Source organism: Dermacentor variabilis, chromosome 3 (genome assembly GCF_050947875.1).
Source record: "Dermacentor variabilis isolate Ectoservices chromosome 3, ASM5094787v1, whole genome shotgun sequence".
In the NCBI taxonomy this organism is placed as follows: Eukaryota; Metazoa; Arthropoda; class Arachnida; order Ixodida; family Ixodidae; genus Dermacentor; species Dermacentor variabilis.
The window spans coordinates 158,925,504-158,986,451 of NC_134570.1; the positions used below are offsets into that span (position 1 = coordinate 158,925,504).

A 60,948-nucleotide genomic window follows, 5' to 3' on the forward strand; every position below is an offset into this window, starting at 1 on the left:
TCAGGTTCTGTTTACAAATGTCCCAACTGGTAAGTTCCTCCTCGTGGGTCTGAAACCAGACGCGTGCCGTGCCCGCGAGGTAAAATATCAAAATAACGAGCATGATGGTCTGATCCCAGTGGTTGCTGGAGCTCACCCGCTCATATAGTTGAAGCCAGTCTTCAACATCCCAGACGGCACGCATTGTCCGACGGATATCCGATTTAGGCCCACATGTCCGTAGCCGAGCACAAACATCCGCCGGACATAGAGCGAACGTCCTTAAGCGGACGTCGCGAGCGGAACGTCCACGGGACGTTCGCGGTACTTACTATATCGGATGTATGTTGAGCCTGTCCGAAGTCGTGCCTGAACGTCCACTGGACTTACAATAAGTATCCCAATGCGGACATTGCGACAGGGCCACCTAAGGTGTCGTTGGCAGTACTTACAACAATGGAGTAAGTTTTAAATTAAAGCAGGAATTAATTTACGCAATTCTCGCCCGGCCCAATTGAATTCCCACCGATGAAGTGACTAGGGTATATACGCTGGAGTACGTTGGTGGACGTCGGCTGTACAATTAATTTTTAAGCTTGGCGCAATGAACGCGGAATAGATGCTGCAGTCCACCGGTTAATTATTGAGTTTATTACAAACGATGCGGATGCAACGCTTCAGTTAGGTGGTGGTGGTGGTGGTAACAACTTTATTGAGACTCTGCTCAGTTATGACCTGGCAGGCCCGAGTCCTAGAATGGCCCCTCACGAGGAGCGACCCTTTCGGCCCAGGCAACGAGGGCTTTTTGTACTTTTTCTTCCGGCGTTCTGAGCAGCTCTTCCCACGTCTGTTGTGAGGGAGCTGGCAGGAGCGACCTGGGAGGGGGTAAGCCCTCGCACCCCCAAAGAATGTGATTTTGGGTAGCCAATGTTTGATTTGTGCAATTTTGACATATTGGATTCCATTGCCCGTTGGTAATTATGGCTAGCCAATGTGGGTTGGGGAACGATTTAGTTTGGATTCGACGCAGGATCGAGGCTTGCGCTCGCGTGAGGCTTGCTTAGTTAGGTGTTTCCATTGAAAGACGCAGCGTCTGCTACATATCCGTGCAGCTAAGTTTTTACCGGTGTATTTCCGCAAAAAAATATTTCGTAAAAACTGTTTTTATGCGCCGTGATTTATATGGTGGGCCGGCCAAATGGCTAAATTCATCGTGGGACGTCTTGTCCAAATCCATGGCGCAACAACGGCTAACGCTCGATCGGTATGAATTTTCAATCTCGAAGGCCGTGCTGTTGCTGACTGCATACAACAAAAGCGAATGCGAAGCCAGAGTACACGTCATGGAGGTCATGGATATTTGTTTGTCAACGATCCGCTCTCGTAAGGCCCATGTAAACGTAGCCTTCTAGTGGCGTTAAAATCATGAACTATAATAGGCGACCTTGACGTCATTTTGGCTCTTGCAATCGCCTCTGAAATCTTAGTGCGCAAGAACATTGCCTTCGAGATTCGCCCGCTCATGCTTACTACGCGTAACGTTGTAACAAACCGGGTCAATCCAGTTGTCAAGCTCCGCAATTCGGCTTCCCGCCAACGTTATTGTTCCCGCGCTCGCAATTCGACGCCGCGACGACTTTTCCTGGTCCCTGTTTCGGCGTCGTCCTGTTGCCCAGTAAGTATTTTTGCGAGTATTCCTTTTTGGAGAAGTTTCTCTTCGTGTCAAGTGACGGTGTGTAGTGATGAATGCGTCGGTAGGTGCCCCTCATGTTCAATTCAGTGCTCTCCGCCGGGCACGTATGCGTGTGGTTGACGGAGCGGAACTATGGAGCTTGAAAAGAAGCCGATCCGCATTGCTCACCGAGCTCGTCGGCAGTGTAAACAACTCGTAGACGTCTTAGGCGAACGTGTGTTCTTGCCCAACTATGGAACTTCGGCTGGAGTGGTGCCTTTGGATAACCGTCCTAACGGAGATTGTGGCGCTCCTGATGGATCTACCTCTGATGCGAACCGGTCAGAGCAGTTTTGTCGACCGCAGTCGGATGCCTGTGTCGCGATGCAGTCCGTTGGCGTGACCGATACGACATTGCACCCAGATTCATCTACTTCGGGTGGCGTTTGCGGCAATTTGCTCTATTTGCAAGACCTTGGGCCATCACCAGACGACACTTTGAGCAACGAGCCAGCTACCGGCGACAGTAAAAACCTTGGTAGAGAGTTACAGGCATGGGCCGTGAGCCACAGGATAAGATAGGATGCACTGAGTCACCTTTTAAAAATTTTGAGGCAGCATCCATGTCATTCGGCTCTTCTGAGCGGCGCCCGCACTCTTTTGAAAACGCCGCGAGGGTCGTGTTTCGAATGCCCTATTACTGTTCTTTCTCCCGGTCATTACTGTCCCTTCGGGCTTCACAGAGGATTGCTGCATGCATTAAGTGGTTGTGGTCAGTTGCCAGAAACACTGTTGTTGTCGTTTAATATTGGCGGACTACCATTATCGAAAAGTTCCAACGTTCAACTTTGGCCGATACAGTGCCTAATTGTCAAGTGCAAAAAACTCCATTTCTCTTTGGTGCATTTGTTGGGCCAAGCAAGCCAGAGTCTGCAAATGACTTTCTTCTACCATTTGTAACCGAGTTAAAAGGCTTGCTTGAAGATGGCCTAATTGTTAGTGGTTGCAGTATTACTGTATCAGTGAAGGCAATTATATGTGATGCTCCGGCGCGCTCATTCATCCTTTCGACTAAAAGCTATTCTGGCTATAGTAGTTGTCCGAAGCGCACATGCGAAGGTTCTTACAGAGGAGGCAGGGTAGTTCTTCTGGAGACAGGTTGTGAAATGCGCACTGATAGCAGCTTTCGTAGACAACAAGATGAGGATCGCCACAAGGGTACCCCTGTTCTTGTTGATTTGCCACTTGACACAGTGAGAGACATTCCACTGGCCTATATGCATTTAGTGCTGCTTGGTGTAGTAAAAAAACTTTTGCCGCTTTGGCCGACTGGGCCACTGTGCATTCGTCTTGGCCCACTTGAGCTCAAGCTCATGAATGAGGCCAGTGAAAATGTGAAGCTGCACATTCCTATAGAATTTTCCAGAAAGACACGTCCTGTTACTGAAGTTGAATGGTGGAAAGCTGCAGAACTCCGCCTCTTTTTGTTTTACGCCGGCCCTCTTATACTGAAATCTGTGCTAAGCCCCAAGTTGTATGATAACTTCACAATTCTCCAGTCTTCACTCTCTATTCTCGCCAACAATGAATTGCGTTTTCAACATGCTGACTATGCTGGAGCTCCGCTGAGGCACTTTGTTCACACCTTCACTACAATCTATGGAGAACAACACATTTCATACAATGTCCATTGCCTTATACACCCTGCTGAAGATGTTTTCATGGTCTTGTTGACAGGTTCAGTGCTTTCCCCTTTCAAGATAACATGCGTCATATCAAAAAAGAGCTTCGAAAGCACGAGAAGCCATTACAACGATTACGAAATAGAAGGTTGGAAAGGTTACAGCTGCCACATGTGTTTCTTGAAGACCGAACAGATTTTGAGTTCATTCGCCCGCAGGACACTGGACCTTTGCCACCCGACTACACTGGTCCTGAATTTGGTGCAGCTAGATGCGGCACTTTCCTTCTTAGTGGATCTACTGGCAACAATTGTGTAACGCTTGACGGTCACATTATTCTTGTGCACAAGTTTTGCTATCTGAAAGCATCAAACAAAGTTTGCATTGTTGGACAAGAATTTAATCACAGAGAAGACTTTTACAGATCACCCTTTGAGTCTTCCCGAATAGGAATTTTTTTGGTCTCCATTCTGTCAAGGAATAAGGTGTGGCCTATAAGGAATCCGAAGAAGATGTTGTTACTGCCTCACGCCAGCCAGTACATAGTTCTTCCAGAGATCCACACCAACTGAATTGCGTAATTCATGTGCCAATGGGTCTGCGTAACACCCGCCTTTCAGTTTTGTAATGAACGCTTGGTTTAATTGGATGTTTCTATTTTCTTTGAAGAAAAAGTGGCCTATATTCATGCAAAGTTCTGTTTCCAGATGGCTTCTGGAATTGTCGATTTTATTGGTCGAAAATAGGTAGTGGTTGTACCATCCACATTGATCTCGGATGACATATGCATGTGGCCTAAAGTACCGTTGGACCTACTGACACCTATGATAACAAAAAAAACATCCATGTTCCTACTTGCCACCATCGCAAGGATACGAGGTCCAGGTGAAGGGGCTGTTTGGTAAGTGCCACTGTTGCTGCTCATCAACATGTATATATAGTTGTTAACGGTTTTGTTCTGTGCGCATGGAAAATGTAAGTGCACATGAGTCCTTCCACATGGCCACTTCCTGTATGCAAATACTATTGTAATTATTGAGTGTTAGCCTGGTCTTCCAAAATTTCCTGGGGTCGTACTACTTCCACCACACGCAGTGATATTTCACACTATGCATGCACAGTAGCTTTTGTTATGGGTGGGCGAATATTCCAAGTTTTGAATACAGCTGTTAAAAGTTAATGGGCAAAATTTAATTCTATTAAATAAGGAACTATTTCTACTCTATTTCAGTAGTTCCTCACAGTGGAGCAACGACTACGGGACCTGCAAGCGCAGATTTATGCTCATCGAGATGTAGTGACATAGCTGGGAACCCACTGCATGACTAAGTGCCCTCGACAGGTGATCTTGTGGGCAGGCGTTTACTTGGAAGCTTCTCCGCAGGTCTTAGCTGTGGTCTAAATTGCTTCGTTCTTTAATAAAATATTTATTCAGGCTCAGTGATACTGAAAATAGTTCTCTACTTTCTCAAATGAAAATTTGTAAAGAACAAAAAAAGATTAATGGAACATTTCTCAAAGAAGTCATTATTTGCACTAAAAAGTACAAACATTTTACTGCTTTGATAGTAGCTAAATTCATACGGGCAGTCGCCACAGCTACAACACCACGGAGGACTTCCTCTTGGGCAATGCTTTGTTCTTTGCAAAAATATTTTTTGCAGACTCGCTTGTTTAATATCCTTCCTAGCTGCTGTTTGATGCAAAAGAAACCAGTAAGTCAGCGTTTAACACGGTTGAAACAGTCTGGAAGAAGAACGGTCAATGTGCACATATTCTAATTAAGAAAGTGCCTGCTCTTACGAATGTCTGTGAGCCCACCATGTACAAGTAGATGGTGCAAGTTGGATCAAGAGACGGCGCCACCATTTCGTGGGACATGGTCGAGCGCTCCTTATGAACCCTCCGCTTCCGCCATTTCTGCTACCCTCCTACGTATCATGAAATATCTTGGAAGCCTAGCATCTTTTTGGTGTCAGAGTAAATATGGAATTAATTTTCTACCACTGATATCACAACAGCTGATCTCGCTGCTCACTTGCAGTCTTCGTAGTTGCTGCCGCAACTTGTGCTGCAGCTCTCACCGCTAGCAGATGACAGGGCGTGGAAGAGCACTTTTAAGATTTGTTCGCCCTGCTGATTGGTCAGAGAAGCCTGTAGCTTTTTCTTGTTCCGAAGCCCCTGGCCTTTTTTTCAGCAGCCATTTATTTAGCGTTTTTGGAAAGCTAGTTATACAGCAGCCATCCTTTCTTGGAGAGCTTGTTTGCAACCAGGCTGTAATGTTATTGAGAGGCTATTCATGCAGTTCTTGTAATAAAGACTGGTCATCTTTTGTTTAAAGCTGATCATCTGTTCCTGATAGCAGTCTTTTCTGCACTAGTCAATACATGTGTGCCGCCTAACTATACCAAAATAAATATTCCTGCTGCAAATATATGCATCCGCGTTTGACTATTGGATGCTTGGTACTTAGTATTCGTATTCGAAAAAGTTCATATTCGTCTTCCTCTAGTTTTTGTAAATCTCATAATTCGCTGTAGCACTATGGCAATGCCAGTTTAGGTGATGATTTTCAGTACATAAGTAATTTGTTGCTTTTGTTTATTCAACTTCTAGGATCATATGATGAAGCGCGCCGGAAGTTGGACAAGTCGCAGTACACTTCAGACCTCGGGAGCGACTCTGAACCGCCGCAAAAAAGAAGAAGAAACCCAGCTGTTGTGTGGGAACCTTGCCAGTCGTCTGACAGCCAGAACTCTGAAGATTTGCCACCGCCACCAGCGCCAGTGAACTTTCCCCAGGGTAAGTCTACCTGTTGTCATACCCACTTTGTTAACCAAGTCTGCTTGTGGAACTATATACTTTACATGTAGTGTGAATTGTGTATCTGAATGTTGTCTTTACAACAATTAAGTCTTCACTTGCAGACAGAACATATCCTTGTTGCTCAGAAGGGAAGGGATATATTATCGTTGCGGTGTTGTGTGAACACCTAAAAGGGATAATTTGCTACATTTTTTATGATACTGCCTTTACAGTGAACATATGCATGTCATAATTTTTTTACCAATTTTTATAGATTTCCTTAAACCAGTGCAAAGCGAAATAGCAAGTATTTGCTTTTGTGTGCCATGTTAGTATATGTATTGAACAGGCTCTCCCTCACCTCGTCATTAGATATAGTAGCACATTTATTCTGATATAGGCTACCCTCATTTTTAATGCTGCACCAAAATGAGCTATCAACCTAGTTTTTTTACCAATGAATCTTGACTTATATTTGTGAAGAAAGGTAGTAAAAGTACAAAGCTAACAGAGTTCCTCCGCCACGCCCACCGTAAAGCCAGTTTGGAGATTATCCAGACTGGCTTTAAGAAACCTGCATATCCAATGCACTCGATGGCACTGAAAATGACGTTTCTGCATATGTAACATTAACTACCTTAACACCTCTCTTTGGAACTGCAGTTTTCTCTGCAGCTTATCCACATATCATAACAGCTCAAAGCTTTCTATTAGTTGGTATTCAGCTGTTGCTCTGAACCTGTAGACACTGCGGCACTGTAATGCTGTTGGCAGAGCTGCTGTCAAGCTTGTATAATTTCATCGTGTCTCTTGACACCCTGTCTTTGAATAGCTGCCTTCCCTGCATCGCCTTGCTCATCTACATCGGTTGTGTCACCTCTGCCAGTGGCCTCACCCATGCCAGCAGCCTCGGCTCTGCCAGTTACGCCATGTGTGCCAGCTGCCCCACCTTTGCCAGCCGTACCACCAGTGCCAGCCATAACACCAGTGCCAGTTGCACCACCTTTGCCAGCTGCTTCGCCTGCCCCAGTCACATTACCTCCACATGGTAAGCTGAACTACACAGTATTTTTTTAGGGGCCACACTTCTGTGCAATTAAATTTATTTGTGAATCTCAACAGGACAAAAAAATTTTCACGTTTGCACAGCATGTAGCTGCGTCTGCTGCGCATGGCCTCCGATATGGCAATGGCGTGCTCCATAGCGCAGTCTACTGTGGTCGCCGTGCCACAACGGGCCTTGTCGCCACCGCGACACTGAACTTTAGGATGGGGTTTTGCCCTCTTGGCTTCTCCGCTGTGTAGCTTCCAGCATGCTAGCGGACATGAAAAAGGAGACAGCCAGCTATTGGTGCGATAACTCCACTTTTTGCACCATGAGATTTTTGGGATGACATACTTTGAAAGTGAGGCCTTTCGATGGTTAGTTAGGAAAGTGGCTCAGCGCCCCTGTATATATGCTTTTTTGTATACTGGTTGCTCTCAAGTATCTTGTTAATAAACAAAAGGCATTAGCTTCTTTTGACTTGTCTGCCATACCATTAAACTTGAAATGTGAGCAACTGTCTGAAGGGTAGTATTATGGCTTTAATGGTTCATGCACATCATGGTTGCTCTGTTGAAATCATTAACTTCTTCCTTTATTATTCAGAATTTCAATCACAGGTACTTCGGCTGTTGAACATCGTGAGGCTGACTGTACAGGAAATTTTGAGCAATCTGGATGCCTGTGTGGCTCAAGGCAAGGTGACCTCTGCACCCGCTGTACTAGTGCAGCAGCCGATTGAGACGGTGGATGCCCTTCGGAACTTTGAAGCATCACTTGGTCCAGAGGATGCTAATGTCCTGGTGAGCTGAAATATCAGTTAGCCGCAATGCCGCTCATGTGTACGCAGTCTCATAGAAAATGTGCCACCGGTCGACTAACATCACTTCGTGCAAAATTTCTTGAATGACCCTTTTTTGGGCTTTTCAGTTATTTGGTTTCTTGTTCACATTCTTTGATGGCATTATTTTCTCCGAGGGAAGTTATTGAGGATGTGCAAACATTGTCTGCCTTGTCAAAGATGGCACTGGCTGCACGTGTTGCCTATTTTATTGATTTATTTCATGTACAGCTATATATCTACTTTCTCCGCAAAGTGTATATTGAAAGTGCAGAGCTGTTAGGTGTGTGAAAATGATTCAGTGTAGGAATATTGAATCTGGTTGGCTGCCTTTTGGTTTTCCAGGTCAACGAACTTGTGCAGCTTGGGGCAGGAACCCAAATGCGGCAGTTAAGCGTATGCTTATTTACCTGTTTGCCGACCAGCTGGCTGCTGAATACTCGTGGCATGGGAAGAAAGGAAAACGGAAGTTTGCTGATCTTCGGCTGTGTCAGCATTTGTTCAGTATGTATTATCTTTTATGCAGTTAAATGCTCGTTAAGTCTTTTGTGTAATGCTTGCTTTACACGGTGCTTCACTATGTGTAAGAAACTTGACCCATGAGAAGAGTAACAAAATTGTTTAACATTCAAGTCAGATAAGGCAGCATAATTCATACAATCTTACGTGACACAACGATAGTGACAAAGAGCATGCCGCACCTGTGCTTTTTCTACCTGTCTGTTCTCTTGCTGGTGTGCCTATCTGTGTGTTAGCACTATTACATTAGCACACCACTTCTGCAACCAGTACCAGAGAGGAAAGTTTCCTTTTGGTTGTTTTCAAACTGCACTTTAGATGGGCATTCTTCTATTCACTGATGTAAATTTGTTGCTTTGTTGCAGCTGCTGTCAGGAGGCGCTTCCCACAAAGTACAAGAAATGATGTTGAGTCAACCACTAAGTCATGGCTTCGTCATGCTCCTGAGAGGGCTAATGGAAGAGAGGGAGCCAGAGACACGTGAAGGCGAAGTTAAAATGGCAGCGTATGAATGCTAGTTACGTTGCTTTAATGTTTTTTTTACACTTGCATGCAGAAACCTTGTCCACGTCATTATGGCTCATATGTTGAGTTCTCCAAAATTTTCAGCATCTGCAGATCAGCCTGCGTGTAGCAGTAAATATCAAGTATTTCTACTTTATACTTTTAAAAGGTTTCGTTGGAAATTTTTTATATGGTTACACTTAAGTCATGGTATTTGTTTAAGTCAAGGCATATAGATCATGTTAATTACAAATCAAACTTGTCCCAACATTAAAACAAGATTTACAATTGTGTTGTTTTTAAATGTCAGAACTACCATTTTTACGTGTCAATAACATAAACATGCATATGGTTCGATGGGATACGGTTGCTAACTAAAAAAAAATAGAATTGGGCTAATACAGCAAGTTGCACCACTTCATATGACTTGAGGTGGTGGTAGTTAATTCATACTTGCAAGTAAGAAAGAAGGGATTGAGTTGTTTCCATGCCTTCTTATTGCTTGCAAGTTGGTTATGTATGTCCAAGTGCTACGTGTTTGGCTTATAAGCAGCAGGAACCTTGGCTGATGTTTCATACCTGCAGAATATTTAGGCAGATTTTTCTGAAACAGCTTTAAAAATAAGTTTAATGTAAATACATGAAGGTAGCGTGTGAAATTTATTTGAAATATAAATTAAAGCCACTTCATACATTTGCTCAGGTGGCGTTTAAAATATGCTATGTACAGTTATACCCCTGTCACACTGGGCTTTTTAATGTCATTCGAATCAAATGGCATTAGCATTCAATGACATTCGGCTGCTACACAGTGATATTTAATGCCATTAACACCGAATGCCTTCCGCAATCGAATGATTTCTAGAAACTAATTCGGCTTCGCACTCGGAGCGAATGTGTACTCTCAACCCCAGAAACAAAGCAAAACAGGACAGGGCGCTTGCAAATTAAAAGCCGTACTCGTAAAGAAATAATAACGTCTCCATGTTTTAATGGACTTTTTACATTAAAGAGACGAAATCTGTACGGCAGACTGTCGCAAAATTCTGTTACTCTCCAGCTCAGCAGTGTCTGGCCGCCGCCCGTGCCACCGCCAGTATGCTCGTCGGCCATATTGTAAACACTCGGGCTCCTAGTTGCATGTTTTGGTTAATGCGGCATCAGGAAGAAGTTTATCTGCACTTATGCAAGCACTTTATACCCACCTCGTTCTACTTTAGTCGCCACGTTTTTTAGCCGCATTAATTTTTCGAGTGTAGCACCTCCGTGGGCAAATTACATTCGTTGCACTAAATGCCATTCGATTCGAATTGGTATTGGTATGGGTATTGTGCATGGCTATGCCTAACTGTGCATTAGGCATAGGCATGGCTAAGCAGCTCTCTCGTTACTCCATCATTTAATTGTGCCTGAAAACAACTTGTGTTGATTTGTTTCTGCCTTTTATCTGTACATTAAATAAAATACAGTGACTGTTATTAATGTGTATTAGCTGTACTGCCTTCATCTATCTTTGCATAGGGAAGATAGGATTGTTCCATTTAATGCAAAAAATTTAAGTATACCTGGGTTTTGTTTAATTTTGTAGAGCATCTTGTTTTCTGTTTTTTTCTAGCTTTTTTTGCAGAAGAGCCATGTAGTGCAGAGGACGTTGCATCAGAAATTTGCACTTAATGAGCTACTGTAGTGGTGGGTGCTGATTAAGGTTTGAAAAATACCCAGATATAAAGCAGGAGAGAGCAATTCTTTCAACTATACAATGTTATTCAAAGTAGCAGATCTCATACCTTGTAGGACAATTATCTATAAGCTTATTAATAATGAGATCTAAACATAAGGAAAATGATGGGGTTTTACGTGCAAAAACGACGATGTGGTTAAGAGGCACACCGTAGTGTGTGACCCCGGAATAATTGGGGTTCTTTATAACGTCCACCTAAATCTGAGTACACGGGTGCTTCTGCATTTCACATCCATTGAAATGCAGCTGCTATGGGCGGGATTTGATCCCGCGACCTCATGCTTAGCAGCGCAGCACCATAGCCACTAAGCAACCACGGCGGGTCATCTAAATTAAGGTTTCTGTCTAATTGGGACATCATAACGATTAAACTGAACCTATTTCTGTGGGCACCTGTGTTCTTAAAGAGCTGTGTTAGTGTGCTGATGTCATGTCAGCATGACAATTTCAAAGGAAAGTGGCAGCAAGTGGATTGCATTGTTGAGATTGTAAGGTCTTCTGGAGTATTTGAGCAAGGGCAGGAACAAAAGCTGTGACATGAAAAGGTCGACAAGGCACCAGCATGAAAAGGAATTGAATGTTGGAAACACCTCTTCAACCCTAAACATTATGGCATCTCGACATGTGGCTACTCCAAAATGCATGCTTTTTCTCCACAACTTATTAGTACTGTTGTTGTCTTACTGAGCCATTCGAGAACACATTCCAGGGATGATTACCTAACACATTTGCTAGCACTTAGTGTTTTCCTTCAGGTTTCTGACAATGCATGCTTGCATGACATGTACGATTGCACCGACCACATAAAAATTATATGCAGAGTTGAAAGAGCTGCCACAACAACTGGCTCTTCTGTCAGAAGGTTGGCTCTCCTTTTCTGGGCCACCACAACCAAACCCCAGCAATTTCTTTATTTTTTTGTTCTCACTCTACTTCTGCACTCACAATTTGATGTCGCATACACTGTCACACAGCTTGGTCTTTTCCTGAAGTGCATGAGGAAGGTTTTGTAGGAAAATTTGTAAAGCGCTAGTGAAGTTCGCGTCAAATTATGGCAGATATCTAAAAATGCGGGCGCCTCTGATTGCTAGTAGACACGCCACGATGGCTAGCTTCGATGCTGTAATTACGCCACGCACACATCAACTTGAGGGCTTAGTGAAGCTTTATTTCTAGGTTATAGTGTACGGCTGTTTATTTATACATAAATATACAAGGGTGGAGGGGTTCTCTTACAATAAAATACATGATTCCATCCACCAATATTTATAAATTCATGACAAAGAAAACTACTTTCTATATTCAAAATCACAGTTCTAATGTTGAGCCCCGATTTGGTCCTGCTGCAGACAGCAAATCACACCCCCATCCACAATAAATCAGTAGATCTGGGTTCAATCCCTGCACCTGGATAGTAATCTTTCTTTCATCCAATTGCTGCAATTGGGTGCATGGCATAATGTCTAATTTTCTGTGTGTGCTGCCACGAATACCATTGTTAAAAATGCTGCATCATTACTGCACTGCCTGTGAGGTTTCAAAATGCTTCGCTATTCTACTACCTGACGTATTATCCTACTGCTTATCTTTATCATCTCTTCTCATACTGCCCTTTTTTTCTTTCTCCTCCCTCTGAGCAGAATAGCAGACTGGAGGACCATTGCCTCAAGCATCATTGCGGATGAGGTGTCTTCTAAAACCACATGTTCAAGATGCCGCCAATTCTCTTCAAGTAGTGGAGCTTGTGTCCAAAAACATCATTAGGTGCATTTTTGGTCCATGGAGTGTTTTATGGGTACTGTAAGGTTTTGCAGTTCCAATTTATTTTAGACCAATGACTTCTGTTTTAGTCAAGTGAGATGCTTTGAAGCTTTATCATTTGTGTCCACTATTGCAGTATGTATTCAAGCAACCCAAGTTTCATAGCACCTGCAGGTATTGTACTGGGCTTTAGGTTCTGCAGAAGACTTGTGCTTACAAGATCTGTATTTTACTTGTATATATCAGAGCTGCAGAATGTATTCTATTTGCATAACTTCCACTTAGGAGCCACGAGCTTGTTGCTAGTGCAGATGTTCCTTTTAAACACGGTGAATTGTTTTCAGCTATCACATTTTGCGTTTCAGGACAACTGACATTTTTTCGTGTGCAGTGAAGTTCTTACAACTCTAAACTCTAGAAAAAATTATGGCAAGCCTCACAGCGTCCTAAATGACTCAGTCTAATGCATTCCATAGCCAGACTTTGTTTTGGTAATCGGGAAGTGGTCACACAGAAGCAGCGCATCATGAGGGTTTAACACTCGCTCCGGCTTACTCAGTCATCTGCTTGCTGCTACATAGGGCCTCATAGCTGGTAGGCAGCATAATCAGCGACAGCAAATAGAAGTGTCAAAGCCTCATAATGTGCTGCTCCCGTGTGGCCACCTTCTGATGACCAAAACCGAGAATGACTGTGGAAAATGCATTATACCAAATTCTTTAGCGTACTGGGAGGCGTGCGAAGCATTTTTCAAAAGTTTGTAGTTGTAGGACTTTATTGAAAACTAGAAGATCAATACTAAAAACAAGTTGCATTCTTTTAACAGATGTGTTCTTGCTATAAGCCAATTACTGCTCTTTAAAAAGTTGACAACTGCATCGATTTTCAATAACTCACATTGAGATCCTAGTCATGACCTGTGTCCTAGTCCTGCAAATTGCATTAAAGCACCACTCACCATGCTTTAACACAACTACTGCTAGTCACATCATGGTCCCAAGTGTTCTATTTTAGGGCCTACAGTTTGTGTTGTAATATCCTGAGCAGTGCTTTGTTTTAAAAAGGTTAAACCTAGGTGCATTATGGCTTTGCTTAGAGTGGCAGTCTTGTTACATTATTTCATGTTCCAAGCGGGTGTGTTGCTAGTGTGAATTTGCTGCGGTTTTTGGTAGATTTATATTTTACATTATGGTATTGTTTAAAGAGCAACTGTCTATTTGCATCATTTCATGTACCAAGCGGGTGTTTCACTACTGTGAGTTTGCTGCGCTATTTCGAAGATGTATATCTTACATTATGGCATTGTTTAAAGAGCGGCAGTCTAGTTACATTATTTCATGTACCGAGCGGGTGTTTTACTACTGTCAGTTTGCTGCACTACTTCGAAGATATATGTTTTACAATATGGCATTGTTGAAAGTGCGGAAGTCTAGTTACATCATTTCATGTACCAAGTGGGTGTTTTACTACTGTGAGTTTGCTGCGCTATTTCGAAGACCGATATTTTACATTATGGCTTTGTTTAAAGTGTGGTAGTCTAGTTACATTATTTAATGTGCCAACTGTGTGTTCCACTACTGTGAGTTTGCTGCTATGTTTGGAAGATCTATATTTTGTACCTTCGTGATTGCATTTCTTAAATAAAAGCTTTAAAACCTCCGTGTAGGTCCCGTGGAGGTTATGGAATTCTTAGTTTTCAGCTATGCTTGCATAGTTTTAAGAGCGAAAAGCACGTAAAAAGTGATTAGTGCCAAAATTTAGGTCCGCTAGCTTCCTGCAAGAAATATCCGAATATCCGTCTTTGGATGTCCCAGGGACCTGTCTACGTATGTTAAAAGGTCTGGCTACGGATGGTCCACTGGATGTCCTTCAGATATATCGTGGAGGTAAATGGATGTCCGCAGGACATCCGGATGTCCAGAAAGAAATGTCCTTTGGATTTTCTATGGACGAAAGTGTGCCGTCTGGGATCAGTGTCTTCGGTGCCAGAAAAGGTTCCTGGGTCGCAGGGTTGTGCTAGAGTGGCGGTGGGCGTGGGTGCCGACTGTTCCGAAGTATCCTCGCCTTGTACTGGCATTGTAGATGCAGCCATGGAGCGCCGGCTGCGTAAATCCATCTTGATAATGATCCCGCAACCTCCGCCAAAATGTTATGCGGTTAAAAACAGTCAGAGGTATATTTACAGGATATTTACAGTAATCGTAGCGCCTGACAAGATGGTAGACAACGCGCGAAGTCCAGAGCGTCGTCTTCTTCCGAGCAAGCTGACATCTTCTCCGTCAGCGTGTCACAATATGGACAGAGCAAAAACCGCGTTCGTCACACCTTATGGCCTATACCAATTTAAAGTAATGCCATTTGGATTATGCAACGACCCTGCCCCCTTTGAGCATATGATGGACTCCTTGCTCCAAGGTTTCAAATGGTCTACATGTCTCTGCTACCTCGACGACGTCGCCATCTTCTCGCCAACGTTCGACACTGACATTGACCGTCTAACAACTATACTTGATGTATTTCGAAAGGCAAAGCTGCAGCCTAACTCGTTCAAATGTCGTTTTGGCCACCGCCAAATTACTCTTCTGGGCCATCTCGTTGACGCTTCCGGAGTACAGCCTGATCCCTACAAAGCTTTCCGGTTCCGAAGACAGTCGCACACGTTTGAAGTTTTGTAGGGCTATGCTCTACTTTCACCGTTTTGTTCAAGATTTGGCGTCAATTGGTAGACTCATTACTAATCTTTTGAAGAAAGGCGTACAATTATCGTGGGGTACTTCAGAAGCCGCCGCCTTCTCTCGTCTCATCACTCTTCTCACCTCACCATCCATTCTAGCCCACTTCAACCCTGATGTCCCTACAGAATTGCGTACAGATGCCAGTGGTCATGGCGTAGGTGCCGTCTTAGCCAAGCGTCAGCGTGGCCAGAATCGCGTTATTGCTTATGCGAGCCGCCTCCTAGCACCATCGGAGCGCAACTATTCCATTACGCAACGAGAATGCCTTGCTGTTGTCTGGGCGGTAGCGAAGTTCCGTCCTTACCTTTACGGTCGCTCTTTTTCCGTAGTCACTGACCATCATGCCCTCTGCTGGCTCTCATCGCTAAGAGATCCTACAGGCCGGCTTGGTCAATGGGCGTTGAGGCTCAAGAATTTTCATATTCTGTGGTGTACAAGTCTGGCCGCCTGCACCAAGACGCTGACAGCTTATCGCGTTACCCTGTTGACGACTCTGACTCCTCCAATATTGCCAGTGCTGATTGCGTATTCTCTGTATCACAGCTGCTTCATGTCACCGACGAGCAACGTCGTGACGCCTACATCAGAGCACTCACCGACAGTTTTGAACACTCTCCGGCCGATGCTACTCTACCCCTTTTCGTCCTCCGCGACAGTAGTCTGTACCGTCATAACCTTCATCCGGACGGCTCTGAGTTCCTACTTGTAATACCTAAACACCTCCACTCCACCATTCTAGAAGAGCTTCACGACGCACCAACGGCAGGACACCTCGGCCTATCTCGAACCTATGACCGTGTACGTCGCCGTTCTTTCTGGCCGGGCCTTTCGCCTTCCGCACGACGTTACTTCGCCGCTTGTGAACTTTTCCAACGACGCAAGAACTCTTCCCAGCTCCCCACTGGTTGCCTGCAGCCGCTCGACATCCCTGCCGAGCCCTTCAATCGTGTTGGCTTAGACCTTCTTGGCCCATTTCTGGAATCTACATCTGGAAACAAGGGGGTCGCAGTCGCGGCGGACTACGCGACCCGCTACGCCGTAAGCCGCGCTCTACCTACCAGTTGTGCAACTGATGTTGTGGACTTAATCCTACATGATATCAGTTTGATGCATGGTGCTCCGCGTCAATTGCTAACAGACCATGGCCCTACGTTTTTGGCCACAGTCATTGACGACATCATGCGTGCCTGCTCAACACAGCATAGATTTACCACCTCTTATCACCCTCAAACGAACGGCCTCACTGAGCGTTTGAACCGCATACTTACAGAAATGCTATCGAAATACTTTTCAGACAACCACCGTAGTTGGGACCTAGTTCTACCTTACAGTACCTTCGCGTACAACTCTTCCCGTCTCGAAACTGCTGGCTTTCCCCCCTTTTACCAATTGTATGGCAGAGAAACAATGCTACCACTGGACACTGTGCTTCCTTCCACTACAGCTTCAGCTAGCGATTATGCCCGTGATGCAATCGCCCATGCTGACCATGCTCGCCAACTTACGCGCGCTCGTCTACAAGTGTCTCAAGACAAACAAAACAACGCTACGACCTCCGTCACCATGATGTACATTTTATGCCGGGCACCCTCATGTTGCTTTGGTCACTATCGCGCAAAGTTGGCCTTTGTTAAAGAATGATTTCCTGTTGCACAGGCCCATATCGCGTGCTCCGCCAAGTGACCGATGCCCACTACGTCCTCCGCTGTGACAACCAGTGACATTGTCCACGTCGCCCGACTCAAGCCCTACAACTCTCCACGCGCCTTGGATATTTAATAGCACCATGACGGCGCTTTTGCCGCCGGGGGGGGGGGGGAGGGTAGTATTACGATATCATCCCGAGATGCTCAAGAGACGAGCCGCCGCGAGAACAACGATGAAGTTCGTGTAAATAGCCTGTAAATAGCCTCTTTCGTCTGTGTCTTTCAACACGTAACAATATCTTGCCTAATTAGCATGCCTACGCCTACGGCTTTCCTTGACCTAGTCCTGCTGCACGTCTCCCATAAAAAATTGTCAATAACAGACGGGTGCTCCAAATCTCGTACATGCGCTTCGGTCAAGGCGCACAGGCTAATAGCTTCGTCATTCAGCTGCGTTTGATTTTCTAGCCATTTATTCGCGTTTGCGACCACTCTGCATGTTTATGTAACAAATTTTACTGCCGCGCAACCGGTAGTTCGATGCCCTTTGCGTGTATTCGCGGGCTTCTTACACGTACGCTCGGAAAAACATGTTTATGTTGCACGTATTGAGCAAAAAGAAAGCTGTATCGGGAGTTTTTCGTGTTGCCCCACATTTTTCTCATGGACACTTTTCATCCAATTATAATATTTGAGAAGCTAATTAAAGCTAGTTATGTAATTAGGCGGAATGCAAGACATATTAAGAGTATCTCCAAGCGACCGCAAACAACATTACTTTGGTTCTGTCCAGTTCCGTGGCATTTGCATATCTTTAAGTCCTCGTGCTTGATAGGTGGGACACCCTGTATATGAATTGCTGCTTTAACTTAACACTTCTCACAGCCAACTGAGCGAAAAATCAAAGGAAAGACAGACTCAACTTCAGCTAACAGCTACGTAAAGCGAAGCATTTTTTGTTGTGATTGGCTCACGCAGCATGTGTGTGTGCGTGCATAAAATTGTGGTTTTCATGACATACATGTTAGTATTCAAGAGCAGCGCATTTGTTCATTACGCTTTATATGCCTTCATGGGCCCAACTTCTAATGTCATCTGTACGTTTTCTTTTTAAATGCATGCAGCAATAAGTCTCTACGATGACACGTAATCGCTACCATTTGCAGCGGTAACGCCTGTCGAGGTGGCCATATCGAAACGCGCCAAGCGTGTCAGTGCGCTGGCTTATACCAGCGAGAGCCGGTTTTCTTTGCCATTTCTCGACGCATGCGTACGTGGTGCTTTGGTTTCAGTATCAAGCTTCTGTGTTCGAATCCTGCCGTCGGAGAATTCTATTATTAATGTTTATTTAATTATTTATATAACACCGTAGTGCTGAGTGTGCAAAGTCACAAAGCCGCTTGAAGACAAAAGGACGAAGTTTAGGCAAACCCACGTTCCATCATTCCCGCGCTGGCTATATCGCCCTGCGTGCAGCTCCCGTAGACGCGAGCGCCACTGTCCCCTCCAAGTAATTATTCTAAGAAACTCCATGGTTAAAGCAGCAAACTCGTAAAACTACCACTTCGCTGCATCATTGTTAGATGGCGCCAAAGCCTTAAAGGCCAGATACGTACGAAAAAGCGCTCCAAACTCGGCAAACTTCGCTTTGCAATTTGTCGCTTTGGCGCGCTGCTCCTGCTGCGTTGAGAATGCACTTCCAGCGGGCACGTCTGTTTCCTTCGGTGTCTCAATGACGCTCATAGCTGACTCTAATGGCGCCCTCGTCTTTCACCACCTCTTTGACGCGCTTCTGTGCCATGCTCGCACTCCTCGAAACGCACGCGCTCGCACGTAATCGAGTGGCTTCTGGTTGACCCACGGCTAGGCCAGCGGGTAAACCCTCCGGGTAAACGGGAACTGCGACATGAGCGCCAATTCCTCCCCTGGTGCTTGGTAGGCCAAACTCCTAGAGAAAAAAAATATCCTCTTCCTATGGCAACACATTTGTTGATGCACCAGCGGGAAACGCCATCCCTCCTGTCGTCTGCTATGCGCTCGACGAGCACATGACTTTCTCTGCAGGTGCCAAAGGAAACCAACACTGCTTGCATTTATTTTTTCAGGTTGTTTTCCGCGTTCACATCTTGTTTTCAACACGCTTTGGCTTCCAATTTTCTTTTTTTTACAACATATGTGCAACGCATCTGAGTGAAAACTTATATTTTTCTGTTTAATATGCGCGAGACTGCATGCCATACCACGCGGCTATTTTGTTTCGACAGAACGTAAGTAGACAGAAAAATTCGGTTTACTCACTGTTTTTATTAGCAACCTATCGCACAGCAAGAAATTCAGTACGCAATAAACCAATGTAGGGCTGATAATCTCATTAGTCAGTACAAACGGACGAATTACGTACTGCAATACATAAGACAGCTTCCTACAATTTCTCATAGACAGAAAACTGCTAAAGAGTCCATGCTTGTTTGCTGTGCACAACACAGCTCTACCAAAGCAACTTTTGTCGCAACAGTTATTTGTGAATAATAAGAAGACTATAAGGAGAAGCAGATCCAAATTTTTCTTATTAACAAAAAAATCCGTTTATTCTATACAACGGGTATACTTACCAGTCCAAATAGTATGCTATACCTAGCCAATTTTCTCCATAGTTGTCGTTGTGCCAATATGCCGATAAATAACAAGCAAATTAGATTGAAAATGTCTATGGTCTTTTTTTTTCATATGTGGTTTTTTTCGCAATACAACATATAAGAACGCTAAAACTTCATTCAGATCTGTAACATCGCGAGCATGGTTTAATACGAAATTGCTCGGGATCACATTGCAGATGTTTCTTAAATTTGCTATGCACTTCGTTTGTTCTATCGTCACCTAGGCATAAATGACACAGTTGCAAGACAATAACAACAAATAGCGGTAATTTTTTTTCTAATGAGAAACAATAAATGCAGGAGAAGCATGTGTCAATCAGCAGTTGATCATCAATAGAGGTTGGGCGAAGGCACCGTGATGCACAGAGGTATTATTGAACCCGTAGCTTCGGGGCATGGAGAAACATTTACTAAAAGCAACGCAAGTCGGCTGCATGCAATGCAACCGGACAACCTGCTCAGAACCATTCTCTTTTCAATGGTTTTCAAGACATTCTTCTAATACGCTGAATTTACATTACACGCTTTCTTTACCAGATCCTATGCGATCAGTTTCGTGCGACTTGTTTGAAACATAGTACAGGTGTCAGAGCTATGTTACGAGTTTAATAATTGGCTGGAGGTCATGCGTCACGAGAATTTCGGTGCCGACACACTAAGGAGGCGAAATTATTTCAGATTTTCTAGAAGACTCGTTTCTGGCAGAGCATGCATTCTTTGATCATTAAGATTATTCGTGACTTTGCCGGAAAGAGATGCCCGTGATGTTCGCTGATTCAAGAAAGCAAGAAGCGATAAGAAGGCTTCGTAGTACACTATTGGGTGGCAGCTAGAATGCTGTCTGGCTGCACTCCTCATGCAGGTGCTCGCTTTTTGTAGAGCCCCTGCTGACGTCACATGGCGCATCACTTATCACGCCGGTAACAAAACTGCGGTGGCTCGTATTACTTCCTCCACCGCAATTTGGAGTCAGGATGGCTGGTATCGCTCAGGTGGCTTCCTAACTCGTTGAGGGCACCGCTTCGTAGGGCTGTTTCCATTGACTATGGGTGCAGATCTAGTTTCGGAGACAGCGGCTGATGGTGGTGGACCAACTGCGAGGGCTGGATAACACCATTTCGACCTGCTCCTCCACCGCAAATGGGGACGTCGTCACAGCAGAGGCAAGTGGGGCCTTGTGTCGCCTCCACGTACATGGTCCGTTGGGTGTCTGCATCTTGACCTCGTACGACACTGGCCCCGTCAGCTGAAAGATGGTTGCGTTGAGCCATGTTGGTCCGCTCCTGAAATTGCGCACCAAACTTCATCGTTCACTTGAAACACAGTATGATCGTTACTTCGCCGCATCATTTGCTGGGACTGACCTGTGCTGACAGAATGCGATAAAGCGGGCTTCAGTGCGTCCAAACGAGTGCGCAGTTGACGACCAAGAAAAAGACATGAGAGTATCGTCGCATGCGGCGTGTTCCGATACACCATCAAGAATTTGGACAACGTTTCTTCAAGACTTTCTGATGCAGGGTCTTTGCGTAGAGCGTTCTTTAAAGTCTGCACGAACCTTTCAGCCAATCCGCTGCTGCTCGGGTGGTAAGCAGAAGTGAAAACTTGCCGGACGGCGTGCTTTTTCACGAACACTTTGAGCTCGGACGATGTGAACTGTACGCCGTTACCGCTTACAATCGTCTCCGGCGAACCGTATCGTGCGAACAATACGTGTAAATTTGCTGTGGTTGCTTGCGCGGACGCACTTGACATACACCTTTGGCCATTTTGAATGCGCGTCTACAACAACATACGATTAGGGAATGGGCCCGCAAATTCAATATGTACACGTCACCATGGTTGCGTAGGCCACGACCACGGGTGCAATGGTGCCTTTTGCGGCATGTTGCGCTGCTCTAGACATGACATGCAGTGTCTCACCTGATTTTTGAGATAATTTTCCATGGATGGCCACCATACGTAGCTTCGGCCGAGTTCCTTCCTTCGCACGATACCTGGGCGTCCCTGGTGCATCTCCTCCAGTACTGGTTGTTGCAGCTTTGGCGGCACGACCACTCGCATTCCATGCATCAGGTACCCTTCGTGGATAGTCAGTTCACTGCGTCTGCCAAAGTAGGGTTTCAACTCTGTCATCAACATGCGAAGGCCACCCTTTACTGGTGAAGTCCAAGACGATGCTGAGAACAAGATCACGAACTGTGCAATCTCCTTGCTCGTCACTGGAAGGGATGCTAAGCGAAGCGTATAAAATGTCTCACTCGTGCTGTCCTCTCTCTCACTTGTCTATAACGACAGACGCGAAAAACAGCCCGCGTCCGCTTTGTCGGTTGACTTTCGATAGACAAGGTCATACTTATAAGCTGAAAGACTTACCGCCCACCGTTGTAGTCTATAGCGGCCGCTATGGCCGGGAGGCCACTCTTCGACCCAAGAATTGTTTGTAGTGGCTTATAGTCCGAGATTAACCTAAATTGTCGACCATAAATATAAACATGCAACTTGTTGATGCCAAAGACTAAGGCAAGCGCCTCCTTTTCTATCTGGCTATAGTTTTCTTCTGCCTTTAATAGCGTCCTAGAGGAGTAAGTAATTGGTCTTACCGTGCCGTCTTTCCTAACGTGCGATAACACGGCTCCGAGACCGTACGCAGACACATCGCACGACAGTAGCAGTGGTAGCGCCGGGTCACAGTGCGCAAGAACTTCGGCGGATGACAGCACTGTTGTGATGGCTTGAAATGCGTCCTCACATTTTCGGTCCCAGGACCAGGAGACGTCCTTCTGTAACAATCTGTAGAAGGGTTTAGCAAGCGTTGCCAATTGCGGCGTAAACTTGCCATAGTAGTTAATGAGCCGAAGTAGCGAACGCAGTTGTGCTACGTTAGTGGGCGCTGGGGCTTTCAAGAGAGCTTGAACTTTTTCGTTTGTTGGTTTGACGTACGTCTTACTGATAACATGCCCAAAATACTGAAGGCTTTCCTTAAAAAAACTCGCATTTTTGGCTCAACTCGGACGCCTTTTCTCGCCAGTGTTCGAAGCGCTGCTTCAAGATTCACGAGGTGCTCTTCTGCAGTAGCTCCTGTCACAAGAATGTCATCTAGATAACAGATCACTCCTGGCAGTCCTTTCAAGATGTTATAATGCGCTGTTATTCGGTGTCACCACAGCACAGGCAACAATTCCGGTGCTGTGGTGACACCGAAGGGCAATCTGTTAACAGCGAACAGATATTTATGCGTATTTAACGTGAGCAGCTTTTTAGAGCCTGCGGACATTTCCACCAGTTCGTATGCCTTACTTAGATCCAGCTTCGAAAAGTAGCGCCCTCCCGCAAGCGCAGCTAGTATCTCATCCAGCCTAGGTAAAGGGTACCGCTCTGCTTCTCGAACAGGGTTCAACGTTGTCTTATAATCGCCGCACGCACGTAGCGTCCTGTCCTTTTTAACCGGTACAATTGGTGTGACAAACTAGCTAATGGAAACTTGCATAATGACGCGCATTTCCTGTAGCTTTCATAGCTCTTCCTCCACTTCTGAACGTAACGTGTAGGGCACGTTTCGAGCTTTCAGGAACTTTGGACGGTTTTCCTTAAGAAACAAGGTAGCTTGCTCACCTATCTTGCCGAGAGTGTTGTCAAAAATGGTGCTGTATTTGTCGAGGAGTGTTCTCATACGCGTGCCGTGGTCCTCTTGGCTTGCGTCAGGGTGCGAATTGTTGCGTAGCTTGCGTAAGCCACACATTTCGTCCCAGTCGAAGCGAAAAGTATCGAGCCACTCGCGTCTTAGCAGAGTTGGTCCGCCGTAGTCTACGACGTAGAACGGAAGCTGACCGACTTGGTCCCTGTATCGTACGGCCGCGTTGGAGACGCGGCAGGGTTGGGCAACTGTGTACGCTCTTAGTCGTAGTGCTGTTGGTTCCAGCTTCAAAGGCGGTCTAAACTTCTCAAACTGCTGCCGTGATATCACAGACGCTGTAGCACCTGTGTTTAACTCTATGCGCAAGGGTACACCATGAATTTCTACTTCGGCGGTGATGGGACGCCGGGTTCTTTGACACAGCATCTGGACGTTGCCCGTGTCGTGGCTTTGAAGAGTGCGTACTTACTTCCCGGAACTTGCCGGCTTCTGTTTGGGACCATGACAGGCACGCTGAATGTGACCGTTTGTGCACTTATCGGCGATATGCGGACAAGCGTGGGAAAAGTGCTTGTCAGGGCCACAGCGATAACACTCCAAAGATCGCTTCCTTTTCGTTTCGCCTTCGGTGCCCATTTTGTGCAATTCGTCGGCAGCTTCTTTCGCGTACACTTCCTCAACGTTTCTCTGGGCTTCAACCAGAGCAACTGCGCGCTCAACGGCCTTTTAGAAAGTCGGTGTCTTTTCTTCTGAAAATAAGTATCGCCGAATGTCGGTACGCAATAAACCGCACACAAACATGTCTCAGAGCGATTCGTCCAAAAAGGCGCCGAGTTCATAGGTTTGGGCGAGTTTTTTGAGCTCGGCTACAAGCTGTGCGATACGTTCATGACACAGCTGACATCTGTGAAATTTAGCTCGCTCTCCGATCACAGGCACTCTCGGAGTGAAGTGATTGCGAAGCAGTTCTGTTAGTTGGTTGAACGTCTTTTGCAACAGCTTATCTGGTGCGGCCAGACTTCAAGAGGCTGAACGACTTCGGCCCAATAATGCTTAGCAGAGCGTGCCCCTTGAGGTCTTCGGGAACTTTGTTCACAGCAAAAGAGAAAATCAGGCGTTCTTCGTAAGATATATCCAGTCACTCACAGTTTCTTCGAAGGCTTCTACTTGACCAATCTGACCGAAGGCTGCCATCTGGGAAGTGTTGTCGCCTTGTGTCGTAGGTGCGGATGCGTCTAGCGTTCCTCGGTGCTTGGTTGCCCAGCTTCAGCGCTTCTCTCCCGTGTATTGCCTTGCTTCCGCCATCCTCGTCGCCAGTTGTGATGTTCGCGGATTCAATGAAGCAAGAAGCGATAAGAAGGATGCGTAGTACTTTATTGGGCGGCAGCTGCATTCATGCAGGTGCTCGCTTTTTATAGAGCCCCTGCTGACGTCACTTGGCGCATCACTTATCACGCTGGTAACAATACTGCGGCGGCTCGTATCAACCCCCTCCCACTTTTGCCATATTAATTAAACCACTGAAGTCAAGAGTGTCGAGCAACAATTTTACTTGCACAACTTTACTGAAGTAAGCTCAAGAAGATTCTGGCATCCCATGATCCATGTATGGTGATTACGTAATAATTTTTAAAGAGGAAGGTGCAAGTGTGGGAGCAATGATTGTCTGGAGAAATAATACGCTGCGCGATGTTTGTGCAAATAATGAAATATGCCGAAATATTTTGTAAAGACAGGCTAATCAGGAGATCCGCCCTAAGAACTATGGGAATTACAATTAGTATAAAATATGAGTCTGACAATCTTTACTAATTTTCAAGCTTCTGGAGCCTTGTTTTTGCGGCGGACTTTCTCTCACGCATTTCTTTGTTTTTTTTTTTAGATCCACGTCACTGTCATTTATTTGTAGCATAATCCACGCATAGCAGAACTACTGCAGCAGGTCTATGCGAGACTTGTTAGAGCAAAGTATTTCTTATAGTAGACTGCTGTTTAGCTTATCTTTGGAGCGTCACCTGGCACCACTGAAGGAGTTGGTAGATCTCTGCGCTCACATTATACATGAACTTCTCTAGTGCTCCCCTCGTGGTAATCTTTCGGCAGCTCTTCAACTTCGGTGACTTGCGATGCCTTTGTGTATCATTTCTACGTCGGCTGATGACGCCTGCGATCTCTGGTAAGCCTATGTTCCGCTTTTGGCTTCGCTGCAGCGGTGTATGACCTGTAAAGACAGGTACATGATCAGAACATCTTGTCAAGCTAGTTGGCAAATTTTCGCCGAAGTTTCACGTTGTGTCAAGAAACACTACACACACGCACACAGGACAAGCGCAGCGCCCCGTGTATGCTTGAGTGTCATGTTCCACTGTAAAGGGAATTCCACTGGCAACACACGCGTGCCTTATGGCATCGCTTCACCTTTATGAAGACATCATATGAAAAGCCCTTTCATTATTTAGTGTCTAGTGCATGTTACAAAAACGAAATTGATTTCGTAAAATAGTGCTTTTAATCCATGCAAGTTGGTTCTGATTATATTTGGTCACTGGATTTCAAGTAGAAATATGCCCCCAAAATTTAATAAACAAGGTTCCACGTTTAGTGCTGCTATGCATTCATATAACATGTTAAGCTTCTCAATAGCTGGCAGCGAATACTGGGCATCAGCTTTTAGAGCTAGCTTTCTTGATCGAGGAAAGTTTTGATTCATCTTGTTAAAGATTAGATAATTGACCGTTTCATTTACATTGCCTTAATTTTTTTCTGCAATATATCCATAAAAGAAAAACTAGCTTCTAATAGTTTAACGCTGCTGGACAACTGAGCAGTGGAATTGATGGCCCGGAACAATTTGCGCTATAAAGCGGCAAACCAAACTTGACGAGAAGATGGCAGCGCGCGGAAATAATTGGCTTCGCCGTGTCGTGCGCTGTAGCGCCAAGCGAGGCGCCGCGTTTGACGAACGTAAATTCGCTCATAGAGAAAACTGTCCGGCTTTTTATTTAGTTTAGCCTATGATTGGAAACATCGCGATCCGCAGACGAGAACGAGAAACTGACAAATACGCGGTTTCTTGGCGTACGCGGAGCAAATTTCGCTGCGCACGTCACATTGCACCCGGCGCCGTAGCAAACGACGAGAAAAAGACAGCGCTGACCATGCTCATGACCCTTGCGCCGTCCTCTGTCAAGTGGTTTTTGTACGAAAATAATGAACTACAGAAGCAAATATCGGCAACCGCTAATAACTTGTTTTCCTGACCTTCATCGATCAGGGATCACTCTTCCACTCCAACACTCGGCACAGCCAATTACTACAGGTTCGGCGTAGTCTCTCCCTCGGAGGTGGTCCGAGCAGATCGAGGCCGTAGCCGTTGTACTACATCTGCGCCCATGATAGCCCCGCCAGGGCTCCCCACTTAGCGTAATTTCGCCTTTTGTCAGATCGGAAAAATGGGCAAAATGCCGCGCGGTCATGATTAAAGAACAATTTAAAGTGAAACCAAAGAGTACGAAGAAGCGACAAAAGAATTCTGCCCTTCTAGGAAAAAAGATGAAAAGTGAAGCGAACCTATGTCCTCATATAGGTAACTCGAACTACTACGTGTAATTCAAAATGCAAATGGTGACTGCTACGTAACAGATTTTTTTTTTACTTCTACCGTGTTCATCGCCGTTCAAACATGGTAATGTCACAACAAAAAACTGGTCATCGGAATGCTCTCTAGCGTAACCAGTTTGTGCAGCAAGCATTCAAATACCTTCGGCAGATATAAATTGCAAGTTTTCTACTTGTGCAAAAAAAAAAAAAAAAAAAAGGGCAACTGCCTACATATACCGAAGCGAAATTTCCGTTTGCACGTCAGCTTGCATCATTTGGCCCATGTGCAACTGTCAACAAGCAGCTTCAGTTTCTTACAACACAGGAGAAAAATGAGCCGCACCAAACCAGAAAAGATATTCACTTGAAAACAACCGCGAACGATCTTTCGTGTCGTGCTATAGCTGTTTTCATAAGCACAGCCTTGTTTCTTCATAACGACTGCAGAAAAAAGTTTGTTTACCTCCGTCCGCTGGGAAACGGAAAAATTTCGCCCTCGTGTTCTCCCCGAGTTGCCACATCGCACAGTCACGCAGCATGCCTTGTATTTTTTCCTCAGATTTTCAGACGCAACTGGAACGTTCGCGGGCACAGAAAGAGTTTTTTAACTGAAGGGCATACGAAAGACGCGGACGTGCATAAAAGGCGGCGGGGGGAGCCGAAGAGAATGGCAGCGGAAGCGATAAGAGCGAAATCACCGGGCGTTGGCGCAACAAATGAAGCGGCGAAATAAAGATCTAAGATGCCGAAAAAGAAAATAGCCAAAAGGACATTTTATTTCTACACAGAAGCGCATCACTTCACTTTATTGTTATGTAGTTTGAAACAATAGAGCCACATATGCAAAAGTTATTGAATTTTCCTTCGTCTACCAGTGTCATGGCGACGCTTTCTTGCCAATACCGAAACTAGCCCCACTGTCCACCCGCTGGTTGACCATCCTGATCGGTCGGCCACCTGTGCGTCTGCCTAGCCTATGGCACGCATTTTAGCTTACTTCAGCGGACTTCATCAATATAGCGCGGGGACCCAGAGGTGATTCAAACGCGCCTCCTTTTGAGCCGGTCGACCCGGGCTGACAACGCCGGCGAAGCGGCGCACGGGCCAGTGACGAAGCTCCAGTCGCGCGTAAACTTAAGAGTCACTGCGCATTAACCATCCAGAGCATCGGATAAATTTATTCATTACCATACTCCGCTATCGCAACGTATTCGTCGTGGCAAAGGCGCAACTCTCCCGCAGCCTGGCGACGGCGAAAGCGTGTCTTCCGGCACGCAGGTACCGGGGAAATGTGAGAACTGTCCGGGGGTTGCGTCGCATTGCAGTCTCGTGCTTGGCTTGAGCCGCGCCGTGCGCGCGCGCGCCTCGCCAATCCAACTTTGGGGCAGTCACGTGACTCGAGGCGCTCCGTCGTCCACTACGGGCACGCGCACTGTTCGTGCGGCGTGGGCCGGCCTTCTTGCTCGTGAATCGCCTCGAGACGCGCCACTCGTTTAGTTCTTGGCCGGCGACGCATGCTCCGTGGTGGATGAAGAGCGCTTCTTGCTCTTGCGTTGCTGCCCGCCGCCGCCAGGCGGTGACGCTCCGCGGGGAGACCCCGTCGCTTCGGCAGGCAGGTCGTCCGAAGGCCCGGGCGCGCTGTCCTTCCTAGGAGCGGTCGCGCTCGCGGGACACTCCTCGAACACCTTCACGGTCACGGCCAGCAAGAACTGCAGCACCAGGACGCAGGATAAAAAAAAATGCAACGGGTCTCGATTTAGGTGCAGTGGTTTGCTATTCGGCGAATGCCGTAATCTGCTGTATAGCGTCAAAGTTCGATCGGTCAGCGCCGCAAATATACGCCGCTCTACAGAGATGCGCTGATCCTTTATTTCGTCATTGTCATTCTCGTTGTCACTGCGGGCGCGGGATCGAATGTTGGCCGCGGCGACCGCGTTTCGATGATGGGGGTGAAAGGCAAAAAAGAACGCCCATTCGTCGTGCATTGGGTGCACGTGAAACAGTCCCGGTTGGTCAAAATTACTCTGGTGTCGCTAGCTGCGGCGTGGCTCGCAATAAAATCCTGGTTTTTGGTTCGTAAAACCGAGGAATTAAATAAATAATAATAATCACCCTTTCCGGTATTTCTCAATCACAAGCTTCTCAGTAGATTGGATGTCCAGTTCTGAAGGGCATTACACTTATCGTAGCAAAGAAGAGGAACACTATAGTGAGCCAGTATCGGTGCGATGTGTAAGGGTTGGTGTCCGGCCCAGGGAAGATTGATTAAAATTAAATTTGGGGCATTACGTGCCAAAACCACCATCTGATTATGAGACACACCGTAATGGGGAACTCCGGAAATATGGACCATCTGGGGTTCTTTAACGTGCTGCTAAATCTAAGTACATGGGTGTTTTCACCCCATGTATATATGCGGTCGCTGTGGCCGGGATTCGATCCCGGGACCTCGTATTAGCAGCCCCACACCATAATTACTTAGCAACCACGGCGGGTTCCAGGGAAGATTGCCCTACATCGAAAGAAGAACGAAATTCTTCTAGAAGGCACAAAAGTTGAGACCGCTGGACCAGTGTAAGGGCACCGGCAATAGAAGAACCAAACACTTCACGGGGCGATATAGGGCACACGTGGAAACAGCACTGAGTGCGCTGGAGCTAGCGCAGTAACTGTCATTGGGTATGTCCATAACTGGGTGGGCGTCTTCGATCGCTTCTACATTGCCAAGATATTCCCCTCGGAGCAGCAAAACAGGGTATTGAAACGGGTCCACTTTGGCAAAAGGCAGCAGCAGTGTTTTCCCATGGAGAGAGTAGTGCAACAGCGTCTGAGGTTCCGCTGCAGGGCATGAGCACGAACGTTGAAGCGTTCGGAGGAATGCGGATGCCGGCTTGGACAAGTAGCTTCCTCAAAAGGGAATAATTGTCGGTGAGCGGCAAATCTAACAGCGCTGCCATCATACCTCCCCTGACGAAGCTACTTAGAAGCGATGGACCCCTCGCTTTGTGGTCGTCCGAGTGCGACGAGGGCTTCAGAAATCTGCGTCGTTTGCTAACGTATGCACAACTATTGCGCCATTACTACCCGACAGCCCCTACCGAGGGGCGCAAAGATGCCAGTGGTGCGGGCCGAGGCGCTGTTTTTGCTCATCGCAAACAAGGGTTTCCTGAATATGTCGTGGCTTATGCAAGTCGTACACCTACGACAGCTGAGACCAATTACACGGTCACAGGAAAAGAATGCCCTGCCATCATCTGGACTCTCGCCACCTTCAGGCCTTATTTGTACGGCAGTCCATTTGATGTAGTCACGGACCACCATGCACTATGTTGGCTGTCGTCCTTGAAAGATCCCTCAGACCGTCTTGCGCGATGAGCACTTCGCCTGAAGGACTACGATATCCGCGTGCCGTACCGCAGCAGACGCCAGCCTTCTAGCGCCGATGCCCTCTCGCGCTCTCCCTTGCTTGACAACTCACTATCCCACTTTACCGTTTCTTCGCTCGACGTTACCATCATCCCGTCTGAGCAGCGCAAGGACTATTGGACTACCGCTCTTATAGACTTGCTTTCTGGTTCATCAGCACCACCAACCAATCGCACGCTGCACCGTCATGCTCACCATTTCGCCATTCGCGACAACCTGCCTCACTGACACAATTATAACCCCGACGGGCGCCAGTGGTTATTAGCAGTACCGCGCAGTCTCCGTTCCGACATATGCGCAGCTTTCCACACCGATTCACAGCGTGCACTCTCGGGAGTTTTCAAAATTTGTCAGCGCCTTCGACAGTGGTACTACTTGCGAGGAATGTACAGCTACGTTCAGAAGTTCGTTTGCTCATTCCCCGATTGTCAGCGGCGGAAATCTCCACCCCTCCTCACGCCAGTCGGTTTGCAACCTTTACCTTGCCCTACCCGGCCGTTTCGGTGCGTCGTCATCGATTTGTATGGGCCCCTTCCCCCGACATCGGCTGGAAACCGCTGGACCATTGTGGCGGTTGACTACCTCACGCGATACGCCGAAACTACCGCCCTCCCGGCAGCTACAGTGAGGGTTGTTGCCTCCTTCCTACTTCATCGATTCATCATGCCTCACGGACCACCTGAGGAACTTCTCAGAGATCGCGGACTGTGTCTTCCTATGTAAAGTAGTTGAAGCCATCTTAAAGAGTGTCACGTTGTTCATCGCACAACTATGGTGCGCCATCCTTAAACCAACGCCCTTACAGAACGCTTCAACCGTACACTCGGCAACATGCTTGCAATGAACGTCGCTTCCGACTAAAGAAATTGCGACTTTATTCTGCCCTTCGTAACCTATGCGTATAACACCGCTAGTCAGAGCATCACCGCCCTTGCACCCTTTTTCTTCCTGTACGGTAGGAAGCCGTCGCACCCCATCGACAGAATTCTGCCATACCGGCCGGATGCGTCTCAATGTGCGCCCATTCCTGCCACGGCAAGACATGCTGAAGAGTGCCGTGACCTCGCATGGGCCTTTGCCTTCAATGATCAAGAGCGCCAGAGGAGCACTCGCGGCGACACCACCTCTGCACCCACCTTCTTTTTTGGAGCTCTTGTGTGGCTTTCCGTTCCGTATGCTGCACCTGGGCTCTCCAAAACTACTGCCCAAGTATGAAAGGCCATACCGTATTGTCGTGCGCGCATCCCCGGTTAACCACGTGATCGAACCCATTCAACCGTGTCTGCGGACATGCGCCGTCGTGGACGAAACATCGTCAACGTCGAACGCCTCAAGCCGTACTATAATCCACTCGTAGTGAGGAGCTGTTAGGTCGACGGATGGCTCCCGTTTCGTTCCCGGGGGCAATTGTAGCGAAGAAGAGGAACACTATACTGGGCCATCCTGTCCAGCGCTTTCTAGTGGGTCAAGCTCTCCAGCGCTGTTCTCGGGAGGCGCCGCTCGTGTTGAGAGTCAGTACCCTGCTCTAACGGTCACTCCCAAACGCCGGTGACTAATAAACGCCTTTACACTATTACGTAAAGCACAAAGACATTGTTCTTACAAAATGGACTTAAGGCTATCCGTAGATTCATAAGTTCACTTAGAATTAAAAAAGAAATAGGTTGTCGCCTTTAGTTCGATCCGCTGTATTAAACGTGTTATTTCGCGTTACTTGCTCTATTATTGGTTCACAAGCTTGCAGTGAAAAGAAATGCTGGCCTGCTATTTCGCTATATTTGTATGACATGCATTTCGGAAAACACACACGCTTCTGTCGCTCATGGGGCTATCATTGTGAACCTCCGGGATGTGGACCTATAGTCAAGCTGCTAGCAAATGCCACTTTGATCCCTATCACTGGCATTTCGACACAGCTTTATGAACAAATGTGGGTAAGAAATTTATCATTTTACTGCGATAACAATTATAAGGTCACCTGCTTCACCGCGCCGGCAGCCAGCTTCGGAGCGTAAACAAACTCGACCCCACTCCCAAATGTCGGCACGCCTAGAACGACAGCACGAGCAAAGAAACTTCGCAAAGTCAGATATTCAAGGAGCAAAAGCCCCCGATTTTCTCTCTCGCACCCGCTCTTACTCGTGCCTGCGCACAAACGTGGATAGCCTTAGGAAATTAAAGAAAATTATGACGTTTTACGTGGCAAAACGATGATTTGATTACGAGGCACGCCGTAATGGGGTACTCCGGAAATTTGGATTACCTGAGGCTCTTCAACGTGCAGCTAAATATAAGTGCATGGCTGTCTTCGCATTTAGCGTCCATCTAAATGGGCCGCCGTTGCCGGGACTCGATCCCGCGACCTCGTGCTCAACAGTCCCACACCATGGCCACTAAGCAACTACGGCAGCCGGCTTTGGAAATGCCATGGCTCGCTGTACTTGCCTACAATTGTAAAGACGCGGTAGGGTCACTGTATCTTCAAAGCCATCTGCGACGGGTACAGAGTACGCGCCGCGGTCTGTTCTCGCGGCATACTTCGCGATGATCCGAGCGGCAGCACGAAGGTCCATTCGCTCGCTGCTGCTACCGCGTTTCCTCATTCCAGCGTTTTGACAGCGGCGTCCCGTGGTCATCGAGTGAGATCGGTTCATGTTTGCTTGAGCGGGCGTGATACCATTCTTGTTAATTTAGTTAGTACGCCTGTGTTTACAAGCTTACACAGCCGATAACGCTGTTACCCTTACTTCGTATAGCTGTCTACTAATTTGCTATCGCGATCAATGCTTCGATCGCCTTTCGTGCGACACTGCGACCTTTGTCCTTCATATTACAAAGTCGTTTTTATCGAATATGCATATTTCACTCGATTCGGGAATCGCTCTGTTCGAACAACCCTAAGCAAACTGAAAGTCCTGCGAAGAAAGTACAAATGTACACTGTGGGAAGCTATACAGTGCTGTACAGGGGCATGTCTACTCACCGCGAAGAACTTCTCCCAGGCGCCGATCGCGATAAAGTTCATGCCCCTTTCATCCCTCTCTTTCATGGCCTCGATGGCCGCCGTGCCCAGGGACTGCGTACACAGGTATACCATGCAAGACGCACATGAATGAACGGTAACGATCCTAGCGTCAATCAGCTAATAAGAATAAAATAAAATCAAATTTATTTCACATTCATACATGATGTAGGCGGTACAAACAAAAAGCCAAAATCAATTTGGCTTGACAAGGGCATGAGCTCCTTTCGGAATGTGTGTACAAAATAAAGGAAAACAAAAATTAGCAACACCAATGGGGCATTGTTAGGTAGCATTATAGTATGGCAAGAGAAGAATCTAAATGTACGCAATGACAAAAGAGTGTTATTCAAGCAGTTCACTACAAGGACAATCATCGTTGTTGCAGAGAGAGAAAAAAAAGAATTCCACACACCAATCGGACATTGTTAGGTAGCTTTTCAACTATGATAAGAGAGGAACCTAAATATACGGAGTGAAGAATTTTAATCAAAGCAATGTAATACAAGTTACATTCATCATTGTTGCAGAAGCATAAAGAACGAGGTGAGTAATTGGAAAGCAAGTGAATTTAACAAGGAAAGTAGTGGTGCTATACAATTTTTGCGTGCCCGGGGTATGAACCAAGTCGCATTATTACGAGTATTGTACTTTTTTACGGTCTTGGATAAGTTGGGTAGGTGTTCAATAAAGTGACTTCTACGCTTTTATTTTCGGTAAGGTACCGTTGCAAAAGTAATTCATTGAATAGTAAGTTTACAGGACAAACTTGAAGTTTCTTAAAAAGGGGTTCAGTGTGTTCGTCATAAGCTAAGTTGCTAATAGCACGCACAGCCTTTCTTCTTTTTTTTTGTAGTACAGAAAGCTTAATAATGTTTGACCCTGAAGTGTTGCCCCAGACAAGGTAACAGTATTTTAGGTGGGAAAAAAGACATTTATAGATTAATAGCTTGATGGAAGTGGGCAGAGAAAAGCGTACCTTTGCAAGGGCAACCACGATGCCTGCAAGTTTACCGCTGAGCATGTCGAAATGTTTATTCCAGGTTAAATGTTCGTCAGAAATGACGCCAAGGCATTTAACCGAAAAGGGTATATCCACAGGCGAGTTTCCTATAATTACACGGTCAGTAATATTAGCCCTAGAATCTTTAGGTCGAAATAGAATGGCTTCCGCTTTGTTCGCGTTAATTGTTAATCAGTTTACTTGACACCATCTATTAAGCTTATTTAATGGTGACTTTGAGCAAGTCATAAGTTCACTACAGCTGGCAGACCTAAATAATAATGTGGTAGCGTTGGCATAGATAATATATTTCGTCGCTGAAGTATTGTTTGTTGTGTCATTAATATAAATATTAAATAATAGCGGCCCAAGAATGGCCTCTTGAGGCACCCCACTTGTTACTGATTTAAGATTCGATGTATGGTTTCCTATTACAACTATTTGACATCGGTACTCCAGATAGCTCTTTATTATACTTAAAAATACGCCTCTGAAGGCATAGGTTTCGAGCTTTCCTTTTAATGTTTCATGGTTAATACGATCGAAGGCCATGGAGAAGTCTATGAACACTGGTAGTGTTAATAAATTGTGTTCATATGCGTTAAGTATAAATTCTTTTTGGGTTAAAAGTGCCATTTCCATTGAAGCCAAATTGCTCGTCCGCAAGAATGTAACGTTTTTCACAGAATGAAAGCATTCTAACAATAATTAATTTTTCATCGCGTTTAGAAAAGATCGGTAAGATCGGTATTGGCCTGTAGTTTGATAATAGGTGCATATCACCCCCTTTAAAAACAACAGTTACTTTCACTACTTGCATTGCTTTCAGAAATATACCATATGAAAATGCGAGGTTAAATACATGCTCTATCAGTGAAATCAATCAAGTAAAACTTCAAATCAAAATTATGTCAGCATGAATACAAAAATATCAAAATAAATGCACATGCTGAGGGCACGGCATATTCACACATCACAAAAAAATTCGTGAAATCTTGACGGGATTCTTCCCCTGCACACTAAACATTTTTACACCCTTATGGGTGTTAATAGGGGTGCTTTCGGCATTTACACCCATGCCCACACCCTTTTAGCACCCTTGTCGGCCAAAGCACCCTATCACAAGGGTGGATACCACACATAAGGTGTGACTTTGCTCAAAGAAGGGTGTTAAATCGACGCCTGAAGGGTGTTGAACGTATTGATGCATAAATCTGAGTAACGTGTACACGTCCACGCATTGAGCAATGTGTGTATGTATTGCATTTTTAATGCGAAAGCGTTTCATGGCCTTTCAGGTAGGAAAGGTGACGTTCTCCGCAACAACAATCCATACGGGACCCTGCTCATGCCAATCTTGTCATTTCCCTTGAAAGCATTCAGAAAGCATTCAGAACCGCGCCGTCCGTTTCATTCTCTCAAATTATTCACTTCATTCTAGCGTCACCTCCATGAAAAGAACACTAGGTGAACCTGACCTTTGGTTACGTCGCAAATACTTTCGTCTCTGTCTTTTTCATAGAATATGCTAATTTAACCCTTCCCGTAAAGAAAATCTTTTCACCACACCAAGTTCTCGTCTCGCATCGACCATCAACACAAAATTGATGTGCCATTCTTCCTTTTTGCCAAGAACAGCCACTGAATGCAACCGCCTTCCCGCCTCAACAGTCTCAATTTGTGACACCACTAATTCAAGGTCACCGTTCAAATTATCTTATGGTTTGATTTTCTATTTTTGCGCTGCAATGCAATTATTGCATATTTTCACCACTTCTTTCTGTTGTGCCTACTAGGCCTTGAATGTATATAATAAATAAATAAAATGTGAAGTCATCACCGTCTTGTATGACGTCAGTAGTGATACAGAAGGTAGTAAATACAACAACGTTAAGTATGAGCAATTATGGGTAAATAATGTGAAATAATGTGAATAAGGGTGGAATAAATTGCATTAAGGTTCGTACAAACTATAGCACGGTGGATTACGGGAGATTAAGGTAGTATTGTGAAGAACACGTGACAATGTATGAACTAACGTATTATAGTCACGTGACAATTGCAGGTGTAGATGCGTGAAGCGATTAAGTTTTCCCATTCCTAAGTGACTGTCGATATTTCTTCAAGGATTCTGATGTTACTGGCATGACGGCCACTCCAAAAATGTATCATCCAGAAAAAGAACGCCCTTTCACTTACAATTCCATTATCATTATTTTTCGTGCTCACAGGAATATTAACATGCAATTAAACACTTCTAGAAAAACTGCAGTAGCAGAGCGAAAACACGAGAGCAACTTGCGCAATTCTGCACTAATATTTCGGTGCCCTTAATAGCCCAACAAAAAGTGGTGAAATGGAAGAAGCTGTTTGGATACATTGCTGAACAAACAGGGACGTGCTGTTGGACGAGCCTCTGCTGTACAATGGCATCAACATACAATTTGCATGGTGAATCCATAAAGAAGACTTATAGAGGCGAGATCACGTTGGAAGTTCTCAAACCCGAATTTCCACGTACCTTGCCTAATTCATTCAGAGGCTTACTAAGCTACTGATCTGCTAAGTGCATCCTCAAATACAGCTTGTAAGGCTGAGCCTATATATTAAGGGCTGGTGTCGTCAAAGCTGTAATTTCTTATCCAGAGCATACGCACTTGCAAACGCAGTCTTCAGTCTCCTCATGAATGTTTACGCGTCGCTGTCGCACGACCAAGATGTGAGCGTTTTATCGAGCCATGATATCGCTGAAACTACGCTGTGACCTCGCAAAGTTGCTTCGTTCGGACGCAGCGAATAATCTAATCGCACCAGCAGAAGAGCGCCGATCGTCTCGCTCACGGTCCTGATTTGTGTACTGTACCCTCAGTGATGCAGCACAGACTGCGCCCCCCACCCCAAAATAAAATGCCCCGCACGAAACGTAGTAGTAACTACCCGCCTCACCGCTCTAGTTAGAGACCACAACGAAGCAGCAGCAAACAGGCGGCCATGCGAGCAAGCAAACCTGTCAGAATAAACGTTCAATTTGCGCGGCCACCCCATGCCCAATGAAAAGCGACCGGAAGTGACGGCCGACGCTGTACCATCACTTCGGCGCGCGGCAGGACGGGAAGGCGGAAGCTGCGCCATCATGCTCGTTTTCGCGTGCGTTCGCGTCGCGCGCTGTGCGAAGTAATTTTAAACGTGTGATTAGTTTTGCGCGCGGCGTAGAAGAAGATGTGGCCCATGCTTTGTGTATTACTCGTGCCCCACTTCAAAGCAAAGCGTTCGTACGCACTGGAAGATGGATCCACGAAGGCTGAAACGAGAAGTTGCAACGTGCCCGGTCGGTAGTACTGGCATGATGGAAACTTTCAGGCAAGTGCCCGTTTATTTGGTATTTGTTTTGTTCGCTTTAGAAATATCTCACTGTGATCTCGTAGCATAATTCATAATTCGCTAATGTAAGAGCAAGAGTAGCTGCACTCCTACTAGGGCAAGTTAACTACCTCGATCGCGTCCCGTGTGACTAATGTTTGTCAAATCTACATCGGGCGTGGTGCGCCTGCATAGTTACGCTTTGTTTCTCAGCGCTTGAACGTTCATTGATGTGATTCTCTTGTGCGTTCAGCGCGGCTGCTTGTAATACGGTCGTTCGCACTTCAGTTAAATGTGGTCGACCACTTTTGCGTCGCGTAGAAAAAGGACTGGCCTAGCCACCTTTCGAAAGAACCGGCGCGGTATTGGTTCTCCCTGATGCGGTCGCGTGCTGCTGTTGCTGCTTGCCGGACGCCTTCAGCATTTTTTCGGCTCGCTTTGTCTGTGCGTGTGCGCGTGCTCGCGCTCGGCTTGATTTGTGTGTGCGTGCGTGCGTGTGTGCGCTCAGCTCAGCTCGCTTTGTGTGTGTGTGCGTGCGTGCGCTCGGCTCGCTGTGTGTGTGTGTGTGTGTGTGTGCGCGCGCGCGTTCGTACATGCCGGTTTGTATGGGCCGGCGTGTTTGCGCGTGTCTAGTGCGTACGTGTTTTGTGAGTGTTGTCTGTGGGTCGCTGTGTGTGCGTGCACGTGTTAGCGTGTCTGCCTGCATGCATGTATGTGTGCTTGTTTGTGTTCATCAATGTGCGCGTGCGCGCTTTTGTGTCTGCTCTTTGAGAGTGCGTATACTTGTGTGTGCGTGTGGGTGCGTTTTGTGTGCGTGCGTGTGTATTGCATGAGGCCGGTAGAGTTTTACTCGCAATAAAACTCTTCCGATTTGGTGCAGCGAATGTTCCCGCCTGAAAGCCGAGTTTGGTTTCAAGCCACCCTGGACAACTGCTGTAGAGGCGCCGTTTCTCGGGAGGACCAGTGGGAAGGCGCCAAGTATACGCTTCGTCCTTTTTCCTCCCATGCACTGATAAATCAATAGCCTTGTTTTTTATTGTGAAAGGAACGGTACATCCAGAGCATAAATAAATGATTAAGAAATCTGGTAGTGTGTTTTAAAGACGTGGATTTCCCATTAGCCCACATTTCTTTTGATGCAGACAACCGCTGAAATTGTTAGCGGCAGGTTATTCGAGACGTTCTACGTATATAGCAATTGTCATCAGGAGCTTTAATGAATTTTGAAAATTTGAAGCGTTGTGCTTTAGAGGTATCATATACAAGCTTTAGGTCTCCGAGTAATTTGCATGCTCTTCGAGAGCTGTCGCCTATAGCCCTATTGAAATTCGTAACTACAGTTTGGAGCACTGGGGAAGCTAGAAGGCTTGTCCTGGCTCTCGAGAAAGTGTTTAAGCTGGTGGTGTAGGTTGAGGAGTTTGGGGTTGGTAACACAAAGGATTTTTTATGCCTTAGCAGTAGGAGTGACACAGGATAAAAAAATGTATGTGTATCAAGCACAGGAAGCTGCTCATATTGTAGAAGCATGTGTGTGCGTGTGTGTGTGTGTGCGCCCATGCATGCGTGCGTGTGTGTGAATTCTCTCCTCAAAAGGGAGTATGTGTGTACGTGAGCTATTTCATTGCTGGTCTGTTTGCCAAGAATTGGCAAGAAAACACAATAATCAATTTAACTTGAAATAATAAACTTCAAAGCATACTGGCGTACTGGCGACAGCAGCATACAAGCATGCAGCTGTGTGACAATCTTAATGCATGGCTGCAACATCTGGAAGGAGGCTTGCTTCTTCAGTAAGCAGCACAAAGTCCATATTCTTGGCTTTTCTCGTTCAAACCAAAACGAGGCTCATTGCCAATGATCTTGTCTTTTGCTCTAATAGCATTTGTTTATCTTGTACTTAGAGCGTCGTTTCTCGCAGGTCATGCAGATGGTAGCAGCAATTTCACAATGCCCAGCCTTGGCGCCCCCCATCAAGAGCAAGCCACTTGCGTTCGCCTTCAGACAGATGGTTAATGTCTTCTTGAAAGCGGTTGAGAAGACAACATTGTAAGTATATATAGTTGTGTAGTGTAATATAATAAGTCAAGTTATAATTTAAAACTCAGGCTCCTTGGCCGCCTAAGCTTGATATGATGTGCAGTTGTGTGTGGTTGTAAATATTGCCGATGGCACAGTCCATACTGCAGGTATGACTGCTGATCCAAAGTATACATTTGCATTTTCTTGATGGTCTTTCATAATGAGGATTTTCTTTGTGCAAGAATATTCACAGAATGCCGGGGCATTGTAGCATCATATTCTTTATTGTGCATTCACTGCTAATTTCGTATGACCTTCCTGCTACCAATTTATTTGCAGGAAAGGAATATTTGTTTACTCTCTGCAATGAGCTTGTTATTTGCTCATTGCATTACACTCTTCTACCGTTAATTTATTCCCATATAATTATCAAAACCTTGAAATTTGAGCTGTTTTTATTTTGAATACAATACAACCATTGTGACTCATGCGGGTAGTAGCAACACAGGATGAGAAATGGTTGTGTCTCTGAGGTTCATTGAATATGTGAAAACTCATATACAGTACACCCCCCCACCCCCTATGAGGGGTAACCGTGCAATATGTTTTGGGCAAGAAAAACGATTGTTCTAGGAGACAAGAAATTTCAGGCTCTAGTTGAGAGGCTACAGAAAGAAGGACCATGTAAATAGTCACAGATTAACATAAACTGCATCGGAGTGGCATCACAGTTTAGATCATGAAGTGGGAGCATGAGGAAGGATCATAAGTTTAAATAAGGGAATACTACTTGTCAGTGCATTGCCAAGCTAACCCATTGAAAGAAGGGGGCGTGCTCTAAGAAAAATAGTTGATCACACATGCTAAATTTTCGAGGAAAGTATGCCAAAATGCCCATTTTTAGTAAATTAATAAATAAGAAATACACGATAAATTTTAGGATGCAGAAAGTGTCTAATAAACTGCATTGTAGAGTTGGATATTGTTGGGCTGGATGCATGTATTTCAGGGCAAATGAGAATGCCAGTGGGGATTCCCTCATTTTCATTTTGTGTGCACACTCTGTAAAACAGTTCTCTTTGTCTCCTTGTGTAATAATGTTGTGTAAAACCAGTCATTTTTTAATGCCTTGTGCATTTAACTCTTAATGTGCCATATCCCGTAAGCTTCTCACCTGCAGTACTTATAAAGTGTAATGCAGATATATTGCAGATTTCATAATGTCAATTTTGTATTAAGGTCACATACACACTCTTGGACAAATGTCTGTTGTTGAGAGATGTCATTGGTAGTCTTCAAACTTTATTCACTCTTATTTTCTATGGTGAAAAGGCTACTGTAAATTTATGTTTTTGCTGCTGTATGTACCTTGTGTTCACAATGACATAGTGGTTTAGCATTCACAGTAACATGCAATTCCTTAATTTGCAAAATAGAAACTTCTCCTACCTTTCACTTGTCTTGCCCAGTTGCCTGAGCGGTGCATTCTGCCCAGTCACATTAATTATCATTTTTCCGCAAAGTACGTGTGTAATTGCACGGGCTGAATTCTCATGATTCTCTTCTTATTTTGCTAATGCAGGATGCAAGATTCCAGCAATGCCATGCGCTGCATTTATTGGTCAAGATGCTCAGAGAATGGAGTCCCTGCACCTCGTAATTAACCGTGAACATTTCTTTTTCTTTTGGAAAGCTAAAGGCCATTTGCTGCACCACTTGCATTTTTGCAGCTCAGATGTGTACTATATTTTTCTAATTTTGAATCAATATTGGCTGTTCAGTATAAAAAATGACGTACAGCGTGAAGGACAAGGACTGCGAGAGACACACTCCACTGACTTTCAACAATATTTTATTGCGTTGCCACATCGTGTGTGTATACACAGAGGGGTCATGCGCAGAAAATGAAAGCCAGTCGCAAGGGGTGTTCTAACAGCAAGTCATTGTAAAAAGAACATGGTCACTCGAAAAAAAAAACATCACAATTTCTATCTGTTTAGACACAAAATTTCACTAGGGGTCAGCGTGATAGAGGGGCCACTAACGCACACACTACCCAGTTTTCTGGTGAAATCAGCTTCAATAATTTACCGGGTGAGCTGTGTCTCGCTGAAACTTCCGTATCTTAAAGAGGGGCATGCAGCCGCAGCCCCGGCAATGAATGCCCAAGTGGCCTTGAACAGTGTTATTGACGTTGTTATAGTGCTCTCTTAAACGATCATTTAGGCGCCTGCCTATCTGTCCAATATATTTACTGCCTCAAAATGGGAATTTGGGAAACCACATTCGTTGCACACATCGCAAAACGTTTTCTGTGCCCGGCAGAGCAACAACTCTGACGTGATTCAGGCGCGTTTACACACTTACAGAGCCTTGCCAGCTTTTCCGGGGCTGAGAAAAGGACTGCGATTTCTGTAGGTTCCCTAATCTTTTTTAGCCTATGGGAGACATCATGAACATACAGTAGCACTGCAAACCTGTGTCTTTCAACCGGCTGGTTCCTTGACCGAGCGCGCTCATCATGTTTTGTGCACTTCAGAAGCTGTTCCGCTATGCCTGAAATTAAGGCCAAAGGGTAGCCAACCCAAGAAAGGCAATCAGCCTGTGCAGCAACGCTATGTTGCATCTCGTGTGAGCAAGATTTATTGAGGCTGTTAAGGAGGCAAAGCTTTACAATATCTCATTTGACTTTGTTGGACAGACAGGCAGGCGCCTAAACAATCATTTAGGAGAGCACGATAACAACGTCCATAACACTATTCAAGGCCACTTCGGCATCCATTGCCGGGACTGCGGCTGCATGCCCCTCTTTGAAGGTACGGAAGCTTTAGCGAGACACAGGTCATCCGGGAAACTATAGAAGCAGATTTCACTAGAAAACTGGTTAGTGTGTGCGTTAGTGACCCCTCTATCGTGCTGACTCCTAGTGAAGTCTTGTATCTCAACAGATAGAAATTATAATGTTTATTTTTTTCAAAGGGCGATGTTCTTAGTACAGTCACTTGCTGTTAGACACCCCTTGTGACTCATATTCTGCGCATGCCCGCTTTTGTACAAATACACATGATGTGGCAACATAATTAAATATTGTTGGAAGTCAGCGCAGTCTGTCATCTCTCGCAGTTCTTGTCATTCAAGCTGTACGTAATTTTATCTCATTAATTGCAAACTATCCCAAGAAACTACCCTTGTTCAGTATAATTATAATGTTTGATACGGCCATTTGCTGGCAAATGTTAACAGTGTGATATTTAACTTGAACTTTTGCATGACTGCCTATGCCTGTGTTCTTTTAGTAACCAGAGTATGGCTAATTTATTAAACCATATTTGCTAATTTGCATGCTCACATGCTATAGCATGCCTTAATCTTGAATTACTGCATCTAAGTGCAAATAATTTAGAAATTTACTATGTATTTTAAAACACTGTCCACATTTTGTGCTCAGCAAAATCGTTTAATCAACAGTTGTTTGTTTTTATCAGGCCTCCTACTGCACTTTGCACCCAGGCACTAGTAGATGTGGAATATGCACTCTTTTGATTTATAGTAAGAAAAGAACCTATTTTCAAACTACATATTGTATATGTACCAGTGCCTTAGAGTTACAAAACAAAAATTTATAGAAACTGGTATTGTAGTTAGAAAAACCGCTACACTGCACCTTTAGCCCAGAGAACTCTCGTTTCACAAAAGAGGACAAACTATGTAGGCACTAAAAAATTCTACGTATTTTTTGTGCTCAAGTAATCTTGTTGGAAATAGAAAATTAGCAATAAGGCTTCTGGCATAAACCTCACTTAAAGCATGTCTATGCTTGGAAAGTATTGTTTCAGTCTGAAAAATGTTGGCCAGTTATGCTTTACATCGACTTTCCAAACTTTTCATAATGCTTTGCGATTACATTAGTGTACAAAATAACACGTGCCTTTCTTGTGCGTTTGCTCTGCATTTCAATTGCTTCCCTAATTCACCTTTGCAATATGCCTTTTTTTAAGGCATCAAAACTTGAATTTTCGTTCACTGGAGCCTAATACTAAAAATTTATTGCTTTATGTGGCCCAAAACACTGCGAATCAACCCAGGCTCTTTCAGTGCCGCTATACATAGTTTCTTCTCTAATAACAGATTTGATCAATACATATATTTTAGGTACCTTTGTGGGGAATGTACATGTTCTTGTACTTACCGATGTGTTTGGTGATTGTGCATGTTTATATTTCATGTGATTTATGTATATGTTGTACTCTGTATTGCAGCATGCAATAAATATATTTGCGTTTTCTTGAAAATGCAGCATATATCTTACCAGTCTGTGTTGCATATTATTTGGATATGGAAATCGTGATAACCTTGGTGTTGATATACATGCTCAAAAGTGTCAAGTTTGCTAGGTTGTATTTGTGCAGCGAAGACAGGTTTTCCAATATACACCATGAATTACTAATATGTAATGTGATCCACACGTATAGGTGTTGTGTATGCCCATCGAAGCTTCAAGGCCGGCTGTTCGACAGTGCGTTTGGTAGCCGAACTTGAACCTTCTGGCACACGCAATAGTTGCGCGAGGATCGCTGTACATAGTAGTAATTGAAGGCGTGTACTGCCGAATCTGCCTTCCATACACGCTAGAAATAAAAGGGTGTACACCCTTCCAACACCCACACAGATGGGTGTTAATTTGGACGAGCACCCTTACACCCTAAATTTATTTTGCTGGACACCCTTCCTTTAGGGTGCTATAGTGGCACCCCAAATGTAGGGTGTAGACAACAGCACCCTTAGGGTGTTCGTCTGGCGACAAACTGATTTACACCCTTAAGGGTGTTAAAATGTTTAGTGTGTGTATTTGCAACTTTGCACCCTTCTGGTGACGTAGGATCAAGTAAAGCTAAAATGGCATGCAAACTTTCGAACACTGAACGAGTAAGTTTGGTGAACCAACACGCAATATCTACGCAAAGATCAGCATCTTAGCAGTAAGAAGCTAAGGCGATTATCTATTATCGAGTAGCATAAACAACGTGCATAACTGGTTCGTGCAAACTTCCTCGTGCTCAAAAGATTAGGAAGCTTAAGAAATAGCGTACCCAAGCACCTTTGATTGCAGAAGTACGCGAACTCCATTAAAGGACTTTTGAGTTCCGTTCTACTTTCTTTGCGTCCCTTTGTAGACCCTGCGGATTGCTTCCCCTGACTTTTGATCCGCTATGTGTAAAACTACCTATTGACGGACTTTAATGTAGAAACAAGCAGGCGCTGTAGAAATCGACGACGCCACTGTGATCGGGTGCGGGAACTTCAAGGTGGCGCAGCCACCATTCTAAAACGTCATTCATGTCGTTCCAAATTGCAGTCAAAACGTTTTCATCAGCGAATCCGCAATTCATTTCAACCACCGCATCATTTATGCTGTTTCTGGGTTCCCATTTTGGGGAGCAACACCTGCGAACTTCGAGTTTATAGTACGCAAAGCATATTCCTAACTTAAAACGTAAGTTAGTCAATGGTATAGAATAAAACTCGAGGCCCATATCTCTACAGTACAACGTTGCTTACATTTGTCGGCTTTACATTCTAAACAAATTTGATTAAAAACAAGTTATTTCTTTGCTGAAACATGTAAACAAAAGGTCAAATGTAAATTGGCACAGAATGTCATTCGCCACATGGTGCCAATACGCCATGTGTGCCGACAAGTTTCCTGAAATCCGCAAACACTCGGGTTTTCTGCAACTGAACTGCCCTGCCTTCATGAAACATAATACTGCTGAGGCGTCGGTAATCAATATTTGGTAGTGGAAAGTGTTCTGGCAGTCTAGCTGCCGAGCCGTCGATAGTCCACCACAAGAGGCCTTAATCGATTTTTCTTCACTATATATACAGCCGAACAAATCTAGCATAGGGCAACGTTGTGTCAGTTACATAGCCAGTGGCCTTCCATTCCTCGACAATCTCTTCAACTAGTTACGTTGCTTCCCGATTCCTCCGTACTGGACATTCCAAGCGCATTGGTAGGTACATCCAAGCTATGGCAAATTCAACGCAAAGCAGTCCAGGTGCTCATTTCAGGTGCGTCTGAGCCGGGCCTCTCTTTGTTGTTATTCCACCCCTGTGTTTACCATGCTGTTGTCCGTGGGTTCCTGCTGAGGCGTACCTTTCACAGGGACTAATGTGTCCTTACGCAACAGCTCACCATGTGCAAGTAAACTTCCCTTCATCAGCTTTTCGTCATCGCGCTTACCGTTACACACGGGTATTCGGGCTTTCTGTCATCATTGACAACCAGAACTTCGCGCATCAGTCCCACAAGTATGATGATGTCTGCATCTTCAATACCAGTCGCTACCTTCATCCAACACAGTTTTCTTCCGCAGTACAACTGTTCGGACGGTTTCCCTGACATGAAGCGGTTCCTTAGCGGTTTTCTTCTGCACCAGGTCGATCTTCCGGAGGGGTGATATATATTTGCAAGCGAGCCTCATCTCGTCCCCCTATGCAGGTACGCTATGTGATCTTGCTCTGTCGATGTCCTACCAACCAGCGTGTCAACAGGCAACGCCTTGTTGTCAACAGCAATCACTTTCACTTGCTTGCACACTACGGTCACCAATCTTTATGTCGGCCTTCGTGGTTCCAATGAAGCGCACAGATATATTGATGGTGCCGATTTCACATGGTTCTGCAGCTCGACGAGGCATAATGCAGTCTGAGCTTCCTGGATCGATCATCGCCGATAACTTGTGAGAGCCATTGACTGCCACCACTTTTAGAAACATAGCTGGGTCACGATCACGCGCTTTCTTGTGGTACACTATGAAGTTACCAAGAGGGTTTGCTGCTGTGCATTTTTTTAGATTTGTGCATGAACTGTACACTTGTAGCATTTTCGGTTTTCATTATCTTGCTTATAGCTTTCTACAGCTTTCTTTTCACTCGTCTGGTTCATCAGCTGTCCAGTTTTATTTCGCTTAATTGACGATTGTGTGCGAATGTTGCTCTGGCTTACATGGGGGACTCCAGTAGCGGCTTGCTCTGGTGAGCCCAAGGTGACGAGCTTGCATGCTTGAAAAGAGGCGTAGTGGCGTGAAAACTGCCTCGCTTGTTCCTTGGCAAAGCGTTCTGGACCCTAGCTTCTTGTATCCTTTCGAGTCCTCGCAAATCAGTCTTTGTCTTTATGTTTATGCTCTTTCGCAGAGAGCGAGATGCAGATGTACCTGGACTGCACGCCTACCAAGATCTGTTCCTTCGTATTCTCCATGCCCAGACCGAGTACCTTTCATAGTAGACTTTTCTCTGTGAAGTATGCCGTTGTGCATTCACATTTCGTCTGGGTGCGCTCCTGCATTCGCTTCCATTTCTCAGCTGTGCTGAACGGAACCTTGCTCCCCCTCCGTCTCGAGGTTTTCGACGCGAGCGAGCAGCCAGAATCGGGTTTTTCTTTCATGTGAAGCGTGGCCGTCTCCCACCTAAAGCTATCTGGCCAGCCTCGCGTTTGCCTCTTGCACAGCGTATTCAGCGTCGAAGTCTTCAATGGCCTTTGTTAGATCAGGCACCACGTGGAAAGTTCTCTTCTTTTGCAATAATTATAGAAGTTTTCTGTTCTGTTCAGGTAGGCATCCTGGGGCCCTATAATGTAAAACTATTACAATATGTTTCTATTCCAATCTCCTGACGTCAAATTTGCGTAACCACCAACGCAAGCAGCGGGCGAACACCCGCAGGGTTGTCTGAACTGACCAATCAAACGCTCTCCTCGCTCATAGGAGGTCAGTTTTGTTTGCTTGAAAAACAAATAACATTGCCTACACTGAGCGGCTTGTCGTATCGAATTAGCTGATAAGAAGCGAGGAGAACGCTCAAGTGGAGAGGGATTCGATGGGGCCGAGCCACTGCACTGAAAGTCGATAACCGGATGAACAGGGTGGTGCCGGCGTCTAGGATTGGTCGGCTTTCCCTTACTTAGCTTGCGGTGGCTGGTGGAAAATCGCGGCGGCATGCGACGGAAGCTCAAGAATGACGCTAAAACGGACCCTCAGCAAAGAAGAGTTGGCAGAATGAGGGGGTAAACGTGCCGAAAGGGCTCGAAAACGTTACACGATCACGCAAGAAGTTTTATTATACGCAAATACACCCATGCTCTCCGGCAGGTGCGAGTAGCCAGCGTCTGAGCGATCGGCGGCAGCCATCATTTATTCCTTCGGAATGGGGCAGCCTGCGGCTATTCCGAAGAAAATTCACTTTTGTTCGGCATAATAATGCATCTTTATCGCATACACGTCACGTCGACGCGGTGAGTTCTTGCGGTTTTGTGACGTCGCGTGACAGGCAGGTGAAGTCGGTGCAGCCCGAAAACGTTTTACCAATAGGCGAGGACTAATGGCGAAAAGGGGTCGAATCAGAAATAACTGTTTTTCTTTTTTCTGTCAAATCATGCATAATCAGTGTGTACACATAATATCAGATGGGGAGGTATCGCGGTTTTCGTGACGTCGCGTGACAGACAGGCGAAGTGAGGGTGGTCGAAAAAAGTTTTTGACCAATCGTGGAGGGCTGATAGCAGAATTGGAATAGAAAAGTTTGGAATAGCTTTACGTTGTAGCAACCCTGGTTATTCGTTTCGGATCCATTTTGGCGTTCGGTTATAGTTAAGCCCCTTGTAGCGGTGAGCGGAGACGCAATCAGCAGAGACGCACACAGCTTCTCACCTAAGACAGTTCTCCTGGCGCTCAGCGTCACACGCCACACGTGCTCGCACTGTCCGGAGATAACAGTAGAATGTACACCTTGTACGCGCCGCGCGTCTCCCAGACGTCACTTCCCTTCCACATTCCCTGCAGTTGGCACTGAGCCTTTCCGACTTCACCGCCGTCGTAATCTGGTCGCCTAATGTCAAAAGACAAACCCCAGTTCAAGCCGCTGGTGAATCAGACTACGGAAGTATGTGGATGTTATTTTTCACACATGTTCGATAAAATACAACTTATCTATTTGTGGAAACATGTAATAAAATGAACGAGCGTAAACCGTCCATGGTCAAGAGCGCTATGTTGTTGATGATGCCGATGCGCATTTTGCCAGACCAGTTTCTAGGAAGGCGCTAACATAGTTTACTACGCATTTATTCGAAGGCATAATCATTCCTACATAACAACATGAAGTAATACTAATCTTGCGCATTTAGCTCCGCTACAACATTTGCAGAACCGAGCCGTCCGAACTTTAACTTTGTCCTTCCCGCAGTAATTCCTCCCCTTTCTTTCGTTACCAAAGACTACTAGCAATGAATAACCTCGTTAACCATTTTCTTTCAACCCCCTTGGTCAGGGCATGTAACAATCTTCTTCATACAAACATTTTTTTTTGGAGTAACCTGTCGTTAATACAAGTCACACGCCATTCCCCACCCATAACATTTCCCGCTTACCGATAACACGAACTAATCACGGTAAACACACTGCATACTTCTCAGCATTGTATTTTTCAGATAATATCTCATTGGATATAAAAGGTGTCGCTTTCTTTACATGTTTTCAAACCCAGGATTTTATTTTGAAGTCTTGTTTTAAACGAGATTTTCTTTCTTTTCTGCTTGATATGCCCAACTTCTTATTTATGGTGCACTATATTAGATGTATTTGTTATGCCTACGTTTATAACGAAAGTTGGAGGACGCTATCCGCCAGGCGTAGAACAGAACGCAAAACGTATACAAAACAACGCAAGAGGCGTACGGAGCTTTGGGTGCGCAATCCCACTTAGGTACCCGAGTTCTAGAACTCCCATGTTTTGCCTGACGCTCACACGTCGCGTGTGTTCCCTTCGCGCGAACGTCCTCGCGTTGGAACGAGGCGGTTCCAGCTACCGCCGTGTGTGAAGGGTGCAGGAGTCCCTGTGGACACAACCCAGGGTTCGTCCCCCTATGAGCCCGCCACGGGCTCATAGACACGGGCGTAGCTCGACATACCTGGAAGTGGAAGGGGTGGACGCCCTGCCTCTCGAGGTGCGAGATGGCGTTCTTGCGGATGAGCGCCTCGAGGAGCACCGAGTCGTTGACGCTGTCCACCATGGAGCTGAGCTGGTAGCCGACGGCGCACGCGTGCGCGCGGAACTGGGCCTCGCCGGGCAGCTGGGCCAGGCTCTTGCCCCGGAAGTGGCGGAACAGCTCGATGTAGTCCGGGTGGCGCGTGAACATCGCCAGGAAGATGAGCTCTCCGTAGTCCTTGTGGGCGGTCTGGAAGTGCTTCCACGTCTGCAATATGGCGGCCCGCTCGCGCTCCGTCAGCCCCGTCCGCGGGTCCGGGATTTCCTTCCTGAAGGCGCCGCCCATGGCTTCTGCGTGTGCCGATGCTTCTTTTGACGAGTATGATGATGGTGATGATGACCTTGAAGTATTTTCACTGTCGTCGCTGTTCTCGCGCCAACTGGCGCGCACCCACTACAGGGGTACTGGTCGCGATGCCGGTGGTGAATTGATGGTCACGATGCACATTATGATCGTCATAATCGTTAAAAGCATGAAACGTATCCGCGGTTCGCGAGGGGCCAAAAACATTTTTCTTTCGTACGCGCGGATAGTTGCAGGAACAAGTCATAAAATGGAAAGGGTAAAACTTGGAGCACGCGACTATTGTGTGATGCAGAAGACCAGGTAGATGAATTACTACAGCTATGGGAAATAAGAATAAGGTTCGCGACATAATTAGGACTACAAGAAATTTAGAATTACTATAACAATGGTAAGGAAAAGAGGGATAAGCATGGTATGCGCTTTGTTGCTTGAATGATATCACACGGCGGCAAGCAAACCCTTCTAGCTAAAACCAAGTACCGAGGCCCCAAGTGTAACAAGACCAAAGCCATTCATCTAAACCCGGATTTATGAAGCGGCGCTTCAAGGAGCCCTTTCTTTTATACGATAAACCGGCGACAGGACTCTTCTATTTTCGCACACTGACTCTGACCCGCTAAGGGAGTTTGTCGGAAAAGCAGGCGGTTTTACAAACGTGTATGTTTCAAAAATATAAAATGAAAATAGAACTTACAATGTTAGAGTATGAGTCGGCGAAAATAATCACAAATGGAAAGAAAGCTAACATTAATTTTGAGAAACAAAAATTTGATATGAAGAAATAGTATAAAAGCAGCAATAGATAATTTGGGAAGTTAGGCGAGTTTTGTGTCCGTAATAAAGTAGTAAACTGCAATAACCACGTCCCTGTGGCTGAAGCGCAGCGTGATAACAGCTGGCAACAACGAGTGGAGCTAAAATAGCACAAGTTGGAATTTGTGAAGTTAGACTTACAAATCGGCGACAGGATAGAAAAAGAAACCTTCACCGATACGCATGTTGCGAAAATAACAGAGAGAAAACGCAGCTAGGCGAGACCTACAACTGAGTCATTCTTCGCGGTCCACTTCAGATGACGCCTTGATGCAACAGAAGAAAAATCCTAAAAAAGAACGAAAGAAAGCAAAAGTTAGGAGAAAGAAACTTGACCGCGGACATATAAGTCGGTGCCATGTTTTGAGACAAAGACGACAACCTGGCACATACCCCGCAGTTGCACTAGCAGTAAAGTACTGCGCGCTTCATGCTTATTTTTGTGGTATTTCGAGAGCTCGCAGCGCCTTCGAAGAGTGACCATTGCGAACGACGCGGCATTCCGACGGCAGGAGATTCCGCCGCGTTCCTGGCGCGGAATGTCCGTGTGAAGGAGCCATTTACTGCGGTAACAAATCTCTGTCAGCGCTTCGCTACTTTGCGATTTTTCGCCCAAGAGAGAGAAAATAGAGGCGGGAAAGGCAGAGAGGTCACCGGAAGATGAATAACCAGTTTGATACCCTGCAGAAAGGCATAACCGCATTGTAATTCGCACTGTCATGGTCTGGACGACCGCATGGACTATTCAGGATCAGCCTTGCCAACTAGAAATTAAAGAAAAACCCGCAAGGCGAAAAAAAAGAATACCTTGAAGACCCGCGATACTAGTACATCATCATCATCATCATCATCATCATCAGCAGCAGCAGCAGCAGCAGCAGCAGCAGCAGCAGCAGCAGCCTGGTTACGCCCACTGCAGGGCAAAGACCTCTCCCATACTTCTCCAACTACCCCGGTCATGTACTAATTGTGGCCATGTTGTCCCTGCAAACTTCTTAATCTGATCCGCCCACCTAACTTTCTGCCGCCCTCTGCTACGCTTCCCTTCCCTTGGAATCCATTCTGTAACCCTTAATGACCATCGGTTATCTTCCCTCCTCATTACGTGTCCTGCCCATGCCCATTTCTTTTTCTTGATTTCAACTAAGATATCATTAACTGGCGTTTGTTCCCTCACCCAATCTGCTCTTTTCTTATCCCTTAACGTTACACCTATCATTCTCCTTTCCATAGCTCGTTGCGTCGTCCTCAATTTAAGTCGAACCCTTTTCGTAAGCCTCCAGGTTTCTGCCCCGTACGTGAGTACTGGTAAGACACAGCTGTTCTAAAATTTTCTCTTGAGGGATAATGGCAACCTGCTGTTCATGATCTGAGAATGCCTGCCAAACGCACCCCAGCCCATTCTTATTATTCTGATTATTTCAGTCTCATGATCCGGATCCGCCGTCACTACCTGTCCTAAGTAGATGTATTCCCTTACCACTTCCAGTGCCTCACTACCTATCGTAAACTGCTGTTCTCTCCCGAGACTGTTAAACATTACTTTAGTTTTCTGCAGATTAATTTTTAGACCCACCCTTCGGCTTTGCCTCTCCAGGTCAGTGAGCATGCATTGCAGTAGGTCCCCTGAGTTACTAAGCAAGGCAATATCATCAGCGAATCGCAAGTTACTAAGGTATTCTCCATTAACTCTTATCCCCAATTCTCCCCAATCCAGGTCCCTGAATACCTCCTGTACACACGCTGTGAATAGCATAGTAGAGATCGGATCTCCCTGCCTGACGCCTTTCTTTATTGGGATTTTGTCGCTTTCTTTATGGAGGACTACGGTGGCTGTGGAGCCGCTATAGATATCTTCCAGTATTTTTACATACGGCTCGTCTACACCCTGATTCCGCAATGCCTCCATGACTGCTGAGGTTTCGACTGAGTCGAACGCTTTCTCGTAATCAATGAAAGCTATATATAAGGGTTGGTTATATTCCGCACATTTTCTATCACCTGATTGATAGTGTGAATATGGTCTATTGTTGAGTAGCCTTTACGGAATCCTGCCTGGTCCTTTTGTTGACGGAAGTCTAAGGTGTTCCTGATTCTATTTGCAATGACATCAGTAAATACTTTGTAGGCAACGGACAGTAAGCTGATCGGTCTATAATTTTTCAAGTCTTTGGAGTCCCCTTTCATATGGATTAGGATTATGTTACCGTTTTTCCAAGATTCCGGTACGCTCGAAGTCATGAGGCATTGCGTATACAGGGTGGCCAGTTTCTCTAGAACAATCTGCCCACCATCCTTCAACAAATACGCTGTTATCTGATCCTTCCCAGCTGCCTTCCCCCTTTGCATAGCTCCCAAGGCTTTCTTTACTTCTTCCGGCGTTACCTGTGGGATTTCGAATTCCTCTAGACTACTCTCTCTTTCATTATGATTGTGGGTGCCACTGGTACTGTATCAATCTCTATAGAACTCCTCAGCCACTTGAACTATCTCATCCATATTAGTAATGATATTGCCGGCTTTGTCTCTTAACGCATGCATCTGATTCTTGCCAATTCCTAGTTTCTTCTTCACTGCTTTTAGGCTTCCTCCGTTCCTGAGAGCATGTTAAATTCTATCTATATTATACTTCCTCATGTCAGCTGCCTTACGCTTGTTGGTTAACTTCGAAAGCTCTGCCAGTTCTAGTTTAGCTGTAGGGTTAGAGGCCTTCATACATTAGCGTTTCTTGATGAGATCTTTCGTCTCCTGCGATAGCTTACTGTTTTCCTGTCTAACGGCGTTACCACCGACTTCTATTGCGCACTCCTGCGATAGCTTACTGTTTTCCTGTCTAACGGCGTTACCACCGACTTCTATTGCGCACTCCTTAATGATGCCCATAAGATTGTCGTTCATTGCTTCAACACTAAGGTCCTCTTCCTGAGTTAAAGCCGAATACCTGTTCTGTAGCTTGATCCGGAATTCCTCTAGTTTCCCTCTTGCCGCTAACTCATTGATTGGCTTCTTATGTACCAGTTTCTTCCGTTCCCTCCTCAAGTCGAGGCTAATTCGAGTTCTTACCATCCTATGGTCTCTGCAGCGCACCTTGCCGAGCATGTCTACATCTTGTATGATGCCAGGGTTCGCGCAGAGTATGAGGTCAATTTCATTTCTAGTCTCACCATTCGGGCTTTTTGACCATCCAGTGGCTGGGCCAGAGATACTGGAAACAGTGACGCGGTCGCAGCCAATCAACTGGAGGGGCGTGCCGCGTGAGCCACTCGGTTCCTTGAAGTATCACCAGATGGCGCTCGCCTTCGGACATCCGCGTTATGCAGATTTGGTTATGCCGATTATAAAGGACAGACTGCAAGCATGGGTAGAGAACGAGGGGGTGCTTGGGAAGCTACAAAATGGGTTCGGGAAGCATAGAAGGCTAGAAGACAATCTGTTCTCACTAACACAGTGCATTGAAATAGCTGAAAAGGAACACATACCCCTATGGCTGGCTTTTCTGGATATCAAGGAAGCCTATGACAGTGTACTTCAAGAGGGCTTGTGGGGAATTCTGGAAACTTTAGAAGTGCAAGATGGAGTAACCAATTTCTTAAAAGATATCTATAAATGTAACCGGCTGATTATACGATGGGAAAACAAGTTTCGGAGCCTGTAATGATTACGCGGGGGCTTACGCAGGGGTGTCCATTGTCACCTCCGATGTTTGTGCTGTACCTACAAGGTTTAGAGGGGGCTTAGGCAGGGGTGTCCATTGTCACCTCCGATGTTTGTGCTGTACCTACAAGGTTTAGAGGGGACGACGACGAAGTGCCTTCTTCTTAGAACGCTTCTATCTGTGTTCTCTGGTTTTCGACGAATTCTTCGGAATTTCCTGGTGCCTCGGCTCCCGGTTTTGTGGCCATGGACGCGGAGCCTTCCAGAGGCCCTCCTGGCCAGCGGTCATCAAGGCCGTCCCTCACGAGGAAGAGAGGAAGCGTGCTCAGTGACACCGAGGACACTGAGCTATACTCGATGTCGGATGAAGACTCATCGGATGATAGCTTCATCACTGTCCGCAGAAAGAGGGCCAAAAGGAGGACTGTCAACGCGAACCCATCAACGCAAGCGATCACGGCGACGTTGAAGTCAAGACCTGAACGCTGGCCTCACGCCATCGTGTTCGTAGCCGAAGAGCCCTCAAACAACCTCCGACTGCTAAACAGGCAAGAACTATCTGTTTTCTTGGAAGGGGTCGTGCCGAATGAAATTAAGGATATTCGGATAAATGCACGCAAAAATGTCCTCGCAATCGATGTTACCAACGGGAGTGCGCTCGAAAAACTGAAGCAAATCTCGGTGCTAGGGCGCATCAAAGTGCGTTCATATATCCCGATGGATGACGCATCCACAGCAGGTGTCATTTATGACATCGATGTCGCCATTCCCAACGCGGACTTGCCTATCCTCGTCAAACAAGCAAGTGAGGGTGTTGTCATCACGCGTGTGAGCCGCCTTGGAACATCGCGCTGCGTCAAACTGATCTTCAAAGGAGATTGCTTACCAACACACGTCAAAGTCGGTCACTTCCGACACCCTGTTCGGCCCTTCATACAAAAGCCTCTTCAATGCCATCAGTGCTTCAGGCTTGGACATGTCAAGGGTGTCTGCCCAAACTCTATACTATGTCCCCGTTGTGCTGAACCTCACGCGGAGGAGACGTGCCGGACTACTGTCCTAAAGTGCGGCAACTGTAATGGTTCCCATGCTGCCTCGTCTAGGGACTGCCCTCGCATCAAGAAAGAGGTCGCTGTTCTCAAGCAAATGGTTCGGGACAATTCGACACACAAGGAGGCTGCTGCAACGATCCGGCGTCGGCGTCGGCGTCACCGAACCGCCTCAAAAAAGGCAGAGCCGCGAAAGGAGAGGGCCGCTTCCGTTGTAGCACCCACTTTCTCCAATCAGGCCAAAAAGGGGCTGAACAGCACCAGGAAGTCGCCTGAAAGGAATTTGTCTCAAGAAGAATGGCCTGCGCTTCCAAGCCAGCAATCTCCCACAGAACTACAGATTGTCAAGCCCGCTCGGGAGCGTGCTCCTGCTGCTGATGCCACGCCTAAAGCAGATCGTCAAGTCCTTTCAATGCTGCGTCCCCTCATAGATGCCATTCGAGTGATTCTGTCGAACCTTGGAACTACGTCTGCTCAAAATGCACTGAAAGTACTGGACGCCTTAAACCCAGTGCTTGAGTGCCTCGAATAGAGACACGGCCAGCCATCGCCCATCGTTTCGAGAGGAAGTCAAGGCAGCGTCAATCATACAATGGAACGCAAGAGGACTAAAATCACGCCTTTCGGATTTTCGTCAGTATATATATACTCATTTGTTCCCAGTCATTGTCATATGTGAGCCTAATGTGTCAAAACCAGTCAGATTATCGGGATACGAAGCTGTTATATCCGCAACAACTACTGCATGCAGCAAAGTCATCGTTTTTCTTCGTCAAGAACTGACATATGTTCGCCAGCCGATTCCGCCTCATGATAAAAATCAATACGTTTGCCTAACAATTAAAAAGGGCAAACTCATGTTTACACTTGTTGGCGTTTATCTATCGCCTTCAAGTGTTTTTGATCCCAAACGATTAACGAACATCTTGTCTGTGTGCCCTGCCCCATATGTCATCATCGGAGATTTTAATGCGCACCATATAGCATGGGGAAGCGCAAGAACAAATGCAAGAGGGCAAAGACTTGCAAACTTCGCCTGTAACCACGGCCTTTCACTCCTGAATGACGGCAGCCCAACGTTTATACGAGGCGTGAATTATGGCAGCTGTCTTGACCTAGCTTTCGTCTCCAGCAGTTTCACAAGATATGTTAAATGGTTTTCGGATATCGAGACACACGGGAGTGATCATATTCCCACATACCTTGTCATCAAAGGAATGTCCAGTCCCACCCCACGGAACACCATTCGATTAATTGACTGGACCACTTTTACTTCCACCATGGAGGATGCTTGTCGAGAGGGCTTGTCCTCTGGATTAGAGGAAGCAATCAAGTCTGCAATGCTACACGCCGCGCGCACGGTCACGGTTTCGTCGAAGCACACGGAATTGGATATAGAGTTGGAGCGACTTCGTGCACTCCGTCGTCGTGCGGAGCGGCGTTACCGGCGTACAAATTCCATCGAAGACCTTAGGACAGCCAGACGACTACAAAAGAAACTTCAACGTCGCATGGATAGATTGGCATCTCGACGTTGGGCAAGATTTTGCCAGTCACTAGACCCCCGAAAGCCACTTTCCCACATCTGGAGAACCATACGTGGTCTACGTTCCTTCCCTGAACAACGCTTCCCATTCAAAGCGCTGGCGCTCTTCCAGGGGCGGCTAGAGGCTGATGTTGCAGAAGACTTTTGTGCAAGGATCGCTGGCCAAGCAACCGGTCCAGGCTTTCGAGCCCCCAGTCGCATCCCTGTTTCACGTGACGGCCGCATGGATCTTCCTTTCATAATGGAGGAACTAGAAGCGGCTCTTGCTCCATGCAGGCGTTCTTCATCCGCGGAACCAGATGGAATATCCTACCGCGCCTTGAACAACCTGAGTGATGGCGCACGGAGAGAACTGTTACATCTCTACAACTTATCTTGGCAGGATGGCATGGTTCCCGAAGAATGGAAGATAAGCCGCTTGGTCCCTCTCCTGAAGCAAGGCAAGTCCCCACTTGAACCCACCTCATACCGCCAAATAGCGCTGGCCAGCTGTGTGGGAAAGATAATGGAAAAGATGATCCTTGCCCGCTTGGAGTGGTACCTGGAGCACTACAACATGTTACCGAATTGCATGGCTGGTTTTCGTCGAGATCGCTCTTCAGTAGACAGTGTTGTTGATCTCGCTACGTACGTCCAGCTTCAAAAGTCACGCAAAAGATTATGTGCAGCTTTGTTCTTGGATGTCAAGGGGGCATACGATAACGTATCTCACGAGGCTATCCTCGATGCTCTTGAGATGGTTGGTCTAGGTGGTCGAGTTTTCCAATGGATCTCTCATTACCTTTTTATGACATCTTTCTTTGTCTGTACCGGTGATGGTAAAACCGCACTACACTACACGTACCGAGGTGTTCCTCAAGGCGGTGTACTAAGCCCTACCCTATTCAACCTCACACTCATTGGTCTCGTTGATCATCTGCCAGCAGCGATCAAGATATCAATGTACGCCGACGACATATGTATATGGACCTCAGGTGTGACACGTCCTCAGATACGTGCAAGACTTCAAAAAGCTTCTACTCTAATAGCTATATACCTCCGCAACCAAGGTCTTGAAATCTCGTCAGACAAATGTGCACTGATGGCGTTCACTCGCAAACCAATGACACCCTACGCCATATCAATAAATGGTCAGTTAATTTCTTATGAGAAGACTCACAAATTTCTTGGCATAATCATTGATAGAGATCTCTCATGGAGCCCCCACGTGACCTACTTGAAGAAGCGTCTGACAGCAATCTCCCAACTTTTCAAGTTTCTGGGAGGAAAGACTTGGGGAATGTCAGTGCATGCAATGTTGGAATTGTACAGGGCTCTTCTTCTGGGCTTCTTGAGATACAGTTTGCCCGTACTGACCAACACCTGCCAGACAAATCTCCGTGCTCTACAGGCTATTCAAGCTCGGGCTCTCAGGGTTTGTCTTGGTTTGCCAAAATGCACATCGATAGCAGCGACTATTGCGATTGCTCGGGACCAACCTATACAAACACACATTGCGGTAGAAGTGTTGAGAGTGCACATTAGGCACGTTGCCCGTGCCTGTTCCCACCATCTGGCAACACTACCGTCAGAAAGGCCGCAGGCAGCATTTTGTACTACGATTTCGGAGTATTCCACCTGCCTCCCGTCAGGCTTCACCCCCGCAACTAAGCCATCGATTCCTCCATGGTGTTTGGCTCGACCCGCAGTGCACCTCACCGTACCAGGAATCAGGAAAAAATCTGAGCTGTCATCACCTGCTCTTAAACAACTAATTCTGCTCCTTTTGCACGAGAAGTACGCCGAACACGTACATATTTATACTGATGGATCGACAACTCTCCAGTGTTCCTCTGGAGCCGTGGTCTTCCCAGCGAAAGCCACCACCATCAGTTTCAAGACATGTCACCCAACGACACCGATGGCCGCGGAACTTGCAGCCCTTCGCGCTGCACTTCGTCTCGTCAGCCAAGAGCAACCTCGAAGGTGGTCAATATTCAGTGACTCGAAGGCTGCACTGCAATCTTTGCTATCGACCCTGCGGCGCGGGCCACACGAACAACTGGTATTTGAGATTAGAGAACTCATTCATACCTTAACTGAGAAAGGACACCACGTGACATTTCAGTGGCTTCCAAGTCACTGCGGAGTCATAGGGAACGAACACGCTGACAACGCTGCTCGGTCGGCTCTTCAAGGGGACGAAGAGGAGCCGATACCGTTATCAAGGACAGATGCCGCTCGAAAACTTCGAATGATCAGCCGTGACATCACGTTCTCCTTGTGGAACGCTGCAAGTTTTCACGACTACCGACTCCACAATCTTGACTACTCTCTACGCCTTTGTATTCCAGCTGGACTCTGCCGTCGCGAAGCTACCCTGCTTTGTCGACTATGGCTAGGGGTGGCTTTCACCAAGTCTTTCGCTTACCGAATTGGATGGGCCGACGACGCCACGTGTGAGGACTGTGGTAACGAGGAGACTTTTCAACACCTTCTTTGTGACTGTCCTCGATATAATTTACAGAGACAATCACTCGCAACCGCGATAGCGCGCTTTGACCAAAGACCTCTCACAGAGGAACTTATTTTAAAATACCGCCATCACAAGCCATCGCAGCAGAGGGCGACGAGGGCACTGTTGCGGTTTTTGAGGGCGACAGGATTGGACAGGCGGCTGTAGCCTGAACAAATGTTGATAGTGTGGCAAGTGTCACTGTGCTGTGCGATGACAGTATTCGGTGCCAGTGACCGATTGTGACTGTGTGTCTACGCTCCTTCCTTTCCTTCTTTACCTCCCCCTCCCCTCTCTCCCCAGTGTAGGGTAGCCAATCGGATCTTTTTCTCTGGTTAACCTCCCTGCCTTTCCCCTTTCCTCTCTCTCTCTCTCTCTACAAGGTTTAGAGGCCAAAATACAGCAAAGCTGACTCGGCTTCAACCTATCATTTTTCAAACAAGGAAAACTGATTGAACAGTCATTACCAGGACTGATGTACGCGGATGATATTGTATTAATGGCTGACAATACAGAAGGTCTGCAGGGATTGATGGACATATGTGGCATAGAAGGAGACAGATTAGGCTTGAAGTTTAGCAAAGAAAAATCAGCAGTCATGATTTTTAATGATAACATTTGCGGCGAGCATAAGATACAGGAGGCCACGCTGGAGATAGTCGATAAATATAAGTATCTTGGGGTGTGGATAAATAATGACATTGAGTGTCTGACAGAGTACGAAAAATATGTAACGACTAAAGGTAACAGAAGTGCAGCGATTATGAAGAGTAGGGCACTGTGGAACTACAATAGGTACGAGGTAGAACGAGGGATATGGAAGGGGGTAATTGTTCTAGGACTGACTTTTGCCAGTGCAGTTCTATGTATCAGAGCAGAGACCCGGCAACAGCTGGAAACAACTTGGTGTGGGTAGGCTCACTCTGGGAGCACATGGCAAGACATCAAATCTTGGGGTGCGGGGGGATCTGGGATGGTCTTCTTTCGAGGCTAGAAGCAAGGTAGCATTTGAGGAGCGACTGAGAAAAATGGGAGAAATGCGGTGGGCTAGGAAGGTTTTCAGTCACTTATACACGAAGAATGCTCACACAAGGTGGAGGAAGCGAACTAGAATATTGTCAAGCAAATACTTGGGCAGCAGTGGGGAGACAGGTTAGGAATCATCCGTCAAGAAAAAGGTTAAGAAGACAGAGAAGGGTATGTGGAAAACAGAGATGCAAACCAAATCATCATTAGAGGCATACAGGACGTTTAAGCAAGAAATACCCAAAGAAAATATTTACGATAACTATAAGGGACGCTCATTGTTGTTTGAAGACAGGACAGGTGCACTGCGAACTAAAACTTACCGAGCCAGATACCAGGAGATAGATTTGTTGTGCGGGGC

The 60,948-nt window shown here is 46.0% G+C and overlaps 1 protein-coding gene and 1 pseudogene across 1 annotated transcript; both read right to left on the reverse strand.

Moving 5' to 3' along the window:
* Nucleotides 1-20,630: 20,630 nt before the first annotated feature.
* LOC142574846 (uncharacterized) lies at nt 20,631-23,860 on the reverse strand (annotated as a pseudogene).
* A 4,457-nt stretch (nt 23,861-28,317) lies between these two features.
* On the reverse strand, nt 28,318-49,984 carry LOC142574847 (globin-like). Its single transcript, XM_075683850.1, has 3 exons — nt 49,622-49,984; nt 33,234-33,326; nt 28,318-28,533 (listed from the first exon to the last, which is right to left on the reverse strand). Exons 1-3 carry the CDS (start codon nt 49,982-49,984, stop codon nt 28,318-28,320), a joined length of 672 nt encoding a protein of 223 aa, XP_075539965.1.
* Nucleotides 49,985-60,948: the final 10,964 nt, after the last annotated feature.

Excerpts from the sequence above, each read along its gene's own strand:
- LOC142574847 (XM_075683850.1), bottom strand. The coding sequence starts at position 49,984 with ATGGGCGGCGCCTTCAGGAAGGAAATCCCGGACCCGCGGACGGGGCTG. Across the intron at positions 33,327-49,621 it reads TCCACCCCTTCCACTTCCAG|TCCCTGGGCACGGCGGCCAT; the intron begins GTATGTCGAGCT and ends CTGTGTACGCAG. Across the intron at positions 28,534-33,233 it reads CCTGGGAGAAGTTCTTCGCG|TTCTTGCTGGCCGTGACCGT; the intron begins GTGAGTAGACAT and ends CTGGTGCTGCAG.